Here is a 72,089-nt window from a genome sequence, read left to right as displayed (position 1 = left end):
TTTGCTATTGAAAATATTATCATACTAAGTAAAATCATTATCACTAGATTTATTGTTGAATACTGTTAACCCATTATTAAATTGATGATATTGTAATCAAAATAACCAATTTATTTTAAATTTTAAGTTGTAAGAAATCGTTTTAACTTATTCTAATTGTTATAATTGTAATATTATTAATTTTTCCTACCATGTGATAATTTTTTACATTTTTGTCAAATTAGAACCACTTAAACAGGATGTATATATTAATCGTACATGTCGTGTTTGCTTTAATATAGTTGTACATTTAGAAAGTAATTAGTATGTAAATTAATAATTTGTATCATCAAAATGTAACAACTGCTTGCAAACCTAATAATTAAATTAAATTAAATTTAAAGAAAATAATTTCAGTAAAATTGCACAAACGTCGGATTTTAGTGATTTTATTGGCTAGCACGAGATGAATTATAAACACAAATTAAGCACATGAAAATTGAGGTTTGAACCACAGGGTCATCTCGGCTCTTTAAATTATATAGATAAATTAAATACCAAATAATAATTATTAATAAATAATCTATTATGGTTAGATTTACAGATTGGTATACCTATATAAGGATAACGGTATGTTGCTTTTCGTTTAAGTGCCAAGTATTCTGCTTGAAAGCTGAGCTCAAGTATTTAAACTGTTTAAACCATGCACTTAGTGCTCTAGGCTAGACTTTTAGCTTTTTGAAGCGTTAAGTAAATTTTATTTTTAATCTTCTTCTAAGTTTTTCTTGATCAACTTAAAGGATGTTAAGTTTGCAATGTTTTTAACTGAGGAGCAAATGGGCTACCTGATGTTAAGTGGTCATACATATACATTTGCGTTGTCAGAAATAAATAAACATTATATACAAATCGAGGAATTTATAGAATAAATAATATTAAAATTTTATGTAGTATTGAGAACAGTAGCAAAATCATTACTCGCCCGAGCTTAGTGAACTGTATTAAGATGAATAGAAAGGGGGTTGTTACCTCAAACTTATACACACACTATATATACAATAACTAGAGATTGCTCGCGGCTTCAATTGGGTTTTATGGTTTTTTCCTCAGGTGTTATAAAAAGAAGAGCATGTCCTTACTTGGGGTTCATGCTTGTTTAAATTTGCATCAAACACTGTTGAGTGATTCAGACAGACAGATAGACACAGTTACTTTCGTATTTATAATATATATATATTTATAAAAGCGAAATATCAATAATTGATTAATTTCGAAATCTCAGAAACACGGTGTAGACTACAGTTATGAATAGTTTTTACGAAACTCCACCACTAGGGGGTAAAACGGGGGTTGGATATTTGTATAAATTTCGCGCGGGTAAAGACGCAGGTTTCCCTAGTATTAGTATATATGTTAAAAACTGAGCTGGCTTGGAAGCTACATACATAGATCAATTTTAACCAAAGTCTACGAGACCAAATAGGCCAGGCATGTACCATTTTTTTATAATTGTAATATACTTAATTTTTGTTTATTATCCATCCCGTATTTGCCGGTGAAGGAAAACATCGTAAATAAATCTACATAATTATGCCGGATGATAATTTTGTTAGTCATGTATCTATCCAGCCGCATTGGAGCAGCGTGGTGGAATATTCCAGCGTTCTCTACATAAGGAGAGTAGCTTCAGCTATGAGACCTGTACAGATGTATTTAAAATAAACTAGTGTTCGCCCAGTGGTTGAAATCTGAAAAGAAAAATTACTTAAATTTGAGAGAAGCATTTTTTTCTATTATTTTCAATGTTGTTTATTGATAATTCTAAAGGTCATACAAATAAATAAAACAATTAAAATCACTTAAAGAACGGATCAGACAATGGTACTAAACCATTTCGTCTTAGCCTTATATTATGTAGAATTAATAAATACTTTTCACGTGCTTAACGTACAATCTTTCAAAACTTCATTGTTTAAAGTATTATTGAAACAATTTCCAAAATATGTTTTTTATTTTTATTTTTTTAACTATAAATATCATAAACGAATAAGACTTTAGTCCACATTAGTTAGTATTTTGCCTATATTTGTTTTTTCTTAAATTGTATGAAAATATTGCACAATTATTGGTTTAAAAATATTGACTTGCAGTTTCAGAGACTGTCGCCCTCTCATCCTAGTTTATCCCGGTCCCACTTGGGAGTTGAGATCCGTAAAATCCGTTCTTAATGGATGCTTTTGTAGCGTATCTGAACTTTAAGAAGTATTTTCGTCCCAGAAAAATGATCTATAACTAATATTTCATCTAGTGAATTAACTAGTTTTTTGTGGTATCGTTAGGCGGAAAAGCAAATGAGCCACCTGATGGTAAGTGGCCACCACCGCCCATAGACAATGGCGCTGTAAGAATTATTAACCATTCCTTACATCACCAATGTTATCGTGGTTTATGTTATTCCTGTTTTATTCAAAAACTATGTAATAAATGGTGGTTTTTTTAACGGCATCAATGTATAAGGGCGGTACCACTGACCATCAGGTGGTTCATTGGTCCGTCTGCTTACCTATTTCATAAAAAAAAGATGTTTATTTCTATAAAATTTATAATTCTATAAATTTTTATAGTATCAATTAAATACTTCAATTGTTTTTCTATAAATAGCATACCGGTTAAAAAACTTATCTATATCTAGATTAAGAAGAAAGATAGAATACGATATATGCTACCGCGAACTTTTTTTAGAACCTTTCATGATGAACAATTTGGCTATAAGTACATTAATTTGGTGCAACTGTAACGATTTCTTTTAATATCGATTGTAAACTATATTGATCCAGTAAGACAAACCAATACTAAAAAATGTATAGAGAAATATTCAAAAAACTCTTCTCAATAATCACGCCAATAAAGTTTCGTATTCACCGACTCATTTTATTGCTATAAAATGTTGAGCCAAAAATTACATCTCTTCTGATCGTAATATGTTTCAGGAACGTGCGTTCCACTGACCCTGTTGTAACATTGAGTTATAGGAAAATTGAGGCCAATACGATGCAAGCATCGGTTCCAGCTACATTTAATTTAAGTATTATTAAATCTTGGATAGAAAGACCATATTTGAATGGGGGTTTTTGTTTAGGTAGTCAGATTGCTAAATATTTGATATTGGTAAGTGGTCACAAATGCCAAGATACATTGGCACTGAAAGAAATATTAAGCATCCCTTTCATCGCCAATACGGCACCAACCTTGGAAATAACATGTTATGTCCCTTTAGTTCCTTTGGCTCAGTCAACCTTTATACCGCAACTACTATACTAAGAATGGGTAGAATATGTCGGTGTGATGAATTGGCGGTAGCTACTCAGGTGGCCTTGTATAAAGCCTAACCACCGTATGGCTATAATGACCAAAAAGTGTCTCCAATCACCAATGAATGAGTTTGAATACAAGACTTAAGTGAATTGTGATCATTACTAAATATTCTTAACCTTTAATTGGTTTAGTTGCTAATTATAAGTTTACCCTTTTCAATCCCAGTTTTACCAATTAAAAATTGAAAGGGTTTTTATTCAGAGGGTTTCAAGACGAATATTTGGTTAGTTTTTCTGAATTTCTTGCTCGATAACATAAACTATTTGCGGAAAGAAGGATTCCGTTCAACTAACCTAACACCTAAAAGCTCATGCAACCAAATATATTGAATATTATTTGTCGATGGCGGAGACATCGACCGTCGTTGCTAGCGGTGTCCAACGGACGAACAAGTTGCCCAAGGAGGCGCCACTGACGCGCACGTTACGTACACTCATAGTCATAGCTGACAAAACAAATCCACCCTGATTAGTTTTGTTGCAAACTGAGTGAACTCAAAACTATAGCCACTTGGACTATGTCATATATGACGTACATAATTATTTTAAATATTGTTAATAAACGTGCTGTAATATCGAATTAGGACAAACATGTCCTGTAATGATATGTATACAGTTTTGTATTATATATAAATAAATATTTAAAAATAATAATTCATCTACAAAGCATTAATTAAATATAACGATATATTTTATAACTAACGGCTAACAGAAGCAAATATATTTTTCAGTCAGATATTTTTAATTTTGTAGCATTAGCAGCCTGTAAATTTCCCACTGCTGGGCTAAAGGCCTCCTCTCCCTTTGAGGAGAAGGTTTGGAGCATATTCCACCACGCTGCTCCAATGCGGGTTGGCGGAATACACATGTGGCTGAATTTCGTTGAAATTAGACACATGCAGGTTTCCTCACGATGTTTTCCTTCACCGCCGAGCACGAGATGAATTATAAACACAAATTAAGCACATGAAAATTCAGTAATGCCTGCCTGGGTTTGAACCCGAAATCATCGGTTAAGATGCACGCGTTCTAACCACTGGGCCATCTCGGCTGAATTTAATTTTGTAGTTAAACAAAAAAAATTGTTATTCTAATTTAAATCAGTAGTCAACGTCATATTATTTGTCGAAAATTATTCGTAAGACATATCAGACGCAACATAATAAATTTACAACCCTAATAGAAAAGGTTTTAATTAAGTTTCGTACAGTATTAACAGTCCAATTAACCTCCTCGGTGCAATGGAAAAAGGCTGTCTTAGTTGCCTTGAATTAGCAATATAAATTCCTATATCCCGTTAAGCCTCGCCTAAGGCATATTATTTTAAGGTCAGGAGACAATACGACGCCATAATATCCTTGAAAGTTGCCCTTGGTGGCCTATGTAACGATTTCCTTATCGTGACAGAGAAAACTGTTTACATGAAATATTCTTTGACGGTCATTTGTAGGGGCGTGTTGTTGGTTGGTCTTATATTTTTAATATGGATCCTGTAATTGTGTTGGTCACAAAGGTTGGTATTCGGAAATCCATTTGAAGGTCGATATATGGCATTGAGCTATAATAAACGAGTATATAGTTAGTATACACCAGCTTAAACCACAGGCTTGGCTCGCATTTGGAGGGGATAGATAGTAAAACATAGGTTTTAGGTATAAAAACAGCAATGTCCTTCCTTCAGGTATCGGTTTCGATACGAAAAAAAAAGCGGGGTACCGCAATTCGGGGGATGTCTTGACGATAATGGTTCAGTCTCAGAGCAACGTTGAGGTGCCCGAGGATTTCTTAAAAATCTTTTGGAGGTATCACCAGAACACTGCATGCAACCGCGCGCTTATTCTGTTTAAGACGGGGCTGTCTTCCAAATTGAAGAGTTAGCATCAAGTAAACAAATGCCTGATATATTATTCAGATAAGGCTCAAATATAATATGTACAAGGAATAAGCAAGAAATATTTATCAACAAAAGTATTTTTAAATATTGAAGTTATACTTCTCATGGTGCTTTATTAAAAAATGATGATCGTGAACTCTAAACCGGTGTCAGGTCGCTCGAAATAGACACACATTATTTTATAATGTTTATATTGCTACAAATTTAAATAGTAAATTTTTAAATTTGTTTATGGTGACAAAAAAAAATTAGACTTTTCCTAACAATGAATACTATTTTATTATGAATAAGTAGATCTATTATAATTTTATTGTAGGTGTAATAATTTACATGCAATTAAAAACTTTTTTAATTACGCCGAAGAATTAGAACTTCTCACGCGCGTAAGAACACGCACCTTTTTTTCAAAATATATATTTAAAATATGCCTTGCTACACCAGATTAAATCTATAGATTTGTAAGTCAGAGTATCCTTGAAATAAGGACACCATGTACGGCCTTGGTAAGTGCCGAGCGCAGGCCGAGCGCGGTCATTCACCCCCTATTGATTTTATAGGCCCAAGTCATAGATTATGAAACAAAACAGTCTTTAAACCTATAATTTTATTTTAATCGTTCGATTTACAAACATTTATATTCGAGTACCAGTTGAACACATCGTTCTGTATTCGATTTTCAAACTTTTTTTTAAATGTTTTTCAATATTCGGATAATTTTTGGTTGAAGGAAAAATTTTGTAATTTAGTTTCATACTTAGTGGTAATATGATCTACTAATAATATATATCAGTACAAATTATTTAATTAAAAAAATTCATGTTCCTTGCATAGCCAATATATTGAGAAAGGTCAGACAGTCTATACCGTAATCCAATCTAAGAAGGAGCAAAGATAAATAAATCCTAGATTTACATATGTATTCCATGCATTTTGCTAATAGCAACATTATAAATATTCTGAATGAATATATCTTTATACATAATACAACAATATTAATTCCACTTCAATACTTATTTCCAGTTTAATTTCACAAAGTATCGATAACAACATGGCCGCTAATCAAAACGTCCTTTTCACTCAAATCCAACAAGAATATCATAGATATTTTTTTATTCTAGACCTCGAGTAATATCGCGTCAATTAAATGTCAAAGTTTTTTATTTTGCTCTACCTCTCTTGTGTTTGATAGATAGAAATATAAATGATGCTTATGTCTAATCTTATTGGAGACCAGCCAATACAGGGCACAAGTACATACTTGTACTGGTACACTCACTATTCAGTCACTCTTGTAATCCGATAAAATGGCAAGTCCAACGCGTGTTTTCCGAGGGAGTGTACACACTTCCAACTTTCAGACTGTCGGGCTGTTACGGAGAATTTATCGACAGAAAAACCCGATAACTTTTATCGGCCCGACATGAAGTTTTAACCCAGAACCTAGGAATCTGGTGGCCTTATATCAATCCAGTAAACCAACGATTACTATAATATATTGCCCATTTTTAGTCGGAGTTCAAATGAATGAGGTTTCGATAAGTTCGATTGTAATATATTTATAGAATCAATAATAATGGTTGTTCATTTCGATGCGATGGTAGTTTTACATTCAATTTTAACCTGAAATATCACTTTAAATAATTACTAAGAACACAAATATAAAAACCTTTAGTTTTATGTTTAGATGAACGAACAAATGAATTCCGATATTTGGTGCAAGAGTCGATAAATTAAAGAGCATAGGGTCTCCGTTTATTTATACTAATGAGGAAACTATTTTTGTAATGCCTATCTAAAAAACTACTAAATCAATATGACATAAACCCGAAGATGCCGCGCGTTTTGATAAAGCTTTAGTATATGACTAGCTGTGCCCGCGACTTCGTGCGCGTTTGAATTTAATAAAAAAGCTTGACTTTATTATTATTTTACATATAATTCTAAAATAAAAGTAGCCTAAGTTACTCCTTATTACATCAGCTATATGCCACTGAAAGTTAACAGAGATTAGCCGGAACAAACAGACAGACACACAAAAATTGTTATTTAGGTATATGTACCGTGTATACATATGCATTTAATAATTGCGGTTAGTAATTGCGGTTATTTTAATATTACAAGCAGACACTCCAATTTTATTATATGTATAGATAATGTTACAAATTTGGCTTAGCGCCACCCCTTTTAAATTTAGACAATTAATAGCGATAACCAATCAGTAACCAATTCCGTGCAACCAAAATTCATAGGAAACCATAATTAAAAACGAATATTATTATTTGTGAATATAGTTTACATAACAGCAATATAATGACAACTTCAAATAAGATTTAGAATTTTTAAACGTAATTTCGTTAGGGTACTCTTTGTGCGATGACCCAGTTAAAGCCTGCCAGGCACAGATAACAGGTATTACCTGTCCTATATCAATGCTTTTAGTTTATACGTCGCTTTGTGGACTTCATTAATCTCAATACACAATGAGAAAGCAGCTGGAATTAGCTGGAGTATTTGTTTGTGAATTACTGTTATGTGCGTCGCTTTAAGATATTATTTAAACATTGTGTCAATTCGTGTAAGATGTTCGACGTATTGGCATTATGTTTATATGTCAGAAATATTGTATCTTTTCTTTAGTTATTGTTTTACGTAAATCGACTTTGGACACAATGAGAGTAAAATTTAAGAATCGAATTGAAGTGTAATTTTTAAATTTTATTCATTTCTTTTTCATTAATAAAAATATTTTTTGACGCGAAAATTGCCTGATTTCGAAAATCAGTTTTTTAAAGCGTGACCTTCTTTCGGAAAGCTTATCTTGGGAAATGATAACGACTAGTATAAGACAAGAAATAAAATGAAAAGGAAGCCAAGAGCAATGTAACCCGTACAATTTATGTATGCTATACAAACTAGCACGAACTAGTGACTCTCTTGTTAGCACTGACAAATACAACTCTAATTAACTACTCGTATGATGGAATTTCGCTGAGAAAAGGTTCGAAGTTTAAGCTGCGAAAAATTTGACCCAACATTTTATTTTTTATTTAAAAAATGTTGCGTTTGCTGTCCGTAGTCTCCGCTCTAGGTCTCATCTATTTCAACGGCCAGCCATCCATTAGTATACGTGACCAGCGCACTGTCACCTAAGTCTGCTTATCTCCAGATCTTATCCGGATTACCTCATCTCTGATTTTCTGAGCATAGCTTGCTCCAAAGCATGCTGAGCGACCTCGAGTTTATAGATTAGCCACGCAGTTAGTGCCCGTATTTTGGAACCGTATGTCATGGCAGATAAGTCTCCTTGATTGAAAAAAATCGTTTTAAAACATGGCGGTATAAGCAACGTATAGATTTAGAGTAAGCTAAATGCTGTCTAATCCAAACGAATTCTTCCTATATCCTTCCTTCCGGCTTCTCACTCAAATTGTTCTTTACAGAGCTATAGAACCAGTTAAATATATTCACCACTTTGAGAGGTTTCCCTTCGACAAATAATGGTCCCATAACATGGTTGAACATAACCACTGTAATGTGTTGACCAAGTTCATACCGAGATCAACATGCCGGGAAGACTCGCGTAGGCTACGTAGCATATCGATAAGTTGTTCCAGTGACTCTGCAATGTTGACGATGTCGTCGGAAAATCGGAGGAGGCCATTTACGTTGACATATCCATTCCAATCCAGCCTCTTGAAGATGAATTCTAATGTATTTATGTATAATATTAATCAGCTTAATTCATTCAAGTATGAAGAAATCATTTATTATTTAAAACGTTTACATCATGGACGTTTAAAAACGTTTTTTTACACTTTGAGCCGAAATGACTCACCAACAAATCCGTGGATCATGGTGAAAGATTAATTGGAATCGGAGGGAGCACCGTTGAATTATTCAGAGAGAATTCGAATATGCAACCAACGTGTATCGGAGAAAGGCGTTTGAGTGAGTTTTCTATAATCTACCCAAAATATTATCATAGAATTGTTAACATTTAGTGAAACTTTTGTTCATTAGTTTACCGTTAGGGGTAATTTCTTAACTTGATACTTTTAAATACCTAAACTGAGATGATCCAATAGAAACCTATGAAATTAAAGGCTGAAAGTGATATTGAAGATGGTATTAATTTATGCCAATCATTGCTTACGATAGGTATTCCGTTGGAAGACAAATTGAGACACATTTTTGTGAGCAAAACGCGTAGTTCGTATTGATTTTCATGCTATTTATTTATGTCCTATAAAAATGTTAAAAAATGGGGCTGCATCATTAGTTTGCATACGCCTTGGTTTAGGTCATGGGGGCTAATATCAGGGCCAACTGTGTAAGGCATATTATAGTGCAGAAGTGTGTGCGCAAAAACAGAATCCCTCTAAACCCTCACGGATATAATCCGATAGGATGGAAAGTGTTGAGGCACACATCCGGAATGAGTTGAGGCGCACGACAAACGGCTTTACGTGCTGTTTGAAGCATGGAAATATACATCCTCCCAACTACCAGCCTGCGTGCTATTACTGAGAATGTTTCAATAGAAAAACCCAATGACTTTTTATGATCTGAGGTAAAAACCCATGACCTTGAGATCTGCGGCCCTATACATAGCTTATATATAGCTATACCAAGCTATACGAGGCAGTTAAAAATGAAATACATTGCACCGTTGCAGATAATTTTACGAAAGTAAAACCAAAAAACTCTTTATTGACTATTGTATTTATACTGCCAAATATTTCTAATAATTAAAATTCAAAGGTTTTAACCTAAATTCCAAATATCCGAATATGATTAAGATCTACATTTTAGTTGGGACCAGTTGAAATGAACGTAAGCTTATATTTCGGGTTGGAAGCCGACCGACTTTCTGTATTAAATTATATTAGTGTGAGAAATATTCGGACGCTTATCTCGTTGAAATGTTAAATTTATATTTTAATTTAAATCCCATGTCAAATATATATTGATAAATAAGCACTATTTTCAATATAATCCATATAAAATAGTGCTTGATTAGTATTATGTCTTACAGCATTTTGCTTTGAGGTAGCGCTACAGATCTTGAAACTGTTTTCGTACTACAAAAAAGAGCTGTCCAGTCTATGTATAATCTTGGAGCTCGAGACTATCGTCGGAATGTTTTTAATAATGTCGGTATACTTACAGTTGCTTCACAATATGTTTACAACCATATTATGTATGTATATTCACAATAATATACTATATGTTTTTGAAAGAAACGATGACAATCATTTTAATATACAATACATCCTTCCTGGTATACGGTGCTCGTTTCTATAATAAGATACAATAGTTATTTTAAACTTGACCTATTAAAAAATTTAAAACTCATGTCAAAAAACCGTTGATAAATATAGACATATTACTCAATACAAGATTATATTAAAGATAAAAAAGCTCGGACTAAGTATTTGTTGATTAGGCAGGATATCACATACATGTATAATTTGAAACTGATATTAACTGACATACTCTGGAATTAAAATGGTGATAAAGAGTAATTACTGAGTATCTTGGCGGTTCTTCTCGGTGGAATACTTTTCGAATCGATGGTAGCTTAACATTTCAACAATGTAACATGACGATTCATTCAACTTTTTTGAACATTTTTGAATATTTTTTAATATCACGGACGATTCCGCGAACTCAAATCGCACCCTAGTACATGCTTGTGTGTAATTTTAAGGCATGTTTGTCCATGGACTGAACGATTGATGTGGTAAAATAACTCATTCGAATACAAAGTAATAAAACAAAATTTTACAGTCGAACATGACGATTCAAAAGTACTTTTATGGATTTGTATGATGGATGGTATTTGACTAAAGATTATTTTGATTTTGATTTTCGATTTTCAGAGCTGTATATGTAGCTTCAGTGACGACGAACGGTACGACGCTGTCGTATTACGCCTCTTCGCCGCGATGTGTGCTTGGCATGTATACAATATGCTTCGGTACTGTATATATATATATATATTTATTTCAAAAGAATTATTAACATTAAGTCCATAAATATATACAAATATGCATTAAAAATAGTTACTGTATAAATCTTGAAATATTATAAACATACAAATCTTTACTGTAAAAATTATCCCAAGACGGATACAGCTTATAAATTCGTACTACTAATCGAATACCTTTGACAAAGAATAGCTTAACTTATTTATACAAACCACGGCATTTATTGATACATATATAAACAAAATAAATGTTTAAAAAATATACAAACAAATATATTTATTTTTATTACATTTATAATTAACGATTTCCTTTGAATATAAAGTTAGACGCTTCACATAAAACTATTGTTCTAAATATTACTGTTTGTCATGTTGGTAATGCTTAATATATAAACATATATTATATATATCCACAAGTACTAGATTAGTTCTATCATCTTGTTTTGAGCAGTACGCTATTTTTATTAATGTTTTACAACAAACTATTTAAATTCGTAAATCGGAATCAAAAATATACGAAGTTTATTATAGAAACAAATACCTTGCCCCAGGAAAGTTGAATTTGCGGAACCGGAAACTCGGCGTCAGAACTTATGTCCGGATATACAGTTACGATGTAACAAAATTCCGATTGGGTATCCATGCATCTGTTATACTCTTGGTAGCTTCACGTTTGGAGCACCAAAACTCTTTTGTTTTGATGACCTTGAAATTTCTAACAACAACACAATACTCGTGTGAAACCCTAAAAACTCTTTACATAGTCGTGTATTATGATTAATTTTATTGTCAAATATCAAGTTAACTATTATTTAAATAGATTTAATGTAAACATTAACATCAAATTCATTTAATTAAAATTACATAACATTTAAAATTTTACTTAATTTCGTAGCGTGGCGACATGCAACGCCTAGATATCACTGCGCTAAAATATCAAAGGATTTTATGCTTACAAGATTAGATTAATACACTATTTTTTTTTAAAAGTAATTTATGAATGTTTTTTGACCTTGAGATCAGCAGCCTCAAAAACTAGCCACTGTACCAACGATGAAATAAGACAAAAGCAATTCAGGCCAATCCAAGGTCTTCAATTCCAAGCATAGCTTTGAATATATAAGCTAATAATTCTAGTCTAGAAATAATTACTAAAATATGTTTCACGTGTTTCATCTAAATTTACTGTATAAATGCTTAAAGCGCTGTTAAATTATTCGGTTTATTTGCAAAGCACTTGTACCGAGCAATATCTCAGTGACTTGTGAAATATGAACCGTTGTAAATGCTTTTATTACTAGCGACATAGTCAAACGAGTTATAATATTACAGAACACATATTTCAAAATAATATTGTACAAGGATATGAAATTCACGCTTGACGTGCCAGTAGTCTAAATTTAAAGCGGATGAAAATGCAAAGTTCAGCGTCTTACACAATAATATTATATACTAAAACTTTTTGGACTTTAAATTTAATAATTTTATTGGCCGTAGGAAGCCCTACCTAAGTCGTATTACAAAATCTAAAAAAATAAACATTTAAAATCATAATTCCAGTACTTACGTAATCTATAAACAGGCAAATATACCTTTATAAGAATATAGAGCCGAGATAGCCCAGTGGTTAGAACGCGTGCATCTTAAGCGATGATTGCGGGTTCAAACCCAGGCAAGCACCACTGAATTTTCATGTGCTTAATTTGTGTTTATAATTCATCTGGTGCTCGGCGGTGAAGGAAAAAATAGTGAGGAAACCTGCATGTGTCTAATTTCAACAAAATTTCTGCCATTTGTGTATCCATCTACCCGCATTGGAGCAGCGTGGTGGAATATGCTCCAAACCTTGAGGAGGAGGCCTTAGCCCAGCAGTGGGAAATTTACAGGCTGTTAATGAATGATAATGAAGAAAAATCGGACATCTTAGAGTTATAGGAGTCGTCGTATTATTTTTATAAACAGATACATTAAAAAAAGAAAATTTATTTTTTGCCTGTTATTTAGATATAAATAATTAGTTATATTAACTGGTTTTTGAGTAGAGACCGCGTGTTGGCAAATGTTATGTAGGCCGTGCAGCTAAATGATATAAAGCACCGGACTGGGTTAAAGTGGGTTAAAAATCGAGCATGGAACTAAAAGAGTGATGAGTATGAGCGTAGAGGGATGTAGGGGATGAGGACGGGATGAATGTGAACGATCAGAGGACAAACAATATAGGAAAATGGAAGGAGACATGAACAGACATGCTACGCCGACCTCAAATATTTTTGGGTTAAGTACCTACATAGCTGATGATGAGAAATTTATTGCTTTAGGAAATATAATAAATAAAAAGAACACTGATTCAAATACGAACAAGAATGATTAAGTTGCCTTGCGATTCATTCGTTTTTATTAAGTCCGACAATAAGCATTTGTGCATCGTAGTGAACAAGACCAATTTCTCTCCTTGAGAATACTGCAGGTAATTGCCGACCAGTTACACATATTGGTCCGTTACTCGTACTTGATTTGATGTTATAATTGAGAAAGTCAAAGTCAAAGTCAAAGTCAAAAATCTTTATTCAATATAGAAGTGTTTACACTTGCTTATTGATTGTCAAAAATCTACCACCGGTTCGGAATTTAGCACCTCGGACCTGAGAAGAACCGGCGAAAGAAACTCAGCGGGATATATATATATATATTTTTTTTTTTAAAGTTTTTTAAAGTTGTTTTTTAAAGTGAAAGTTTGTTTTGACTTCATTCACGGATAAACAGCAACGCAACGCCATGAGTTTACATGGTAGGCTTTGATACATTAAAAAACTTAATATTGGAACGACTTGTAATATTGATAACTCATTTATACCTTTCAATTTGAGCATACAACGACCTATTTTTGTAAATGGAAAACTTAATGCTAAGTGGTGAACATAGCCATAGACATTGGCGCTGTGGCTGTGGCTGTGGCTGTGGTGACCACTTATCATCAGGTGGCCCATTTGCTCGTCCGCCTACCGATAACAATAAAAAAAATAAAAATAAAAACAAATACATAAATCCATAACTATATATTTAAACGTGTATAGGTAAATATACATACATACTTGTATTACAACAAACCAGATGACTTTATTAGTCTAGTTGGATATAACGTTGATCTTTTTTATTTTTTCAGGCAGCATTTCTAGTTTTTACTTGTGATGTATGTTGTAATAAATAATATGTTATGGCTAAAGCAGGTAATTCTAGTTTTACGGTTCGTGTTTTGAGCCAAAGTGACCCAGTGATTAAAACGTACGAATCTGATTCAAATTTTAGAGAGGTTTTTTCGTAGTCTCTCAACCAAGCACTGGTGCACCACATACTAATACTCGCCTGTCAGTGACAAAATAATGTAACGTAATACTTAAAATCGCCTCTAAGATTGTTTAATACGCTGTTCCAATATGGATCGATGGCTAGACATGTGACTCAAACAGCTTTCCTCGCGATTTTAATATAACACATGAAAAGGGGCTTGCAGGTGCGTTGCCGGCCCTTAAGGAAGGAGTACACTCTTTTCTTGAAGGTTCCCAAGTGCTATCGGTTCGGAAAAACTGCCGGTGAAAGCTGGGTCCACAGAGTGGGTGTGCGATGCAGAAAATGTCTTAAAAATCGCGCTGTTATGGATTTTGTTTGGAAAACAAACTGTATGTCATGTTTAAGATACTTTAAGATAAGTTTAAAATGACTGTCATTAAAATAACGAAACGCCTTTAATGATTCGCTATTTGATGAAATCCTATTCACCCTGAGTAAGTGTAGGATTTCAGTTTTAAATCTATTGAGCACAATTTATTAAAAAAATAAATTCTATTGTCACACAATAATGATTAAATTCGTGTTGAGATTTATGAAAATAAATATTTCCATTGGGATTTAAATACAGCCATTTACACTGATATCAATATTATTATAACTTGAATACTAAGCTTCATATTGTTTGGTCATTTGGGTGGAATTTAGTGTATAAATTGGAGTCAACCAGTCGCATATAGGGCTTATAGGGCACGTATCCGAGTCGGCAGTCAAGGCGACTTACATTAATCGTTGCCCATTTTTTTGACAGTTGATTTTAGGTTTCTAAACTCATAGAACCTATTTTATCAATATCACACAAGTACTATAATACTGATTAATAATAATAATTAACTGCTTATTTTTTTCATATATATATTGACTTGGTGGTAGGACTTTGTGCAAGCCCGTCTGGGTAGGTATCACCCACTCTTCAGATATTCTACCGCCAAATAACAGTACTCTGTATTGTTGTGTTCCGGTTAGAAGGGTGAGTGAGCCAGAGTAATCACAGGCACAAAGGACATAACATCTTAGTTCCCAAGGTTGGTGGCGCAAAGGTGATGTAAGCCAATGCCATAAAAAAAAATATTACAAGTTGTCGCCTACGGAGTCAGGTGTTTGGCATAAAAAAGCCATAGCCTATGTACTTCCTTGGAGTTCAAGCTCACTTCAAACCAAATCTCATCGAATTCGTTGCAATTGTTTGTCCGTGAAAGAGCAACAGACAGACAAACTGAGTTAATTCTGCATTTATAATATTAGTATAGATTAAATGTTCTGATTATTTATTTTGTTTCTAAAATTTCATGGTTGAATTGTTTTTTTAAGATGATAATTTTATCCCGGAAACGTCTCGGGAATCTTTCGTCCTATCCAACATTTAGTATTCTAATTTATTAGTAAACCGAACGCTTGGTTCGCGTAAAGTATAATTTATTTATTATCGAGGACGTTTAACAGAAACTATCTCATAAATCTCAAGGATTAAATATCTCTTCTTTAATCATAATGTCTGCGCCCTTAAAATTGAAAGGTTAAAGCTCTCGCGCTTTCATAGTGGATGCTAATGCTGGGTATATTATTTTGTTAAAAAATTCTTACGCTTTCGAATAACAATTTAACTTATAAAAAATTCTATACTAAGTAAATAAATATTGGACAACATCACATACATTACTCTGATCCCAATGTAAGTAGCTAAAGCACTTGTGTTATCGAAAATAAGAAGTAACGACGGTACCACAAACACCCAGACCCGAGACAACATAGAAAACTAATGAACTTTTTCTACATCGACTCGGCCGGGAATCGAACCCGGGACCTCGGAGTGGCGTACCCATGAAAACCTGTGTACACACTACTCGACCACAGAGATCGTAAAAGGAAGTTCTTTTTTGTTTGCAGAGTTTAAAAATTTACCTACATTATTCATGAGTGCTATAAAATATATTGATATCACATGATTTTATTGATTAATTAACTAAACGGCGAAACCGGGGCGAGTGGCTATTTATATATAAATACTACCTGTAGAACACTAACCAACACCCTTGGACGGGTGAATTAAAATAAGATTGTCCCGTAGGTCCCGTAATTGTAAGCAATCTCCATACCATATTTCATCTAAATCGGTACAGCGGTTTAAGAGAGAAGAGAAGAAATAGATAATCACAATCACAATCACAATACTTGGTGATAAGGCTTTGTGCAAGCCCGTCTGGGTAGGTAACTCCCACTCATCAGATATTCTACCGCCAAACAGCAGTACTCAGTATTGTTGTGTTCCGGATTGAGCGAGCCAGTGTAATTACAGGCACAAGGGACGTAACATCTTGGTTCCCAAGGTAGGTGGCGCATTGATGATGTAAGGAATGGTTAATATTTCATCACTTAATATCAGGTGGCCCATTGCACGTCCACCTACCGATAACATAAAAAAACCACTTTTGTAATATAGCTCGATTTTGAAAATATCATCTGAACTTTTGTTTACAAATACATACTTACAAAATAACAATAATATTTATCAAAATAATTGAATATCACTTATGTATTTAAAAACATACGATCACTCAAATGTATCGAAATATTATCATTTCTTACAATTCAGTAATGAATATTTTATTTGAAAAGTTTGTAAGATCGTAAAGCTGGTAAGGCTTACGACTTCATTAAAGTTAAGGACTTACTTCTTTTTAGGTTTAAAAGTAAAAGTATATTATGATTTATGAGATATCTTATCTAACTGTTTAAAAACTTTTCTCGGCAATTTGTCTTGGAGTTTTATATATAACAATTAAATTATTTGAAACTTATGTTTAACATACATTTTCAGTGGCAATTAAAATCTGTACTAACATTATTATGAGGTAAAATTTGTATGTTTGTATGTTGAGTAATGTCCGCAACTAATAATCAAAATAAGGCTACATTCTTCTTGAGTACTGCGTACAAATAATATTATAATGTCCTTTATAAATAAACTGAACCCTGCAAAACCGGGGCGTGTCGCTGGTAATTTATAAAAAAAAACAGCTTAAAATTTAACAAATAATAATTTTCTTTTGTTTTGTTTTTCATTTGTGAAATCGATGTATTAAAAAACTATTAAGTACGCGTGGTTGGTGAAATTATATTATTCTCTATGATTTAATTACTAAAAGAGATTAAATTAATTATCTGTTCTTTTAAGTAGCAGATCTAATCAGGATGGTAGCTCTATTTTAAATATAGTACAAAATATTTGTCAATACAATTCGTTATCGATTGGGACATTTCAAATCGACTTTAATCTTGGATTGTTGGTATAATATTAATTTCAGCCGTAGCTATTCTTGTTTAGAAATAAAGATTATTATCAGATATAATATCAAACCGGACAGTTTACTTATTGTATTGTCAGAAACACAATAGAGATATGATCTAGTGTAATGACATGATCGAATTATATCCGAATGGGAGCCGACGCTAGCAACAAAGAAAATTGGTCCTATGCGAGCCGGACTCGCGTAGGGTTCCGTGCTATGTATCTTGGCATTATTGTACTAAAAATGTTTATTTTATTTAAAAAATATGGCGTTAATGTCTATGGACAGTGGCGCTTCTTATCATCAGGTGGCCCATTTAGTCGCCAGCTTACCTTTACCATTAAAAAGACAGACTGGCCATTGAGGTATCTAATGCTAAGTGATCTGTCAAAACGAAACACAATATTGAGTATTGATATTGAGAATTGTAGATAAGATTCGCCATTATCCTAGTTTAGAATCGATTTATTTGTTTAAGTTAAATTAAATATGACTAAACACATTATGTAATATATTCATAAAGAATATAAGATTTATCCATGAAGAAAACCATAGCAGAGTTTAGCCGTTATTTCTTATATTGTTTTGTCAATTTCGTGACAGCTTGCTCGCTTATATTGAAAGAAATTCTGAACTATTTCGAAACGTAATTATCACTCCCAATGGACAAAAGATTATTTGCGAATCAGTTACAAATAAAAGTGGCTACAAGAATATGTATATCAAGTTCTTTTACGTCTATTTCAACTAATAATAGATCATTTTCAATTTGTTTTTATAAAAAATTATATGTTATCTATACGATCCCACAAGGTATCCCAATATTAATTATCTGCGGATCAGAGTATGGATATTCTATCTGGCATTCATTACGGACTGATAGACAACCATATAATAAGCGTTTTGTTAATATCATTGTGGGTAAAATTTATAGGTATAATAAACCCGAGATGACGCAGGATTTCCTTCATCGTTAAGCCTGACAACAGATGGGTTAAGCTTTTTGAATATATGAAATTATTCTTTTGTCTATATTTAGTAATAATTATTATTTACATAACCATTAATTACATTGGGGATTTGAGCGTATACAACGCTAGCAGCATTTTCCTGTTGAATCGCAATTTTTCTCCTTTCGTTTTGTCTTAAATTTATTGTTGTATATGGACCAATATTTAAGTTAATTTTACGATAAGGTATCAGGTCAGATATATAATTTAAGGGAATGAACTATCAATTAATTGAACGTAAGTGTAGCAGATACTTTTGAAAATGTTTTGTCTGAAAACCAAATCGGTAGTAGGGCTTTGTGCAAGCCCGTCTGAGTAGGTACCACACACTCATCACAAGGCTGTTTAGTGTAATAGTTGGCGGGGTTACGCTCATTTAAAAAGTAAACAATGATCCTACACCTGATCTTTCTGAATGATGGAGAGGGAGTTCCCACTTTCATAATCCATCATGGATTATGAAAGTGGGAACGTCTAAACTAAAATAAGTTTATAGTATATTTCTTTCACAAAATACATCAATATCTCGAATTTTCTTTTGTTGTTTTTGTGAAAACTATGTAATGTCATTATGTCTTATTAATATTATAAATAGGCAGATTTTTTCTGCAATTTTTTCTTCAATTTTAAGTCTAAACTTAAAGATTATTCAAAAAGTTTCACATTATAATAATAGAGGAAACTTTGCTTGCGGCTTTTGAAAAACAATATCTTAATATTCAGCTCGTAGCTTAGCTATTGAATACGATTTTTAAATAAAGGAAAAGGAAATACTAAGGAAAATAATAATTACTCGAATTTATGGGCTGTGACATCGAGTGAGGCTTAGCCATAAAATTACCATAGAGGAAGGAAATTAATGTCATTTCACATTTGAATGGGGGCTATTAAATTTTTCTGGTGAGAACGCTTTGTGGAATAGGAAAAGATTAATTATACGCATAAAACCGCCAAGCTTTTTTTAACTAGTATTTTCTTAAACGCAGTTAGAACGCGTGAATCATAACCGAAGATTTTGGTTCAAAAGCAAGCAAAGCCTCTGAGTTATCATGTGCTTAATTTGTGTTTATAATTCTTCTCGTGGTGGTCGTGATGAAAAAGGAAGCCTACATCTAGCCTGTCGAATAAAAATATTTTTCAACTAACTTCCAGGGTTTTCGAAGAACGGACCCATTAACTCGCAATGGAGCAGCGTGATCGAATAAAGTCTAAGCCCTCCTCAAAAGTTGAGGAGGTCTTAGTCCAGAAGTGGGTCATTAACAGGCTGTTTAATTTCTCATAATCTAACCGCACAGAGGAATACAAATTTAACTAGCGAAGTGAGCTGTATAAAGTTATAATGAACTACTTCAAAGAAGCACAATAAATTGTCCCATCCACGGAGCGAGTTAAACAAAGGAAAATTCTAATAATGGTTTTTAAATTTTTATTAAATTTTAATTCTAATAGTGGCGTTTTAGTGTCTAAATTTTGATGGATCGGATGAGACTTTTACAGGCGAATTCGGTATGGATAGTAAATTAATTCTAGGTCCTATTTCATGCTCTACTTTTACACCAAATATTCGTTCAATCATGGTATATCAATATATCTAAACATATTAATCTCCGCATCATAATATTAGTAAGAAGAAGAAGAAGGTCCATTAGCACTGAAATAAAATTACAAAAGAAAACGATTTTTTAAATATTTCGCACATAAGGTTTTGATCTATACTAATATTATAAATTAGTACTACTATATACTAGTAAAAACTTTATTTTTCTGTCTGTTACGATTTCATGGTTAGACGTGAAGGTGAAGTCTGATAATTATATTGTTGTTCTACCCATAGATTTACAAACATGTTCAGGAATGCAAAACTGCAAAACAAGTATGGGATAGTTTACAAAGAGCTTTTGATGACAATGGTTTAATTAGAAGAGTAGGTCTACTCGAAGCCCTGATAAACACTACACCGGAGTCCACCAATAGTGTCCACTATGTAAGTAAGATACTTTGATGTTGGCTGGTCTACCGGATGAATATCTATGATCATAGGACTAAAGAGTTCTGGGATTCAAATCAGTGCCGATTCAGTTAAGTCTAAGTTCAGACAAGAGGTAAACACATCAAAGTCCACACAGCTTTCCACACAGATACTAAGAAAACTAGTTAAAATCATTTAACAGATTTTGATGAAATTTGATATAGACCTAGCTTGAACCCCAATGAAGAAAATAGCCAACTTTTTGAGACAATTTTAAAGAGGGCAAAGTTGGATGCCAGTTCTTAAGGAGGATTTTTGTCACAATTTGAATGAATACGTCGAAAGACAGGTTTAGCTAGTTACCTTAAAAGAATACCTAAGTGTTTGAAGCTCTCATTCTGAACAAAGACGGCGTATTCTAGCAAAATAATAAGAAAAAAATGGTGACGATTGTGGCTAAAACTTTGAATATAAAATTTTCTACCATAAAAACTTTTGAGGCAGTTCTAACCTGCAATAAAACAATTATGAAGAAAGGTTGCCATTTATTACTTGATAATAAAAAAACGGCACGCACCCGAAATTCACTAACACACAATCACAAGTAGACGCTCCTTCATAATACGCAAACATAAATAATTAATCATTTCATACCTACCGATTTATTATAATTATTAATATATGTCTCGAATAATCTCAAAGATTAAGCTTACTGAGAAGAAAATATAATAGTCTAGAATTGTGTTAAAAATGGAATGGTACACTCTGTTTTATTGGGTCAAAACGTAATCATGAAGTATTAATGGTAATTCTATAGGTGGTTGCGCTATGTGCAATCCCTTCTTGATAAGTACCACCCACTCATCACATAACCAATCGTCAAAAAGTAGCAAGTAATGTTGTGTTTCGTTGTTGGAAGGATGAGCCAGTGTAACTACATGCACAATAGACATAACATCTTACCTCGATCGGTTGCATCTATAAGCTTCAATTTATGTTTATAATTCTCGTACTCGTCGGTGAAAGAAACATCGTGAGGAAACCTAGCTGTGTAGACACAGGGATGTGTATATCAAGGAAATTCTGCCTCATGAAACCAACCCACGTTGGAACATCGTGATGGTAAAACTTATCCTTAATGGCAGAAGAGGTCTTAAGCCAACAATGAGACATTTATAGGCTTGTTAATTCATTTTACAATATCTATGGGCTATAAAGAAAACTTATCTTCAGATGGTTCATTTGCCAGTCGCCCTTTTTCACCTTATATTAAATAATACATTTTATTTGTTACAAGCCGTGTAATATATTACGTACAACGTTAAGTGTTTGTAGAATGAATATTTACTTTTTCTGAGAAAGGGTGGAATTTGTACACAATGCCTTATTTATTCATATTCCTGTAATATTTCAGCGATGTTTTGGGAAACAACGCAATTGTATCAGGTAAACTCGCGATAAAGGTATGAGATAAAATAGAAAAGGAATTCTATTGAAAATTATATTAAAGTACGTTTATTTCGTATATAAATATATATTTGTTAATTGAACACGTAATTTTTTAAGATCTTAAACTTCATTGCGTAAAAATGATTCTGAAAAAATGTGGAGATTTTCTAAGGTTCATCCAATTACGTTTATTCAAGCAAAGCAGCGAGTAAGGGCTAGTGATATATATATATACTATATTAGCTGATACTCATTCGCTTCGTTGGGCAATAAATAAAAAAGCGTAATGACCGTTAAATTAAAGGCTCAATATTTTTTTTTGTTTGTGACTTATTTTTGCCGAGAGGGCACAGTTTATTTCACCAATGTCACGTGCTAATACTCGATATTAAGCGCTTTCATTTGACACGGCACATTTCAAAAATAGTTGTTTTCATATATAGGACCTTATGTCAATTCAGAGTTTGAACCCGCAGTTAAGATTCACGTGTTCTAACCCTGTACCATCTCGGTTCTCACCACGTTGATCAATAAGGGCAAGTTAAATAAACTGCGAAATTAAAAATCTTTGGATCCTACAAAAAGGATCCACAATTAGCTAGCCAGCTATGTACGAGTAGTGTATTACAAAATAGTTGTTAAGCAAAGTATTGAGTGCAATTTCTATGTATGAGAGCAGATGTGTCCACCACCTACCATCCTTACATATTCATATCAAATTATTTTCGTATTATATCCTTTGAAATTATATTTTCCTTTAAAACGCTTATACAGCTCACACTGAATTGGTATCACAATGATATCACAAAAATATACCAACAATTATTTCACAAATAGTCTCAAAAAATAAAAATAAGTTTTGTTATTTTACTTAAAATATATTAAAATAGGTGGATGGGCAAATCGGTCACCTGATGGTAAGACGTCACCATCGCATATAGACATAAGCGCTGTTAGAAACAAACTATTATAAAACAATGCGCCACCAACCTTGGGAACTAAGATGTGACGTCCTTTGTGCCTGTAGTTACACTGGCTCACTCACCCTTCAAACCGAAACACAAAAATACTAAGGATTACTGCTTGGCAGTTGAATATTTGATGAGTGGGTGGTACCAACTCAAACGGCGGCTTGCAAGAAACTCTCCCACCAAATAAAATTACAAATTCATTTTAAATAACCGCAACAAAGATAAACATCACCTCCTTAATGTTTTTTTTTATTGACCTTCTAGCTTGTGGTAAAAACGGCTTCAAAATTTACTGTAATTATTACAGCATTCGTAAAGACGGTAAGTGATTGAAATGATCAAACCGACTTTATCTATCTCCGCTACCAAAACATACATAAACTTATATTTTATACATTTATAATGTATAAAGCTTAATAGTATTAATTATATATAATTAAAGTACATTTTTACACTATATGTTTTTAATTAGTAATACGTGAATTTATTCAATGCGATCTTATTGGATCACACTATGTTTACTTTTTAATTGAGTAGATATCCAATTCTGACATTTAATAAGAAATAAAGTTGTATATTTTTAATATACTTACTTAATGTACGAATGAATACATTTTACACGAACACAATTTTAATTATTTTATTTAATAGATCGTAACATGTACATACGAAACACGTACTTACGAAATACGGTGTGTATCAACCCGTATTTTAACCTTGAAATATTCTATGATTCAAACATTGTAACTATACCGTAGTGAAGTTCGAGCGAATCTCGCCGCATCGCTTCGCCGTTTTCGTTCATCAATATGGCGGTGAGGGGTATGAGGAAGCGGGAGGACGGGCGTTTAGTATCCACGTGAAAACACGATATGTACGTCGTGACAGTCGCGAATAATTTAAAGTAATATTAACGTTAATTGTTATTTCATCTACATTTTCGTTCGATTATCTATAATTTATCGGTTTATAGTAATGTCGAAACATAATAAAGTTTTACGTCGACAGGCGAGACAAATTATTTATAATGTAGCCAAGTACATGCAAAAAGAAAAAGACGAAGGTGTCATGAACGCTAATCAGGTTCAGGATCGAACTGCTAACGCTACTGGCACGTCGGTCCGCACAGTGCGTAACATTTTAGCCGAATGCAAAAAGTCGCATATATCTGGTTTCCATACCCCAGGAAAGAGAAGGCTTAAATCTAAACCGATTACCGGTATTAATCATTTTGACAAAGGTATCATAAAACGATGCATACACAATTTTCATGTAGCTGAGAAAGAAATGCCTACCTTAAGGAAATTACTAACTAAATTCCGAAGAGACATACATTTTAAAGGTTCATCAGGTAGCTTGAACAAAATAATAAGAGAGTTGGGATTTAAATGGAAAAAAACGGAAAACAAATTAAATATACTTATTGAAAAACATAGTATCCGCCTGAAAAGAATTCAATACCTACGAGACCTAAAAAAATTCAGAGAGGAAGGTAGAGAACTTGTATATGTAGGTCAATTTAATATGCAAGTCAAATATTCTCCACGGCAGTCTGAGGGTTCTGAGAAAGATTTAAAAGCATCAAATTCAAGAGGACAGCCAATTTTCATCGTCAGTTCGGGATCTGAAACTGGGTTTCTGCCTAACGCTTTATTTATGTTTAAACCAGGCTCAAAGGCACATGAGATGAATTTCACAAACTATAAGAAATGGCTAAGCACCAATATCATACCCAATTTAAAACTCAACTCGGTCATCGTGGTAGACGATACAGCATACAACAATAAATTATCAAATCCCGCGCCTACACCGTATTCTAAAATAGTAGAAATGCAATCTTGGTTGAAAAATAAAGGAATACCTTACAAAGACGACATGCTAAAACCACAATTATATAAATTAATATATGAGAATGGGGGTACTAATAAAACTTACATTATTGACGAAATATTTAACAAACATAACCACGTCGTCGTACGTGTACCGCCAGCTCATCCTGATCTGAACCCTATAGACATAGCATTGGATACTGCTAAAGGATATGTAGCGGAGAAAAACATGAATAACAAAACAAGCCACGTAATGGAACTTGTTATAGAGAAACTTGATTTAATAGAGAAAAATGAATGGACGGATTTGTGTAAAAAAGTAGAATATATAGAAAATCAATATAGATCTAGCGATCATGTTATCGATGCCATGACAGAGGAATTAACTATTTATAATGCTAATAGCTCGGAATCGGAAAGCGAGGCGGACGATGTTAGCGACGGCTCGGACTCCGATTTTGAGCCGAACATGAACGAAGAAAATGAATTGTTGGTAGAAAGAATTCCAAAAATCGAATCAACGAGCGACAGTGATGATTAATATTGGTTACATGGTTATGTTAGGTAATGACACGAAATAAATATAAACTATAATTGAATTCAACAATCACATTGTTTTAATTTTCACCCAATACAGTATTTATTTAACATTTAAATAAACTTAATAGCATATTATTACTCATTATTTTTATTTTCAGGTATGGAGGTAGTCACGCAGTCAATGTTTGCTTTGTATATTTTATCGTTCAAATAACGTATTTCCGAACGGCACAGATATATTTTTCGATTTGTATTGTCGCGATTTTTATATATTGTGAAAACCTTTGACGATATCATCCGTATCAATTCAATATTGCTCAAATCACAAATGGATGGAATTTATGTATTATTTAGGAGAACAAATATATCACAGTAAGTTCTCCTTTCCGATAAAAACTACTTACAAACAAGTTCGCCTGTTTTTTTACTACAAAAATGTTTCATTTTTTATAAAAGCTTACAATTTGTCAATTGTTCAAGCGATTATAGGCACAAGCCACAAATACTTTATTTTAAACAATATTACGAGCGAAAATATGTGTACTTACATAACGTTAAACGTACAATTTAATTTTAATGTGATTAAGGATGGTAATCCTTTTCAAATTACAAAAAATAAAGTAATTTACTTTAAGTATTTCATTCATAACATCTTCATACATCTCAGGTATTTTAAGATTGCTACAGATAACAAAACAAAACCATTATGATAAATTTATAAACTTATAGATTTTTTTTTGTATAAGAAAACATTAAGTAAAAAAACACTTAAAATGTTTGATTTTGTTATATACACCATATTGTTATATATACCATTGAATTTACTAATATATATCATCTGTGTCTATCTAAATGTATAAGTTAAAATAAAAATGAATCTAATTCAAATAAATATTTTTAAAAAATTGCCTTATTTGTCATATAGCATAAATGCTACTGTCGGATATTATATGTACTACCGAACATCAATTCTTTGTTTTGTCTTATTCAATAAGGTACATAACATCTTAGTTCCTTTTGTTAGTGACCAAATTTATTATATTAGTATTAATATTTACAGTGCAATGTTTGAATCTACATATTTACTTTAAATGAATAAAGATACACAAATTATAAATAAAACTAATAGGTTTTCATATTATTTATTGATCAACATTATATTAAATACACAACATTATAGAAGCACACTATAGGATGTACTATTGGAGCTATAAAAAAATCTATAAAATATATATTTTTTAATACTAACATCAAAGAATAATTCTATGTTATAATTATAAAAACTTTTTCAAATGGAAACTTCTTTTTATATTATTAGTTAGTTGAAATACATGTTAGGACGATATTTGTTTATAATTTTATAAATATTTTATAACACCTATTTACATAAAAACTTAGCAAAAAATATTGTTAAAGTTTTTAAGTTGGTTACTCCGACTAAGTTATTAACAAAATTTCATTTCGAAAAATGTTTTGTCTATTATTTTCATCAGATATCCTGAACTTCGCAAGGAAAAAAATTATGAAACTTAACTCTTGAACACAACTTTCTACGTTTCTATTACTTCTATCAAATTTTCAACAGTATTATTATTGACAAATACCTTGATGATACAAATATTTTTTATTTATATCTGATATTTGTTATCAGATTAAAGTATATTGTTTTCCATTCCTTAAAAATCATTTAAATAGGGTTCCATAAAATATCACAATGTTAAAAGTTTTATGATATACATTAAATAAGCCCAATGAACTGAGTAGTCATCATTAACTTTTTTTTTTAAGAATTCTAACAATGCCTCTATTTAATTAAGGAATTACTAATATTCCTATTTACCCCATCTTTTAAGTTTATCACTTGTGTTAGGAGTGGAGACGAACTTAGCCCAAGGGCTCAGGATTGATCCTGTGACTCTTTACATTGCTAGACGGCCCATAAAGCATTGCGCTATTGACATTGAATTAATAATGAATTACTTTCTATGTATATATTAATAAAATAAAATGGATATATGATAGAAACACATTTGTAGACTATTAAACATACATTATACTACAAAAGTTAGTCTCGTCAACAAGTAATTCCAAAGTATCCTTGATATTTTCTTCACAGGCAAGATACTCCTTGGATATGTATACTCCCATCTACCTATACAAAATTAGGTGTAAAGATCACTATCTGTCTGGAAGTGGCCTAGACGAAGGCACCATATTTCATTCCCCTACTATGAAATCCTCCATCCCATTTCTAATGTTTTCCCTTCTGAAGTTCCTCATCCTATTAATGTTGAATTTTTGTTGATGTTCATGTTTCGTTTGCTATGTACATTTTAATATAAATATATAAACATAATATTTTCGTGATCAGTTTATATATGTTATGATACTTACAATTTGTACTTATTTAAGTATTTACATTGTTGATTTAGGTTGAGGGTTTACAAATAATCTGCTACTATTATGCTTTCAAAATTCAATTAAGTCGGTAACCTCAAATATATTCTTGTGAGCAATTATTAGTCTTACTTTTTTATTGTTCATTGTATTTTATCTGTTATTTATCTCAAGCAAGTCTAGAGTATTACCCTGTGTATCCAAACCATCACCTGACATACTATGACACCTAAGATATTTTTCTTTAAACAACACTTTATACTTGCATAGGAATGCTTTTGCATGACTTATTTGAAAGGTTCACATCTTTTTTGCCATCATACTACTGTTAAGTAAAGCCTTTTGGATATGCTCTGAGATATGATGTTTAAATTTCTGTAGTTTTAAGTTTACAAACTTTTTGTTAGTGATATTTCATCCTTCACCTGTTGAAATATTTGTTTCTTAGTAGAAACCTGTCGATTTTGATTTGGAGTTTGCTGCTGTGTATCTAATTTACTTTCCATACATACATACAAATTCACAAAATTCTCAAAATCTATTAAGATACAATATGAAACATATGTGAGGTTTTAATAGCTTTTACTCTTTTTACTGATTAAAAACTGTTATTTAAATCGCTTCTTTCACAAATATAATATCTATTTTTAATGTTTCGTAAGTTTGGTTTACTGAATTTATTTTTTAACTATAAAAATTGAAGTTTCTGTTTATGGTACTTACAAATTTTAGATTTTGCCGGTTTTATTTGGCATTTATTGCATAGATAGAATATACACAGTGTACATAGATAATAATAACTTTGGTACTATTACGTCAGGTGACCCTTATATCATATTATATTTAATTCTACGTTTTATTTGATAGAGAAATTGTATTTTATTTTTATAAATAACCCTTTACATTAAATATATTAGCGGTTATGTTTTTTCTTTTAAGTTAAATGTCATTACTATTTCTGTAGAAACACCAATTTATTACATTTTATGCCTGTATCCTTATAATTTATGTCAAAGGTACTTAAAATTATTTAGGGAATTCAGGCAGGATCATGTAAATTCCTTGAAGCAAACTTTTTAGAGTTTTTAGCAAGTTATACGAGCGCAACTGTATAATAAGAGCTCGTATACACGTAACCGTTTTCTTAAGCGTTTTCCTTCGACTTAGTACCGATATACCGATAGTTAATACAAAAGAAAATTGAACAAGATCACATTTTTCCACTTTTTCCATTTTTAGATTTTTCGATTTTCCATTTTTCGAAGTCCGAAACAGAATCGCTTCACTTAATAACTATATTGGTTATTGTTTACTATTGAATTAGCGAAGTATATATTTTAACCGGACCGGTTAATTTCTTGTTTGAACAATAAATATTAATTGAAATATATATCCACTCATAATGATCAGCGTAGGTGATTATTAGCAGTACTCAATATTTTTGTGTGGCACAAGGGATATAACATCTTAGTTTCCAATTTTGGTGGCGCATTGGCAATGTATGAATTGGTTAATATTTCTTACACTGCCATTCTCTTAAGGCGGTGGTGACCACTTACCATCAGGTGGCGCATTTGCTCGGACGCCTACCTATATATATTTTTAAAATACCAATAACCTTTTTGAAATGTATTACCAGGGATAATATAGTCACAAACTTTATTTTAAAACTCAATTTGTGCGTACGTGAAGAAACATAATTATTATAGTACTTTAACCCTCCAAATATAAATTGTATTAAATTATCATTTATCCTACTCTGTCTATTAAGTCAGAGCAGGATAGGTAGAATAAATATCTATAGAAGTATTTGTAAAATGAAGGTCACGGTATCGTCTCGTTATTGGTGCCTGTAGACTGCGGTACGTACGTGCCCAGAGTTTTAATACTTCAAGTTAGGGACTTGTCAACGATGCACGTATCTAAACAATTTCTTGTGATATACGTACCATAAAATTATAATAATAAGATTGAATTATATATTTGTATAAATCAACAGATAATTATGTACTTATTTCGTTTACAAGTACTTGTAATTTAACTAGTAAAGTAACTAAATTGACGCTTGTGATATCAATAGTTAAAATTTTAAGCAGCTGACCTCCAAAACGCCCTACATCTTCTGATAACACATCTGATTTCTGGTGAGAACACGTGTATCTTAACCGAAGTTTGCTGGTTTACACTTAGATGTAATTCAGAGTAGAGTACGTACTGACGCATGTCAGTCAATCCCAGAACTTAATATACATAAGCATGTTAGCTAAAACCGGATAAAATTTTACATTACTACTGGTACTAAAATTTAGTATAATTTGACTTTGTTAGTTCGTCTTTGTAAACAAGGATAACATTTTATGTAAACAAATGATTCTCGGACAAAGCTGAGACGATCGACTAAATAGAAAACCTTGCTAAAATCCAACTTACTGGATCAGCGCGGCGGCTAACCTTCCCCTGAAAAGGAGGCCTTTGTCCTGCAATGGGCAATTTATTAAATGCTCGTATTGTAAAAAAAAAAAATAAGTAAAATTCTCGTAATGTTTTTGTCGATTTCATACGAACGCAAAATACCAAGTAATATGTTGCTATTACTTTGTTTACGACCACCAAAGTTCGAGCAAGCATAAAGATAGCGATATAACAAGATTTTATTATGGAAATTATTTTATATGAGAAAGCTTTACATATTTATATCAGAATATTCTTGAATATATGAAACAGGAGTAATACTAGAACAAAAATGTAACTTACTGTTATGTATAAAGTAAGAAACTGCGAGGGATAAAAAATAGAAAGCGTGATCACTGCCTGACCTTGAACCATTGAAATTGATAGTTATTGAAATAAGTTATAATGCAAAAAAAAAAACAATAAAAAATATATAATACCAATACTAAAAAAGTATAATATACGCATCACACATGCACACATACACACAAGGTAGTACACAGAGGCGTCTAAGAGAGCGTCACGTCACTTGGCCGTTATGTCATACGAATCAGTCCTCCAAGACGCGTCAGTATAAACATCAAAAAGCATATATAATGCTTCTACATTGAAACTTTACCATAATCTTAGAAATTTACTATTCTCGCCTTAAAAATTGAACTATATTAAAAACAATGTTTGCTTAATAATTGTATACGTAAAGTTATTTTCTCTCATGATGTCACCGCCTTAATCACTCAGTTAAACGACTGTTGTATATGTATAATGTTTGTAAATTACGTTGGTCTTGTCGCTAAGTGCAGTAAACTGCACAATTAGATTCCTTTTGTATATTTCGTAATGATTTTTTTGCTGAAATGACTTCTGAAATAGACTTATAAATATTTAAAATGCCGAATAATTATACATTTTGAAAGACACATATTATGTTAAGACTAGATATTTATTTTATCCTCCTCAATTTATTTATTTATCTTGTATGTATGCATATTATTAGCGTAAGCCGATTTTTGTCCCAGTGATTATGGACGAAAGATGCAAAAGATTTTTTATATGTGCCGAAGAGCTCAAGCAGTAGATGTGCAGAACATAAATGAGGATTCTTGATGGGTATTTACTAAATTTTTACGAATTATCAAAGAATTAATTTTAGAGAGCGGAAGTAAGATACTGGCCGGCTAGAGAGCACTACCGCGGCTGTATAAGAAAAAAAAATGAAAAACGTAAACAAAATGAAAGTAAATTGTTTTCGACAAACTCCAATTCGAACGGAACCGATGTATACTATTTGACATAAAAAATTTCATTGAAATAAGGTTTCATAATTTTGGCGCCAAATGTAGATAAGTGACGTGCAGCTTAAAATGAAATGAAACCTAAATAAAACCTGTCATAGGTCGAAATTGCTAAAAATTCCTTTTAAATAAACGCAACGTTTCGCGGGAGACCCACTTATACTTATTTAATTATGTTTCAATTTTTGTTTGTTTTTTGTCTTTCAGCCTTTGACTTATCAAGCTTATGAATAGCGAAATAACGCCAGCGAAACATTAATGCCAGACGGGATATAAAGCTGGCTTGAAATTTAGTACAGATGTACTTTTTAAAAAGTAAACACATTGAATTGTTGTTGAAGAATTTATGCTGCGTTGATCTTAATGAAATGTCGTGGATTAAAATCAAAAGAAGCTCTCTTAACTATTGAACTTTCAACCTAATATTCTGATTAAACGTAGAAGGAAACAAAATACCATGAGGTTTACATAAAACTGTCCAAAGTGTTACTTTTACAAAGAAAGTTTTTTAGCTTACGACACCGCGCTGCTTCAGATTGCGATTTTTTTCAGATTCTTTACAGACATATACACATGCGGCTTATTTACTTTCGACACATGCAGGTATGCCGACGATGCTATCCTTCACCGTCTTTTTTTCATGTTATCAGTAGGCGGATGAGCAAATGGGCCACCTGATAGTAAGTGGTCACCACCGCCCATAGACAATGGCGCTGTAAGAAATATTAACCATTACTTATATCACCAATGTGCCACCAACCTTGGGAACTAAGATGTTCTATCCCTTGGGCTTGTAGTTACACTGGCTCACCCTTCAAACCGGAACACAATAATACTCAGTACCGCTGTTTGGTGGTAGAATATCTGATGAGTGGGTGGTACCTACCCAGACGGGCTTGCACAAAGCCCTGCCAGCAAATAAAGTCTGAGATGAATTATAAAAACAAATCAAAAACATGATAATTAAATGGTACTTGCTTGTCTTCCATCGGCAACACAACACTTATAAATCATTTTTTTACCTATTGAAATCTATTGTAATCCCTAAAACAATTAAAGTTACAGTAAGCTTAAAAACTTATAAGAAACGACTGTAATAATTTAGCAGATACTTATGTAATAAAATACAGAATATATTAATTGTTTACAATTAAACGTAAGAATAATAATGACTGGCAATTCGATGTCGTTTTGAATGCCGAATTTAACTGTAGCCTTTGTTTTGTGAAGCGGCGAGGAGGGCGAAATAGGTTGAGCTTGGGAAAGTCGGGTATAATTGGAATCGTGACTCAATTATTCACCTATTGTTCGAACATTTCACTACGTTAAGTATCTTCAATTTCTGTTGAAAGTTGAATTAGATTTGTAAATTGCTTTCTTATCACCGTGGGGACTTTTTTTTAATTTGAAAATGGAGTTACTTTTGTTTATTAATCAAGCGAAGTGATTAGGTACGATTCATTATAACGCAAGCTCCTACCACACTTGGAAACTTGTAATCAATATATTTTATGTATAATTTTTTTTTTAATGCCTTTATTTGGCTATTTGGGTACCATTGAAGGTCCGCTTATTTTTCTATTATCCTGTACTAATCAGTCTAGTTAGTCAATAATTACGTGTACTATCACTATAATATGGGTGAAAATAATGTCTAATCATTGTCATTATTTCGTATGTCTTTCTATGCATAACAAAACACGCTACCGAGTTCAAAGTACTAACATATTATGAATATATAGGAAATATTAAACATAATATCATCGTTTCGTATTTTCGTTTATTGTTGTCGATTCAGTCATGGGTTTGCGGGATCATTCGTAGGACGTGACTACCAATAAAGTTCTAAGCCGTTATGCGTTTTCCCAGAAGACACACTTAGGACGAAAGGAACGTGATCTTCTTTCGATAAAGTTTTCAAACTCGCCAAGTCTTACGTAAACTAGTAATGTTATATTCTAAGTCTGATTAGTTGTTCGATATAATTCGAAAAGGAATCACGGTAAATAAAATGAGCGAGTAAGTATTTTTTATATTGTTACACACAGCCTGAGTGAATACCAAGTATTTAGTAAATCAAACGGCTTACAAAGAAATATCTTAAACATGAGAACAGAAGACGCTCAGCCGAATTTTTCTTGTATGTCACGATTGATATTTAAAATAAAACAAAATCATTTTATTTAAAACATTACAATCTTAAAGTTATCATCTAAAAATCTTTACTTTTACAATGTCCTCATGCAAACATTATTGATTTTTTAAGTAATTATTTCTCATCGAGTATCAGGATCTTGTTGTAAAAACGTAAATGTTCTCCCTGAATATAATTATAAATCCCGTACGTAACAAGTTAATGCTTGTTCTTAATTATTGGGATGGGAATAAACGTCATAATTTACAAAAAACCCTTTTCCAAAGCAAAGCTTTTGCAAACTTACATCGCATAGTCAAACATAATATATTGAGAAGCTTAATAGTTTTAACAAACTTTAGACAAAATATATATTAACATCGGGTGCATTGAGTTGCCTGCAGCTGATCAAAGTAGAATGACACAGGAAACTATAGGATAACCTTGAACAACCCATTAACAAAACAGACGAACTCTGTCTACTTGGTGGTAGGGTTTAGTTTGCAGAGAGGTACCACTCATCAAATATTCTACCCTCAAAAAGCAATACTTGGTATTGGTGTGTTACGATTTTAAGGGTGAGTGAGCTTAAACTAGAGACACAAGGGATATAACATCTTAGCTCCCAAGGTTGATGGCACATTGGTGTGATTTATAGAATGGTTAGTGGTGACCACTTACTATCAAGTGGTCAATTTGCCGTCCACATTACATTAAAAAAATCTACATCAGTTAACAATCTAAATTTCTGAAGAGCTTAGTCTACCCACCGATCTCTGAATATGATATTAATTATATTTACGACCTGGTAGACTCCACCTGGCACTTTATTAGGCGTCTATAAGGTATAAAACTTTTAATTAAAAAATGAATATTAAAGTACATTGAGGATAATATTTTTAAAAGCCTTGTAATACGTGTTGCTTTATTTGAAAAGAAGAGTGCACAGATTTTTAGAACGAATTTTGAAATTTATTATACAGGACGGAATTAAAACAAAAAGGTTAAAAAGCCGTTTGGCCTACATAATCAGCCTGTAAATTTCCCACTGCTGGGCTAAGGCCTCCTCTCCCGTTGAGGAGAAGGTATGGAGCATATTCCACCACGCTGCTCCAATGCGGGTTGGTGGAATACACATGTGGCAGAATTTCGTTGAAATTAGACACATGCAGGTTTCCTCACGATGTTTTCCTTCACCGCCGAGCACGAGATGAATTATAAACACAAATTAAGCACATGAAAATTCAGTGGTGCCTGCCTGGGTTTGAACCCGAAATCATCGGTTAAGATGCACGCGTTCTAACCACTGGGCCATCTCGGCTCCGTTTGGCCTGAGCGTTGATAAATTAGTTGGTAAAAAAAGTCGCAGCCTGTAAATGTACTACTACTCAGTTAGGTTTTCTCTGTTTTTGAGAAGTTTTGGAGGTTATTGCACAAAGCTGCTCTAATAGTCTTATCACATTGGAAGATTTTCATCAACACCTACAAGTTTCTTCATGTTATTCTTTATCTTCCAGCGCGACATTAAATTAAAAACTTAAAACTCACAATTTTTAGTTAAAGTATTCTACCGTCAGAGACCAATACTAATTGTTGCTGTGTTCCGGTTTAAAAAATTAGTAAGCCAGTGTGTCTAGGCGCAAGGGTCATCTTAATTCCCGAGGCTGGTGGCCCATTGATGACGTAAGAATTAATATTTCCACTAATACCAAGGAATATGGGTAATGATTTCACTTACAATCAGGAGGTCGATTAACCCGTCTGACTTCCTCGATTATATTAAATAAAGATTTGGTCTAACAACGTGGCCATTTGAGATCATCTTAGTTTAGTCTTGTCGTATCATTTTATAAGCTTAGATCGGATGAGATATTATCCTAAATATTTAAACGGCTTCAGTTAAAATTATAAAAAAATAAGCGTAATGATTAAAATCAATTGTCTTCCGAAACTTTCATAAAACAAGGAGTAAAATAAATAAATAGCAACCGTTCGTCCATGTTTCACAAGTGCTTTATTCGTTGGATAAATACATTATTTACACGCTACCATTAATAAAATTTCATCTGACGTACCGACCATGCATATTTTAATTAACAACATAATGTCGGCTCAACTCGTTTTTGAGGGTAGGACAATATTTTAATAAAAGTTACGGCATTTTATATTGCATAAAATGTTAAAGTCATCTATATTTTAATACGCGTATAACGAAGCGTGTCGTACAATTTTGTTAAATATATCATAAAAGGAGAAAAATGAAATTTGCACATGCATATTTGGGTATAATAAATAAATAAAAAAATGCATATGCATTTTTTTGTAAACTAAGTGTATCGGAGCAAGATCCTATCAGTCTAAAATTCGATCGGTGTGTTCTTACCCCATTGCCGATCTTAGCCCAACGCACTGTATTGTTTTTTTTTTGTTTTGAGTCTTGATTACGTGCCTTGAAAAACGCATAAAGCCTAAACTATTTCGTGTCAGATGGCACTCTCCTTAGATTTGTGAGAAAATAGAAATGTGTGTTTGCGTTCAAAAAGTCAAAGTCAAAAATTTTGATTTAATATTATATAAACGTTTTCCTATCATTGCCAAGATAAAAGATATAGCACTGAGAAGAATCGGCGTAACAAACTCACACATATGCCATTCCATTGTGAAAGTTGGTCAGGATCATCATCATCATCCTATGGGTGTCCAGGGAAGAACATACAACTTTTAGCTTTTCATCGTGCCAAACAAATTATTTCGTCAAACTTATTCTGTCAAAATGATTACGTTAGTCTAATATCATAATTTATAAGCAAGATTAAATTAATATCAAGTGACCTAACTATTTATCCTTCTAAATTACTGTTTATCTAACAGTTATTTAGAAGGAAATGAAATAGGAAAACAAATAGGTGGAGTTCAATAATTTTATACGCTTTATAGATCTCGCTATACAGATTTTTATTGTAATAATAAGTTTATAGAGGAAATTTAAAATGTTATATGATGATGAACTTGCAAAAACTCAGATTTACATACTCGGCATAACGTTTTACACACGTGAAATTTGCTGACGCTGTGTCGCGATCTTTGTTTAGAAAGAGGTTACAGGAAGCTTTGCGTTCTAATCAGGAATTATAGAATATAATATTTTATAGACCAATAAATGAAGACGAAATATCAGCTATGATTCGCTGCGACGACGTATGACCTAAGGCGGGTAAGATCAAAATTAAATCTGATCGCTGACCAACTACTCAGCGGTTTTAAAGTACAAGTACTTAGTATGACACACGAGCGACAAAGGTATTCGAGCCTTAAGTACGCGTAGCTTCACGGGCGTCTATCACGCCTTTGATGCTTAATCAATTTTAATTAGAATCGTGGATCTTATCAACATATCATATTGTACTTCTAGTTCTTCTTGTTTCAACATTTCGGTCCCCCGATAACTTCGGGCGTGTACATCTCTTCTTCATAAAACAACAATTGTACGAAGTTTCAGGCTAAGAAAAGAAAGTTCATTCAATTAGTTTGTCTTCGAGCATCGAGGCTAAAAATACATTCCATTCTGCCGACGATAAAAAACGATTGTACGAAGTCGTTACGAGGTTAAAAGAAATTTGCCTTACATTTCTAAACCTCTATAATTTTATTCTTAAACATTATGCTAAATATCTACTTTCCGGAATTAGTTTAAAAACTCCAATTCCAGTTAAAAACTTCGAAGGTAACTTCGGTATAATCTTATTACGATTTTAATTCCGTTGCAAGATATTATATATTTTTTTGGAAAGTACAATAGTGTCGTACCTTAAATAAGGTGATCGACTTTGTAAGTTATTTAATTATATAAAAGATGGGAAATTGTTTGTTTGTTACGATTTCACGTCTTAACTACTCAACTGACCCTCATGACATTTTATACAATGTTAGGACACAGATAATGACGAATGCTACCTAATATTTGCCTTCTCCATCAAATGCTTGTGCAGCCGAAGGTGGAAACTAGTTTTTCTATAAATGGTAACGTTTTTTTTATATCAAACAGTAATATTAATTATTTAATAGATATATTTTGTTCTTGTGTGTTGTGGACAACAATAATTAGTATTGTTTTGTTACAGTAGTTGCCTTGTGCCTGTAGTTACACTGGCTTAAGGAATAACTAATATTCCTATTTACCCCTCCTTTTAAGTTTATCACTTATGTTAGGAGTGGGAACGACAATAGCCCAAGGATCGATCCTGCAAGTTTTTACATCGCTAGGCGGCCCGTAAACCATTGCGCTATTAATGCTTCGTGGCTATAAAATGGTACATTTCCACGTCTGCCTATGTTATAAAAACAAAGAATAGGTAATTTTCTATTGCACTTAGTACACAAAATGTATTTAAATATTCTATAAGCGATAATAAAACGATATACCTAATTATTATATATTTCGAATCTGTGATATTATCAAATTCCGATCTATCATTTTAGCATGTCACCGTGACATTTTGAAACGCTTGTGATGGTCTAACTGATTCATTTTCGTCTTTTAGTCTGGCAACGAATGCTGATCGGCTTTTATTTCTTTTTTAACTGAACGCTTTCTTGTTTATTGTTTTAATTAATTTCGTGATGTTTGATACTCACGATTGTAAGGCGCGTTGGATTTTATTCTTTTTGAATTCCAATTCTAAAGCGATCGATATATTACGATAGTAAAGTGTCACGTTTAATATATAAGAGGAAGATATAATGCAAGGATATTTATTAATTTATATCGTGGAATACAATGTTGAGTCCCTTTGTAATATTATATTCGAGACCAACATTGTCTTACGTATTTTTATGTCCCTGTGACGTAATTTACTAGTATTCCTACTTATGAAAAATAATTTCAAAAATCGAACATACCTCTGATACAATTCACGTCATTTAAAGGTTCTTTCACAAGGAATGTTATTATCGGCTTTGGAAACCCATCGAACTGGGACAAAGGGATTCAACCTGTGATCTTCATTAACGGACAAAAGGCGAAAATTAGTCAGCTCCATTACGTAGTCAAGTCGAAAAGGTCGCAATACCTGAGAATTAAGTACTGTATACACGAAAGATGATAAGGCTATAGTCATCATGCTAAATTTTTTTTCGTGATAGTAGATATGGCGTTATTATTTATTTCAAATTCCAATTCTTATGTAAATTTATAAATAAATTGCTACATTTTATACCATACTAGTGACCCTCGGCTTTGGAATGGTGCAATTTATTACCTAATTAAGATGATTATTTTTTTAAGGTTCGGAATGTTGAATGTCTTGTAGAACCGACAAGAAAATCACGAGTTATTTTACGTCATGCCTAAATAATTTGGATATGTTGATTAAATACAGTACACACCTCTACGAATTATTATCACGTTTATGACGGTGTCTCCGTTCGTGTTTTTATGCAGTATGTGCAACGATCGAGACGTCATCATTCACCTCACCAACGATCTTGACATAAAATGGCATAAAAGAGCTAGCCGAAATTTTATAGTCCGGTCAAATTAGATCGAAAAAGAGGAGTAAAGTTACATAAATTTACAACAAGCTGAAAATGTTTTCACTTGTTTAAAACATAATATTCACAAGTTCCGAATCGTTCCGGTTTCTGGTTTTTTTTTATTTGTGGTCAAAGATCGAAAATTCCGAAAAAAAAAGTAAGTTTTATCGCAAAATTACTTCAGACAAAAATTGAAGCTGACAAAAATTCTCTATAAAAATGTATTTATACTTTTTTTATTTGTTGACGTCACAATATAATTACCTAACAGATGGTATGTACAGAATAAATAAATAGTGAGTTCACATAATGTAAAAAAAAAAAGTTATTTACACGCGTGGTAATTTCTAATTCTTCGGCGTAGTTAAAATTGTTTTAATAATTAAAACTATTTTAACAACAAATAATAATATTCTCTTTATTAATGACACTCGGTCGCAAATTTAAACATTTACAATTGTGTAATAAAATAAACATTGTTAAATAAATAATTAATAATTAACACCTAATTCGCGTCTTAAAGAGCAATTTCTTCGTGCAGTTTTCAGGTCATCAACTGCGCGCGCATCATAAAAAAAAAACAATCATGAGAAGTATAACTTCTATAAATAAATAGTGAATATAAAAATACATTTTTAGCTATAACTATACCTATGTTCTAAAGTAATTTGTTGCTACAAAATACCAAGGCCACTGCTCAAAGCTCGACGTTGAGGATGTGGCTAAAGGACAGTGATCACTTTTAATATAAATTTTCTGCATAGATATGTTCTAGTTTCAAGTGTTAGTGGGTTGGAACGAAGTTCTTATACGCGGCTTTCGTAATACGTAAGGGAAAAGCATTATGCCTGTCTCCTTCTGTTTATTTTTCTCTCTCTTTCTTTTTGTATACTATCTTATAGTCGGTTATATTTCTTACAATGCCGGAATATATAACCGAAGGTGCCTTATTAAGGTGCTCAAATGCCTATAGTATACTTGAATATTGCCAATTCATATCATTTATACTCTCTTGTGCATGTAGTTCGATTGATATTAATATCATCCTTCATTTAATATATAGTTATGAGTTATATTTAAGTGCTTAAATTAGTTAGTAGTTAAAATTTAACATTTATTATGGCACTCGCTTCGCCTAGCTACATTGATGTGTATAAATCTTTAATTCGATTAATGCGTCACAAAAGAAGGCTTAGGTCTTCATTCATTTTGAATAATTATCGCTGGCATGTTAAATTAAATTTGGCGTCATAAATTAATATATAGTATCTTAATACATTTCTTGATAATATTTTAGAGTGAATTTTTTTACGAGTAATCAGTTCTGTAATTGTATTTTTAGCCAAACCAAACAACCCACAAACTTCTTTCGAAATTCAAAAGGTTGAGCATATACATACATAGTTCCTACTGGCATATTACATTCTATTGTTATGAATATATTTTTATGTTATATAGGTAGGCGGATTCAGTTCGAGTTATAAGAGTGTAACTCCAAGAACATGGGACAATCTTAGTTCCCAAGATTTGTAGAGCATTGGTGATATGAGAAATTATTAATATTACTAAAAGTACCGATGTCTCTGGGCAGCGGTAACTACGTACCATAAGGTTTCCCATTTGCCTATCAGCCTACCTATGACATAATAATATAATTTCAAAGCATTTAAAAAATAATAGCATCCTTTTAAATTTGAGACGCTTTTAATCTGTGATATAATATTTTAATAGGGCCTAAGTCGCTATAAATTGGATTGCTTATCTTCGTAATTCTTCGTTTATTTGCTCTTGTTGTCCAAATTTAAATATGTTTAATTTTCGAGTGTACACTATTCTCATCTACCACATGATCACAACAAACGTATATCTGAAATCCAAACACCCAAAACCAAATTGCATTCCGTTAAGTGCATGCTCTTGGACAAAGCAAGTGCAAATTGGATTTCCTTAACACTTGTAAATCTAAATATGTGAACACTTTTATTTGATTGTCAGTGAAGAGTCAGTCATAAACAATATGACCATAGACATTGGCATCGCTATGTATTATTTGGAAAAGTATGGTGTTTTTTTGTTTTGGTTTGACCGATAATTTATGGACGTTTCTAGAAGTTTCTGATATCGTCCTATCCATAGACACAAAAAAATATATATACTCGTGGTTTTTCTGCGTTTTCTAAAGGTATTGAAAATATGAGTTCTAAATGGCCCTTTCATGTTATTTTCTTTGGAACGGTTATGTTTGATATCATTTCATTCTTCGTTTCAACAACGTCTTAAGTCGAAGTACTCACAGGAGACACATTTAGGACGTACGTCTCACTAGGCCCTTGGGCTTATCATTCCATATATTCCTTTCTCAGCTGAGTTTCCTTAAACCCCTAAAGGTATCGCTGGCTGTTAAGACCAACTGCAATACATACATCTAAAAAAGACCAATGGGACATAAAATTTTAGATAAATTTAATAGATCAATGTAATCCTGGAGGGTCCACAGTCCAAATACCGCTATCAAAATTCAACCTCGTATCGACAAATGCCTCGTAAATGTCGTAAAAGCTAAACGAGGGCTAAATTTGTTTATTTATTATCCTGAACTCTGAAGATCCTGCGTCAACAAGTCTGTTTAAGCTTAGCTCATCGTCCTCGTTTATTCGGTCCCTATAATAATTCTTTGAAGTATTTTGTTGTATATATACGAATTCGATAACGGTTTTTTGAAAACGTAATATTTCTGTATTTACTGCGATATGATATCATATCAAAAATAGTATGCTCTCGTCTGACTTTTCTCAAATATTTAGTTTCCGTTTAAAGGAAAAGAGGAACCCTTATAAGATCAGTCCGATGTCAATCTATCTGTTTGTCCAACAAGACTTTTTCCTCGGAACGCGTAAAGATATAAAGTTTACATTAATACGAAATATTGATGTCTACGGTCCCCTGGAGCTGTGAAAATAATCGAACCTCTAAGTTTATGTAATCAAAAAATATGGCTGTTCATGTGATATTTTCCAAACATTCGCAATTCAAATAAAAGCAAATAGGTTATTTCCCGTTGACCAAGAATCAAGAAATTTGGCAAGTAGCAATATTTTGTAGCACAAGTAAAGGAAAGAATCCAGAAACTGGTAAATGTTTCAGCATTGTGGTAGTACGGTGACCTCAGTACGGCTAGCTAACAGTTTTGGCTTTGCACAGATAGAATAAGAGTCTATGTATTGGTCTTATTTTGTAATATAGGTAAATGGACGAAATGGACCTTCTGGTGGTATGTGGTCAATCATATACATTGGCAGTGAGAGAATTGAGGTTAACATTCCCTAGATAGCCAATGCGGCCTTAACCTTGGTAACAAAGATGTTATGAGACACATCCCTTGTGTCTGTAGTTACACTGGCTCTCACCCTTTAAGCCGGAACACAACAATACTAATTGTGTTTAGTAGTCTAGGCGGCGCACGTCAGTAAACTTCTAGTCAATAAGATTTTTAAGATGTCTTCAAAAATCAACGGCATATTTCAGCCAGTTAACATAAAACGTTAACAAAAATACTAATGAATCCCTCTATTCAATAGTTAAATCAGAAACCGTTAAAACTATACGATTTTGGTTATTTATCTGTAGCGACGAGAAAATTAAGAGGGATATGAGGAACGACGAGAATACGAAATGAGTACGAAAGAGGGTGTTTGAAAGTACCTCCGGAAATGCTAATAGAAAAACGACTGTCACGCTGTGTAAATGTGATGTGGACGGATAAATTTTATAATAAACTATCGACCTGCTCCGTCTTCGACCGGGTACAAAGCTGATACTAAATATACTACAATGTTTTTACATACAAAGTTCACAGCTTTTTTGTCATTTGACAATACAAACCGCTACGTACCTGCATTTTAAATCTATAATATCTCCGAGAATATTCATTGAAATTACATGCTGTAAAAAGACATATTGATCTATATTTACTGCACAATGTATTTAAGGTCCTTAATTGGATAAGGATTTATGCTGTATTGCTTGAAATCGCTTATCGTCGAAAATAAGCCATTTACGGTATATTTCTTGTAAAAAGTAAAGGATAAAAGTGGTTATCTGGGATATCCCTAAGAGATACATATATACCATCTTTGACTTTTTTGTATATCTTTTCAAGTTGTACAATATTGTAGTAAATTATTTTGATCTATCTCGTAGGGTTGAGCCAGCATCTCTATTATTTTATGCATGTATTATACATATAAACCTTCCTCTCGAATCGCTCTATCTATAAAAAAACACATCAAAATCCGTTGCGTAGTTTTAAAGATCTAAGCGTTCACGTAGACAGACGGACAGCGGGAAGCGACTTTGTTTTATACTATGTAGTGAAGAAGGGTTTTATGTGTGAGCTCGGATGGTTATATCAAAAAACGATGTATGGAATATATATAATAATACATTTATTTATTGTTATACACAGACGATAAGATTGTGTTTGGGAGACAGGAGCCCAAACTAGGTTGCCCTGTACTAAGAGTCTCCTGGCTCCACCTCTAGTATAGGAACTGTTTATTTATTTAATATTACAGTTAATAGGATATATTATGACGACGACGTGCTGGGAACTGGCTGACAAGGCATATGTATAGATAATACTAAACCAATATGAAGCTTGCGAATATGTGTTTATTTTCGAAGGTTTTATTTTATAATATTTTTATATACGCGCTGGCAGCACGTCGCAGCTTCTCTTGGCTTTAATTTAGATTAGATTACAGGTAAGTTTTATGTTCTTGTATTTTGAGACAATTCAGAAAGTTATTTGAAATAATAGATCATGATTGATAAGCATTGGTAGTGATTTATCGCCTTGGATCTCGAGTGCATTCAAACGCCCTTTAGGGTGTTTCTGAGCTCGTCGCCATCCACGAATTTTCTCTTCTCGTTTTTAATACTCAGAACGTTTGTAACAGGCGTTTAGGTATTAGACATTTTAAAAGGTAACGTTAAAATGATTCAGGATTTAGATTAATTATATTTTCGAATTAAACGACAGTTCAGAAAATTATTAGAATAAATAAATTAAACTGACAAATAAAACGGAGTACAATGAAAAATATTTAAAGCAATTACAAAAACGTGTATGCTGACAAGTGATTTTTTTTGGTATATTTAGACACAAAATGGTCTATTTTGTGGTGCAAAGTGGCTACCATCATCCAAAGGCATTGGTACTGTAATAAACATAAAATATTCTTTACATCGTTAATGCTCCACCAACCTAAGGAACAAAGATTTTATGTCCCTTGTGTTTGTAGTTACATTGGCTCATTCATCCTTCAAACTGAAACATAACAGTACTAAGGATTTAGCGTTAGAATAACAGATGATGGATGAGTTTGCGATCCCATGTAGGTATGGTGGTATGCCACCAATTCCTTATCCACTGAGAATAGGCAACGATTTGTTATACTATATACACGATTTATGTTTATTTTTTATTTTTTTAAGAATAATACTGTCAACCGGCAAGGCCACAAGCTCCTGATTGTAGGCAATAATTTATAGAAAATACTTTTCTTTGTAAAAACTTGTGACTACTCCAACAGCACTCCGCCATTAACTACGTCTGTGGCTAGAATAACAATGAATAAAATATCAAGGCCTTTTGACCAAGCCTTGATAAGAAATGCTTTGTATTTTATGGTGACTTAGAAACCTATCCGCGACCGTATTATTATTATTTGAAAGATTTGAATGTAAGTGGTGGTTGGGAAGTTGATATAAATAAATTAAAGACAGTTGAAGGAAACGACGTATTATTTTAGATAGAAGATAAAATGTATTCGTACAAGAACACATAAAATAAATTCCTGTCCTTTAAGAGATTTTGCGGACAATAATAGTGCCAGCTGAATTATAACCTTTCAACCAGTTTCTATCATTTTAAGACGAAGTTAATTATTTGATTCAAAAAAAAAGTTTATGGGAGAATCTGGAATGACCTGCTTATTTGTCTATTACTTGTATCTCAAATAACAGAAATGCTCATTGAGCAAAAGCTCACAGCGCGTTGCGATTACTGTAAAAAATTCACATCGCGATACTCTTGTCGTGTTTAATTAAAATGCCCAAGATGCGTCGAAGCAAACACAGAAAGAGATCAAAGCGAAATTTGTGTCGTAACTATCTATATATGCCATTCGACTACAGAGCGTTGTTGTAATGAAGAAGAACCATGACCACGTTCATGATCGTACTGACACCGAAATTTTGAGCACCGAAAAATTGAAAATAATTGGTTAAGCTCTGTGTATGTGTGCCGATGAATAAAGTCTTATACACATAAAAAAAATTGATACCATTACGGTGAAAACAAACAGGATATCTCTACTGTAAGTTAATAAAGAGTCGGGTAGCCTGCAGCATCAGTTCAGGAATACATGGCTATTGTTATTTTTATGGCGTAGGTTGGCGGACGGACCAATGAGCCACCGGAGGGCTTACCCCTTAGGGTCACCAATATCCATAGACATTAGCACTGTTAAATTATTAACCGCCAACCTTGGTAACTGACTTGTCATGGTCCTTATACCTGCAGTCACACTAGCTTACTTATACCATTCTACTGGGACAGAGTAATACTTCTTGGCTGTAGCTGTGGCTGGGCTTGGATACAGCTCTACCAACTAGTAAAAGTGTAGTATCATTGATGTCACAAAATATTAATTTTTGAATCGATCACATCAGAAGTTGCTCACACCTCTTCTAGAACTAGAAAACTCGTGCTGATCTTTCACAGACAGCTAAAAACTTTCTTGATCAAGTCACCTTCAAGCTACAATAGACAGAGAATATTTGTATCAGGGGCTAAAAACAACTTCGACCAGCAATATCTTATCAGCGAGTCCTCGACATAATTGACGTTAACACAAAATATTTTAACTTCGCAAAAAAATTAACATCTAAAACAATTTTTATCCCTTCCTCTTATCTCATAGTATTTTTAATTTAAACTTGCGATGAAACGGATAATTAAATTCGCTCATAAATATATTTTTTTCTCAGCGAGAATGCCCGAGGCTCGAAATATATTACGTCCGTGGTAAATGGGAAAAGTTATGAACGAAAGTTAGCAGGATGTTGGTATCGTTCTGACTAATGATAGTAATTGTGTAGAATAATCAGCAGTCGTTGGGAAAAGCGGATTTTCGAAGGATGCTGGTCTAATGGACGGACCTGTGCTTATTGTAATGAAGGCAATTCGTGTACAGGTAGACATTGTACTATATATTTTTTATTTATATATTAAATAATCCATTCGTTCTAACAGACAAATTGTTAATAACTATTTTAAGAGAAATATACACGAAAACTCGTCGGATTAATTAAGGTCAACGATGGCGCATGTTACATTTTTATTGCCTTCATGCAAGGACTTATTGTATCGTATAAAATGAGTTATTACTAAATATACTGAACAAATTGAACCTGTACACTAAATAGCATGATCAAAATATAGTACATTGTTCTTTAAGCATTTCAGAACCTCAATGTGGTTTGAGGACGCTATTAACTGTTATGTGACGTTAATTATTGAAAAGCCTCTTAAAAACTGGGCTACAGTCTTCGTATCAAAGAAATGTTTTGAAAGATGTTTATATTTATGAACATAGAAAGTGTGATCATTAATGACAAAAAAGAAAATTGAATAAAAAAAATTATTTGAAAAACAAATTTTAAGTTTCTTTAGTAAATAAATATTTGTTTTTCTAACCTTAATTATTGACTGACGAAAAGTTTTTAGTAATGTTAGTCTTGATGTAACGGAAAGTTTTCAACGGTAATTCACTAATGAAGTAATAATTATCATATCTCAATTTTTAATGCTATTACTCCTGGTAGCTTAATAAGCCTGCCTCGTTAGTTAATGGCTAGATATATGTCCGCAGATTCCGAGGTCCTGAGTTGAAACCCCAGCCGGATCGTATTAAGTTATTGGGTACGAAGAAAATATTCTCAATAAAAGGCCGCAGAAAGGAAGTTTGAAGTAAGTACACTCTCGTATAGTAAGTAGTTTTACTTACTACAGTTCCGTTTGTAAACGCAGGAACTTTTTTCGGTCGTGTCAGGTTTTCCGTCTCATAAAATTATAAGAGAGGGAATAGAAGGTTGCTTTTATGTTTACGCACACACTTGTGAACTATAATATGTCCTGATTCTTGAAACCTTGCTGGTAGGCCTTTGTGTACGCCCATCTGGGTAGGTACCACCCACTCATCAGATATTCTGCCGCTAAACAACAATAATTGATATTGTTGTGTTCCAGTTTGAAAGATGAGTTAGCCAGTGTGCCTACAGGCACAAGAGACATAACATCTTAGTTCCCAAGGTTGGTGACGCATTGGCAAAGTAAGTGATGATTAATATTTCTAACAGCGCCAGTATCTATGGGCGCTGGTGACCACTTGATATCGGGTGGCCCATTTGTCTGTCCGCCTACGTATTACATAAAAAAAGTCGGTCAAAAAGACCTCATCATGATAATAATTACGCAGTACTCTTATACATCTCTTTCAATTTGTTCCAATGTTCTCTTGAAACTGTTCACGTTCGATAAGTTTTAATAAAAATGTAGGTAGTTTTTCATAAGTTAAAGGTACTTTAATATGAAAAGGAAATCAAACAAAAATATAAATCGACGAATAGCACCGACTACTCCATTCTCAACAGTGTGATTTTATTGATTGCGGGTGTATTGCAGGACGTAAATAAACGCTTCGGAATATACCTAAAATCTGGGTCTTATTGGCCGAGCGTTAAAAATAGCAAGGAAATTAACCCTCGATGGCTGGGTCAGTCCCAATAAAGAACAATTGGTGCGATTGACCTGGAAATCGAACATTTGGGGTCATTCAGAGCTAATTGCCTTTATTGTGGAATGATTTTTTTATGTCTAAAATGTCACACCGTTTTTGCTTTTAAGGTATTTAGAGAACCAGTGAACCAGTCTTTGTATTTATTGTTCGTATTTTTTTTCAGACAGAATGATTAATTATCAAAAATGATTACTAAACATTGAAAATTCTACACGAGTTCTACAGACACAAATCTGTACAATTTTTTTAATCATTTGTTTTATTTTCTTGTTTCGTTTCGTTCCGTTAATTGCGAATACTAATAATAATCTTTATATAGATACAATTCTTCTAAATCTGTAGGTCAGCAAACAAGAAGCTATCAGGATGATTATTTTTGTGTTTGTGTTTTAGTGACATCCTGTATATTTTAGGTTTTCTAAAGTGAATATAATTCTTATTCCACCCCTCGGAACGCACAGCTAGTACATTTGCACCTACACATTGTGTGTATAACGTCTATTGTTATTCTTAGTTATAATTGACGTAATTCGCTTTATTATTGCTTATTCAAATCACGCTTTTGTTAGTTCGTATTCAATACGTTTTGTATCGTTTAAACCATTCCGTTCAAACTTTGTACAGTTTTTGTTAGCACGTGCGCGAAGGCATATTACGTTAGTGCTTAAAATTTTGTAAGTTGAATATTTTAAAGCAATTTTAAGCTGAGTTCGCGTATAATCTAAATTCAGCGAGTTTTAAGGGTGATAAAAAAAATTATGTATCTTATCAGTGTTTTATTTGAGTTTTTATTGCTCTATAAATTGTTAAAGATAAAGATTTGAATTTTCATTTAATGTTAACAGTTTTCATATTTTTTTTCTAGGTAGGTTTAATTTATTGAAGAGTATATTTGAGAAATCTCTTTTTGAGGTCATTATAATTTATTTTCGTGTTTAATAAAATGTCTATGTATGTCTATTTGCCAACATCTTTGTCTTCCTAGTCTTTAAATTTCATCTGACGCATAATGGTAAAATGCTGATTGAATTTAATTATAGAAAATTTGTCTTATACGAGTAAATATTCTACTGTGATAGTGTCGCCACTTACCACATCTACTGTTCTATCCAAGGCTACTGTTTTTAATGTAATAGTTTTGTCGGTGGTCAAACAATGTTAGGGGGCGGCCCCTAACATTGTCTTTGTAAGAAATATTAACCAAACCCTTGCCACCAATGCGCCACCACTCTTTAAGCTAAGATATGATGCCACTTGCGCTGACTGACTCTCCCTTCAAACCGGAACACAAAAATTCCAAGTATTATGGTTTGGCGGTAGAATATCTGATAAAAAGGTATCCAGATGGTCTTTGCGCAAAGTACAACCAAATGAAATATTGCCAACAAAAAATTTGAAAGAAAACCAAATATTCTTATCTTAACTTAAGAGGCTACAGGCCTTTAACGCTTAATATTACTTCAACAACGAGGTACTCAGCAAAACGGCGATAAAGTCACAATTTTTTTCTTATGAATTATTATCATGCTGTTAGATGATCATCAAAAAGGTAGAGTTTAATGATAAAAATATTAAAGATTTTGTGAGAAAATGTGATACTGTTAATATTGGTATTGGTACACAGACTTATTAATCCTGTTACTCAATGGAATAGTCAGGGAATCTAATGAGGAGCAAGAAAGCCTTCAAAATACCAATGTTGCCAAATAAAAAAAAAACATTGAATTGTAAAGCTTGTGTGCAAAATTTTATTATACAATTAGTGAATTCATGGTTGATAGCACGCCTTTGGAATAAAAAATCGCCTCCTGAATATCTCTTTGTGATATTGAATATACATAATATGTCCACAACCACAAATACACAAAAAAGCCGCTGTGTTCCTTTCGCCGGTTCTTCTCAGGGTTTTTTTATGTTATATATGGCAAACGAGCAGGAGGCTCACCTGATGGAAAGTGACTACCACCGCCTATGGACATCTGCAACACCGGGGTGCTTGGAGATGCGTTGCTGGCCTTTAAGGAAAGAGTAAGTTCTTTTCTTGAAGGTTTCCAAGTCGTATCGGTTCGGAAAAACCGCTGGCGAAAGATGGTTCCACAGAGTGGTTGTGCGAGGCAGAAAATGTCTTAAAAATCGCTCTGTTGTGGATTTGCGGACATCTAGGTGTCTTTTTCCGAACATGTGGTGTTTATTTTAACAATCAATCAATAAGTGTAATTTGATTTAAAGAGTATAAACTCTTTAAACTCTTTAAAGAGTATAAACTCTTTAAATAAAATTAAATTACATTACACATACAAGAGTCATTCGTAGTACTAACTTACTAAATGCATAGAACAAGATATAAAGCAATCATATCGTTAATAATTTAACCGACTTCAAAAGAGGAGGTTCCCAATTCCGATGTTTATATTTTTTATGTATATTCGAGCATAACTCGTTCATAAGTAGATTTGCAAAAATCAGTTTTTCCTTCGAAAGAATTTTATTTAGAAATGGTCCCATCTAAAGCTTCGCGAAGAGCGAATGACTTTTGAAGAGACAACGGAACTTTTCAATTAATGCCAGCAAATCGACCGCAATTGTTGCTAATTTATTGTTATATGTTATTGCAGACGTATTTTTTGTTAAAAACGTTTTCTAATGTTTTATTTATTTAATATAATAAAACAAACAGTGGTTGGAGCGCTCGAAACTTTTCAGTAAGGAAACAAAAGCAAATACAAAATCATACGACGCGTTTTGTTATCGTATGTTTCGTCAGCGTTTTGTTTTATATATATTTTTGTTTTATTTTATTGTATTTATATTATTAAATCATGATGAGTATTAATTTACAAACGAAATGACAACGAAAACAAAACAATATTTGAAGCAAAATTTTTCGAATAAATACATCTATTTATAAATTTCAGAATAATTAATTTTATATATAATTTCTCTTCAATCTAAATTTAACCTGTTTGTATCACCTGTCGGATCGACTTTCAAAGTACTCCATCAACCCACATTCATATCGCTAATGCTTCAGAAATAATTAATTATTTACACCCAACAATGGTACCGGTATTGTCAAAGATTAAATTAGCAATGAAACGCCGTATAATAAGTCCTATCCTTTCAATAGTGTCTGCAAAAAGGTTTTTTTTTAATTTGTTTTTATTTTCATTTTAAGAACTGAGTCAATAAGATGACTGTGTAGTTCTCGTAACCTTATTTAATACAAACACTAAAAATTTTTTTCTTTATAGTATCGGTAGGCGGACGAGCAAATGAGCTCACCTGATGGTAAGTGGTCACCACCGCCCATAGATAATGGGCGTTGTAAGAAATATTAACCATTCCTTACATCACCAATGCGCCACCGACCTTGGAAACTAAGATGTTATGTCCCTTGTACCTGTAGTTATACTGGCTCACTCACCCTTCAAACCGGAACACAACAATACTGAGTATTGCTGTTTGGCGGTAGAATATCTGATGAGTGGGTGGTACCTACCCAGACGGGCTTGCACAAAGCCCTACCACCAAGTAAATTAAGTAAAAACTATGACTAAGTTAAAAGTAATTAATTCTACGATTAATATTATTGCGCACCATCTTATAAATCCTTTTTGCTGCTGCGGTTGTCGGATTTGTCAAAATGATGTTTTCGAATCCTAACGTCCTCCGTCCGCACTTCACTTCGGACACACTCCCTTAATATTTGATACGCATCTTCTTAGAAAAAGATAAAACATAGAAGACTTGTGTTTGCTCAAATACTTGTGCATTTTAATATGAGATATAACACGCTCGCCAGTCACTTTTTAGATTGGCTACGTTGGTCTTTATGGTTTAGAAGTAATTGTCATAATAATTATTAATCATCATTTCAGCAGGAAGACGTCCACCGCTGGAAAGGCCTCCCTAAAGGATCTCCACAATGGCCTGTCTTGTGCTACCCGCATCTTCCTTCCCGCGACCCTCACAAGATCGTCAGTCCAGCTTGTTGGGACCTGTTCACGCTGCGTTTTCCAGTTTGTGGTACACGTCGCTCGAGAACTTTTCTGCCCAAACAGCCATATAGTGTCATTTCTCCGAACTATAAGCTAATGAAGTGTTTGAATAATCGAGAAATAAAAATATATATATATTTTGTCTAAATAATATTAGAAAGAACTTGACGGATGTCACATCAATATTCGGATGGTGAAACTACAAACCTCAGTTACTTATATAATAATATTAATGACCTCCTCCAAAATGAACTGCGTCTTCAGGTATAAACTTCATCTATATTGGTTCAGTATTTTTTCAGTTATGCTCTACAAAAATACATTTCGCCATTTATTTGTACAACATTTATCAACGGCAGACACGAAACGTATCTGACAAAGTTACATCGATCGATTTAATCGTTTGTTAAAGATATATAAATGCATAGAAATGGCACAGCAAAACTCGAAATGGCAAACAAGTTTACTCTAAGTCATGTGTTCATTTTTTTTTCCGTTTGTGTTTCGGTTTAATGGTAGTCTGAGTTGGTTATAGGCTTAAGATACATAATTTCTTCGTTTCTAAAGTTGGTGACATATTATGGATGTGAGAAATGCGCGCCAATGTCTATTAGCTGTGGAGTCGACTATCAGGTTGCACATTTTCTAGTCTGCCTACTTATAACAATATATTTTTATATCAAATAGGCCAGATGTGTCAGCGTAGTCACCACTGTCCATTGAGGTTGACAAAACTATAATAATATTTATTTGATGACATTTCTACATATTTTTTTATCTATGGTTCCAACAATGGTGGCGGTTTCGTGTAATTAGTATGAATGGCTTTACGCCTGACCACACTTGAAAATGTTATATTTTACGCAGTATAATAAAACATTAACGTAAATATTAAAAAAAAAACTCGAAAAATAACTAATACCTGAATTATTGTTCTACTGCTTAAATTGAGTGCATATTCTGTAACAGAAGTACCAAACCTTTTGTATGAAAAAAATAATAATTATAAAACACAAAATTGAATAATCAAACATGGCAAACGACGACAAAAAATACAAACTTTTAAAGAAATACTTCAAAGGGAGTTCTACTATATATTAATCTTTTTTCCTCATCATTATGTTCAAAGAAGATTTTATCCAAAATAATATTTTGAAGAATTTGCTAAAAATACAGCAGGTAAATAAAATAAATATTAGATTATTACTTGAAATCGTCTGTAGGGAATCTATCCATTCCTCATGTATTATTATGAAAAAATAATGAAGTGGAACTCTTTTTTTATGTCATAGGTTGGCGGCCGAGCTAATGGGCCACCAAATGGCAAGTGGTCACCATCGCCTATAGACAATGGCGCTGTAAGAAACATTAATCATCCCTAACATCGCCAATGCGCCACCAACTTTGGGAACTAAGATGTTATGTCCCTTGTGCCTGGAGTTACACTGGTTCACTTACCCTTCAAACCGGAACACAACAATACCAAGTATAGCTGCTTGGCGGCAGAATATCTGATGAGCGGGTGGTACCTAATATTTCTTTCAAAAATATCTATATTGATTTAAATATACATGATATTGTTGTATACATACTGTGAAGCTACTGTAAGTATACATATTTAAAAACATCCCGCAGGAAGTCTGGAACTTCAAGATTATAAATAGAATATAATGCGTCGTAAAACTCCGATGTGATGAACTCATAGAGATGTTGATTATCGAGCAGTTTTATTCGATAATATTTTACGAGTTACATATCATTTGATCTTGATATGTTTCCTCATCCCACGCAAAGAAGATTAACTATTAAAAAACAATCAAGCAACGTGGTACCCATTAGAACTGACCTTTTCGAAACGAAAGTTTTCAACATAAATATCTCAAAAAGAACTCTTACTTACCGTAAATTTATTCCAAACGATCTGAACTTTAGAATGTTAAAGACTTTTATGTTGATTTAGAATAACGTCCACCGCAATCCTCGCTATTATAACTAAAAGTGTAATTTATTAGGAATGAAATGGCTTTGATTCTGGATCTGGAGTAATTGGTAAATCTGTTTCGATTAATGAGACCTATGAAACGTATTTTATGGAAAAGGTTAAATGTTGGATAGCAAGTAATGTCTTACAAAAGTTAGCAACTCCATGGGATGACATTTCTTTTTATATAGCACCCGATATTTTTGTTATGAATATGATAATTACCGTTACAAATAAATTATCATGAATTACAATAACTGAGACATTATAAGACTTGAGACTGTAATTATACCGTTACAAATTCGAATTCATAATTGTTTGTGTATAAATATGTTCGATGCAAAGAATAATTTGAGTTTCACTAGAATCTGTTCCATAAAGTAAATATCACAACGCTGGGCAACGCATTTGTCTTCTGTTAAATATAGATTTAGATTTAGAGATGATTTATTTCCCATTAAGAACAAAGTTCACTTACATAGGAAACTTAAACTAGTAACATAATAATAAACATATATATAGTTAATGGTGACCTTATTTATACAAACATTCAAATATAATTATAAAGTTTGACAGTATGTTTTTAATTTAGCCTTAAATTTCAAAAAAGATTTTACGTTAAATATTTCTTTCGGTAGATTATTGTACATTAGCGCTCCCTCAAATTGTATAGTTTTGTTACCATAATGTGTAATTCTAGACTTAGGTATTTGTAATTTATGTATATTTCGTGTATAGTATTTATGTGATTTAGTCTTAAAAGTAGTATAAGATATTCAGCTTCTTTCACCAAGCTGCTTCAACGCGAATTCATATACATACATTTGGCAGAATTTCATCAAACACATGCTATTTCCTTCACGACCTCTTTCTTCACTGAGCACGCAAATAAAAATTCTGTGTTGTGGTGAAGGTACATCCACTTTTTTTAACCTCTGAACCATTTCAGCTGGATTATCCTAGATTCAGTATGACCCATCAATATGCCCGGTTTAATTAAAATTCAGCTGGTATTTTCCGGATGATGCGTACTCAAACAGAAAGGAAATTTATTAAAGGACCGTTTTTAATCGATTTTACGGATATACACTCGAATAGGAACCAGCAGAGTTACTCTGAAATGATTCAGATCGTATCTCACTCGTTAAATGTTAAATTTTAATAAGCTATGCGTTTATACTTTAAATTACAGCCTTGTTGGTTTAGTGGCTGAATATTGTTAGTTCGCAATCTAATGTGGTAACAAAATCCAATAATACTTTAGCGGCCCCAAATATTTTAGGTTTTTCGGCTGCAAATTAGTAGTAATCAGTAGTATGTTTTTAGGTTGGCGGACCGGCAAATGGGCTACCTGATGTTAAGTGGTCACCACCGCCCATAGACATTGGCGCTGTTAGAAATATTAACCATCCCTTATTTCGCCAATGCGCCACCAACTTTGGGAACTAAGATGTTATGTCCCTTGTGCCTGGAGTTACACTGGTTCACTTACCCTTCAAACTGGAACACAACAATACCAAGTATTGCTGCTTGGCGGCAGAATATCATTTTATTTTTTTTTTATATTAGAGGTGGCAAATGAGCAGGAGGCTCACCTGATGGAAAGTGACTACCACCGCCCATGGACATCTGCAACACCGGGGGGCTTGCAGGTGCGTTGCCGGCCTTTCAGGAAAGAGTACGCTCTTTTCTTGAAGGTTCCTAAGTCGTATCGGTTTGGAAAAACCGCCGGCGAAAGCTGGTTCCACAGAGTGGTTGTGCGAGGCAGAAAGTGTCTTAAAAAAATCTGATGAGCGGGTGGTACCTACCCAGACGGGTTTGCACAAAGCCCTACCACGAAGTCTGGAAGTTGGAAGTGTTTTCACTCCCTGACCTAGGAAATAAAATTAGTCCATCATCTGAACTCTTTCCGTCCCTTCGGACAATATTAAGTCCTGCGTATTTGGTTAGTCTCATCATTATCACGCTGTAAATTTTGTAATTATAATGGATAATGTTGTATAGATTATTTTGAAATATCACTCGTGGTCTGCATTGAGTTTTGATATTATACTTAATCCATTGCTTCTCTCTTCAACTGAAACACGCAAAGTTAGGGAAGAAATATTACAACATCACGTATTCATTTTGGCTCTGTAACAAAAGACGTTGGCGTGCTATAAATATTCAAAAATTTAATATTAAAAAACTTTAAGAAACATGGTTCCAACTGTGTTTCTATTAAAAGTTTTTATTACCAAGAGTAGTTTTGTAAGGTGTTAAAGTATACAGCAGAATATTTTTACGAATAAATTTTGATGGTACTTGTAGAAGCTTACTTGAAAATATTACAATATAGAATTATTAATATTTTAACTTAACTGCTAACGCAAGGCAAAATTTAAAATACTTGATCTCGCTTGTGACGTTTTTTTTTTTAATTCATTGTACATACTTTTCAAAGAAACATAACCGATCTCGTTAACAACAACTCTTGCTTGTATAGTTAATATACTAACTAGTATTGAATTAGTTGAAATTTGTAAATAATCATTACGTGAAAAACATCTCAATCCTGCGAAGAACCGCCTGAAAGAAACTCAGCGGTATTTTTTGTTAGAAACGTTTGATTACAAATAAAATATTTCTTTTAAATTGCCTGGATTATTTCATTCTCAAGGCAAATCATTTATAAAGTCGTTAATGCTATAATAACCTTAACAACGACAATACTTAAGCTTGATAAAAACAAGAAAAGGTACTGAATAGCTTCGTCTTACATAATTTATATATTAGATAACATTCTCCATTGAGGCCACCATACATTTAAATTCGGCTATATAAAGAACTAATAAAACTTAATGATACACAAAATGTCGTACCGTTAAATGGCGACTCGTCCGGACAACGTTACGAACTTGAGAAAATATCAATATGAATATAAAAAAGCTGTAATTACAAGCTTGGAGGAGCAAGGAGGTTTTAATATATACAATAATAATTTATTATTCAATGTACAAATACATTTCGAATAGTTAATTTGAGTGAGCAATATGACTAATATTATAAATTCGAATGAATGGATTTGTTACTCAATCACGCCAGAACGTCTGAACGGATCTGAATCAAATTTGACACAAAGATAGATTATAGTCTGGTAGGAATTTTAATTACGAAAAAATTTTAAGGTAAATCCTGTACTATAAACACACAAACCTTCCTTAATACGCGTGTGAAGGCGAAGGCGGAAATTGGTTCTTTCATATTTGAGTGGATCCTTATTTTGGCAGTGGAGAGTCATGACATTTGTGTTCACAATATATGAGACGATTTCACTCCCACGACGCGCTAATACATTTTTCACTTCTAGAATAAAAATGGATTGCGAAGAATTTAAAAAAAAGAGTTCAATTATGAAGTTACGAAAGCATTTTTGATTTAAGAATAGTAGTTAGTTTTATTCTCAGATTCTTAGAACATACTTTACCCTATGGGTAAAATTTACTTCGATAATGCTTATAGCATTATCTTTTAAACTTCGCATCACTGGCTCACAGTGTAACTACAGGCACAAGGGACATAAGATCTTAGTTCCCAAGGTTGGTGGCGCATTGGTGATGTAAGGAATGGTTAATATTTCTTACAACGCCATTGTCTATGGTCGGTGGTAACCACTTACTATCAGGTGGCCTATTTGCTCGTCCGCCTACCGATATCATAAAAAAAAATAGTTAAAATAATATGGCGCCAATGTCTATGTTATAAAAGAAGTGATAGAAGTGAAACTTCTTAAATATATTTAAACTTTTTACGTCATATATTATATGTCCCTTAGGTTTCGAAATTGGACGCGTCGTCATTTGTTTACAACTTGCTGTGTCCGCGACTTCGTGCGCGTTTGAATTTAACAAAAAAGTTATTGTTCAGTTTGCAGATTTTACTGTAACTTATTAATTCTATATTAGGCACGTTTTGTGATATTAAATCGTTGGTAGGATCCGACGTGACGGCGGAGTGGCAAGCGCGAAAGCTGCGCGCGGTACTGCACAGTATTGAGACATTGCTGCGTGACTTTGTTATTATTGTATATATAATTCTAGTCTAAGTTACTCCTTATTACTCGGCTATCTGCCAGTGAGAGTTTCGTCAAAATCGGTCAAGCCGTTCCAGAGATTAGCCGGAACAGACAGAAAGACAGCAAAAAATTGTAAAAATGTTGTATTGGTATATGTACCGTGTATACAGACATATGCATTTAGTATAATGCGGATATTTTAATATTACAAACAGACGATCCAATTTTATTATATGTATACGTATGTATAGATTCTCGTCTATCTATCTAGTATGGAATCACCTAAGAAGTTGCTCTTCGTAAATATTAATATCATCATAATTTTCTAAATTATCATCCATGACTATGGCGTGTATATGTTACTGTGAAAGCTCGAACTAAGGTAAATCTTAAGATTTTCCAGTAAAACCTAAAATTTACCTTAGTTCGAGCTTATACAGTAATATATATAACGCAGAAATATGAACATATTATTGAAGCAACATCACAGCCGTCTTTTATAAATGTTTTTCGAACTGTGAAATTCGCTCAGATCAACAAACTAAATCCCGGTTTTGTCAGATCACTGATCTCGAATGAATTTAGATTAGAATCAAGATTATTGTCAATTAAAACGGGGTTAGTGAATCCTTCAGATAAATAGAAGATTTTTTCTTTCTTTTTGTAATAGATATTTTGATTGAGGAAATGTATCTAGTTATAATTGATAAAATACGTCAATCTTAAACAAAAAAATCGGATTTAAACCGAAGTGAGAAACACTGAATTTTAATGTGTCTAATTTGTGTTTATTATATTTCAGCGTATATTGGAGCAACTGATGAAAATCATACACAAGCTCTCCTACTTTTCAAAGGAAATCCCATTTGTGCGATATTTATAGGATTAGATTTAACTTTTAAATGCTTAAAATAAAATAGTCTTCAACAAAATTTAACGACAATTTTTTTTATTGCTGTACAAATGTGACAATTTTAATTTCCAGCCGGACAGGAATCAGTTCAGTACAGCTGACTCAAAACGCAGCAATGTTCAGCTGGTCCCTTTACCTCTGAAATTTTGCAAAATCAATAAACAATTGGTAATACAAACAATAACAGAAAAAATGTATATTTATATTAAATCAAAAGTAATAATATTAACAAAATTTTATATTAACATTAATAAATATTAAGAAAATATTGTCGTTCACCGTGATAGCTAATTATATAGGTACTAATAGGTACTACCAAATGCTGTTGATCATTCAATATTTAGATATTTATCAAAAAAGAAAGAAAAAGATAATTAAAAAAGAAGAAGGAGCTTCTTAAATATTTCTATTATTTTTTGAGTCTGTTACCACAGAATTCCCTCGTTTATCAACCGATTTGGAAAAATCAAATACGAAAAAAATTCGACTTTCATTAACTTTTGTATGGGCTCGTTTTTTTTTGGAATTTATTTGAAGTCAGTTTATTTTTAATTTTAAAATTGTGTATATTATTTGAAAATGCTTTGAATTTAAGTAAGCAGTCTAAATGCATGTTCCATAGGGAGTTGTCGGACTGAGGTCCACATTTATCGTTTTTATGAGTTCAACGGAATTGTATTTTAAATTAAAAGAATCTCATATTCACGTTAATGGCACTTAAACTTGATGAATGTTTTTTATTACTACTTGGTTTTTGTGGTTTTTAAATATGATGATGCACGCTATTTGCTATCTCTAAATCCTAAGGTCACTTGAATTAATACTTGTAATGCTTTTTCTGCGTCATATATTTTTATACATAGTTTATTTTAACATCGATAAATGAGGCATATTACTCAATACAAAATTACATTAAAGACATTTTGTCTTCAATATAATTTTGTATGTTGGGACTTAGTATTTATTAATTTGTTGGTAGGATATATAAAAATGTAACCGTACATTACTGTAATAAAAATGGTGGAAAAGAGTAACTACCGAGTTTCTTGCCAGTTCTTCTCGTTTCGTGGTAGCTTAACATTTAATGCAACATCTGAGCCTGTATAACTGCAGGCACAAGGGAGATACCATCCTAGTTCCAAAGTTTAATGGCGTATAGGTGATATAAGGAATGGTTAATATTTCTTACAGCGCCATTGTCTATGGGTGCTTGTGATAATTTACTATTAGGTCCTATTGCGCTCTCAATTTGGCATAGTTACTCCTTTCGAAAGGATTTTTGGAAGATTTTTCAGACAGGATAATAGGAGACAGATAAATAAATAAATAAATAAATAAATAAATATATGACAACATCACATACATTACTCTGATCCCAATGTAAGTAGCTAAAGCACTTGTGTTATGGAAATCAGAAGTAACGACGGTACCACAAACACCCAGACCCAAGACAACATAGAAAACTAATGAACTATTTAATGATTTTAATTTAACAATTAATAATACCTGGAGGAGAGATTTACCTACTTTTTTATGTGTGTTTAAGGCTTTGTGAAATGACCTATCATATACTCTACCACAAACCAGTAGTGAGTATTTCTTCAATCCGGTTAAATACAAATGTGACTTGACGTGACTTTCTTGGAATTTGTCGGAGTGATTCGTGACGAGTGATGGAGGTGTATGTGGACACCGGCGAAGCGCGCGCTATTACATTTGACCAATGAGCTTGCGCGGTTCTAGGTTTGGCCGTCAGATGGACAGTACCACTCATTTTCCGAGACCATAAAATTTGCTAATTACCTAGTTGAGTAACGTCATATGCGACTACTGTATGCCTCGCTCGTTTTTGTTTATTTAAATAACATATTTAAAATGTTTTAAAAGTAGGTTATCCATGAACTGAACGCGTCGGCTTAGATAAAGCTCAGAATTAGCATACTTGCGTATTTATTTGCGTGTATTTTAAATCAATCACGAGCATACACACAATTCATGTGACATTTTCGTTCAGCTCCATCAGATCGATTTCACGATTCGTTGAATGATTTCGTTCAAATAAATTTCACGAAAACAAATTTCATATCGGATTTGAATGCATATCGAATGAATTAGGTTAATTAAAATATAGAGTGTATTCATTTCGATTTCAATCACTGCGTCATTTTGACATAAGTGTTAAAGAGTTTTATATTATCCGATACGATGTAATGATAATATAATAATTATTTTGTTTTGTTTTTAGTCCTTAGATTTCTGTATTTTATATTTGTGGTGTACAATAAAGTATATTAACAATTAACTATTGTTAATGTACTAATCCTGTGATCTGAGATGGCTCAGTGATTATAAGGCGTTCGTGTCAAAAAGGTTGTGGGTTCAACCCGAGCAAGTAACGTTGAATTTTGTGTTTTTTATTCACCTCGTGCTAAGAAAACATCGTGAGGAAACCTCCATGTGGCTATTTTGATAAAATTATACCACATCTCAATAATCACCAATGGAGCAACCAAAAGCACCAAAACTTTTTTGGTGGCAAACGAGCAGGTGGCACACAAAGTGACTACCACCGCCATGGACATCTGCAACACCAGATGATGTCTTCTCCTCAAGAGAGGAAGGAGGAAGGAAAAGGAGACTTTAGTCCAGTAGGAGGCCGTTTTTAGGCTGTTAATTACTATGGATATGTCATATGAATTAACCAATAATACAGTAAAAGGAGTATGCAAAAATTGACCTGAAAAAACATATAATAGATTCGGCTTTAACCCAGAGAATCAGTAGACCAATCAGAATAGAACTGTATCCATACTAATATTATAAAGAAGTAATAATTGTTTTCTGTAAAGATCATCTAAATTCAAGATTTACATCAGCTAATGTAAAACTATTGTTTTCATACTGCAATGGTGTGATTTCATAGAAAGTGTTGGAGTTTTTATTTAAATTATATTTCATAAAACATAAAAAAAAAAACTATGATAACGCTATGCCAGTTACAATGAATCTTTACTAATATTATAAATGCAAAAGTAACTCTGTCTGTCTGTATTGCTTTCACGTCTTAACCACTGAACAAAATATGATGAAATTTAGTATAAATCAATCTTGAATCCCAAGGAAGGACATTTGCTATCTTTTAAAATAAAACCCTCAATCCCCATTAATATTCTGTGGGTAAAAACTAGTTTTGGGTAAGCAATTCTACTTACCCAAAACTCTGATTCCCTAACATCCCTTAAATATTAAACTGGTTTGATAACAGTTCCTTTCAGGTGCAAAAAATGTACATTATGTATTTGAAGACGCTAGATGCTATCTTTCATTCAGAATTAAATCTTATGAGTACCAGAAATAGGTTCGTTTTCCTATAAACATGTAACATGTGCTTTGGAAACATTCCGTTATAAATTTAGGCCATAACGCCGAAACGGCAGATGTGACTTCCCCTTTTTGTGTTAAAACGTGATGATAATTTAAATACATATCATAATAGTTATCGGCTTTACCTGGAAATGTTGTTTAGGGGGTAACTAGTTTAATTATCTACTTCGTCGGTCTAGTGGTTTGATATAAGGTCGCAGATCCCGAGTTCCAGGGTTCAAATCCAAGGTCGAACAGATAATGCACTATAATATGTCCAGCGTAGTTGGCTGGTCTCCATTAAGATTGGCCGCCGAGACCGATCAGTTCGACATCAGTTAAACAGTGCTGTCTCCTTCTTTCCCACGGGTACCATCCAGCGACAGCTCACTTAGTGATATTTTTGCAAGCTACCGCAAAACAGCAATACTTTGTATTTTTGTGTTACAAACGGTGTGTGACCCAGTGTGACTACATGAACAACGGACATAACATCTTGATTCCCAAGTGCTTCTGTTTTGTTTGATCGAATATATTTTAAGGGATAGTTATGTTAAGCAGTTTATTTATAAAACTAGCTATGCTAGCGACTTCATGCGAGTTGTTTGAATTTAAGTTATTTGAATATTGTAGCGTGATTATATTGTTATTCTATATATAATTCTAAAATAAAAAGCCTAAGTTACTCCTTATTACATCCGCTATCTGCCAGTAAAAGTCCCGTCGAAATCGGTTCAGCCGTTCCAGAGATAAGCCGGAACAGACAGGCAGACAGACAAAAATTTTAACAAATGTTATTTTGGTATATGTACCGTGTATACATACATATGCATTTAGTAAAAATGGGTTAATTTAATATTACAAACAGACACTCCAATTTTATTATATGTATATAGATAATTTAATTATTTTGAAAAGAGCCTATTTAAATGGTGTACAAAAAAAAAGATAGATTAAGACGAAACTGCTTATAATTACGATGGTATTATGTTTAAATCAATCCAGCAATATTTAACATTGTTGTATTGCTCTAGAATATGGTATCTATCCAAATGGGCTTTCAAAAATCGCACCACTAAGTGATTCACACGGGAATCGATGGCATATTAAAAGCATTAACTAAATTAAAAATTTACGGAGAGATATGTACATGTATTCATATGAAATTTGAATCATTTATTATTCACAAAGCAATGTGTTTAATAGCAGCGCTTTACTTGTGATAGCATATTCATGATTTGTATTCATAACACGATGTATGTATGTTGTATTTAAGACATTTTCTGCCTCGCACAACCACTCTGTGGCTTTCGCCGGCGGTTTTTCGGAACCGATACGACATGGGAACCTTCAAGAAAAGAGCGTACTTATTCATACATATTTATAGTGTTACAGATGTCCATGGGCGGTGGTAATCACTTTCCATCAGGTGAGTCTCCTGCTCGTTTGCCAATGCCAACTAAAACATAAAAAAAAAAGTACACAATTCCCATAAATATGACTAATAACGCAAATAGTAATCAAGTGTGTCCTCTGCTTATCGTTTTTTAATTGCACATAGTAGGAGTTAATAAAGGTAAATATGTACATTGTTTGTTTTGCAGGTCTGTCCATGCGTTGATGTCGTGTTTGTAATATGAATTTGAATATCAACACATCTCGTCATATTTATGAATAAAATTGTGAACGAAACAGAAAAATTGCCTGTAATAATTTGGTTACAGAGTTGAAAGACAGTGTTAATACAGGTATGGTAGGTGACCCCTGAGGAGAGCGTCGAGTCACAAGCGGAGCACAGCAAGAGAAGGGCTGTGGGGGCTTTATATCAGCACGATCCCGCAGCCTCTCGGACCCGTGTGACGATGGCCATCAAAATGGTTTAAGTGCGTAGAAATCCTACATAACCCGGGCTCCTCTCATGAGTTTGGGTACCGTTCTAAAAGTTTCCATAGCGTAAAATAAAAGGTAGAAATCCAAATCTTCTGTAGTTTGAAAATTGCAATTTATATCCAGTGGGATATGATATTCTTAATAACATGTAATCAATATGCAAAATAAAATGTAAGTTTCCATCCCATGGGCTTAACTGAACAATTTTCCAAGTCAAATTATATATGAGATTTTAAATAATGCCATCTACAGGATGCTTCGTGTATTAGTAATGAAACAAATGTAGAGTCTACGTACAACACTAAAGTCTGTCGTAACTTGAGACCGTTTTCCGTTTTTCCCGCAAAAGCAACAAAGTTCGCCTGCATTAACAAAGATGTCGCTCTTCACCAAAAACACTCGTGACTTTTTGTATTTTAATCGTAGGCACAGAATCACGTTCATATCGAATTTATAATTGAATTTAAAATTATCAACGTGGTCTATTTTTTATATTGTCTGTGCCTTTGCCATTTCTATCCGGTTAAAACAAGATGGTTCCATTTTAATGTGCAATAATAATTACATCACTAAGAGTGCAAATTAATGGTTTCTCTCTCGATGCCTTTGCAGATTTAAATTTTGCTTTAAAACTACCGTGTAATAAGAAAAATATCTACCACATAAACGCCCTATTTCGTTCCTGCAGCACTCTTTAAAGCCTGTATTTAAATTAAAATAGATCACATTTATTGGCTATATCATCAGAAATCAAAAAATTACCCGTATATTGGTACCAGGTATGGAAAAACTATTTTCTTCAAATTTTATAAAAACCTTATAAAAAAATGTGTAATAAAATGGTAACACAATATTTTTCATATAAATCTCTTCAAATTGAAATACAATATAGTATTTACACCCAATAATAATATTCCTGGTAAATCTAACAGTCTATTTCGCTTATATATCTGAGACGACATGACATCCAAACGTAATATCATATTTGGTGTTATTTAATAATATGTATTAAATAATAATAATTTAAGCTGGCATAGAGATCGTTGGTTTTATGGTTGGTAGACGGCTATCATTGAAATATATCTAAGATTGGCAATGCCGTTCATGTAAATAAATACTGGTAAGAATTAGAACTGAAGTTCGTTGCAGCGATAAATCCTTATAATGTCACCTAATCAAAGATAACTTATAGATAATAGTTTTCTTGTGACCAAAACGTAGTAAACGGAGGGAATTTCATGGCGCTTACGCTTTTCGATCAAAATACTACTACTACTATAACCTAGTAAATAATATTTGAGGATATCATTAGCTAGGTATTGGCGACCATGGCCCCCCACAAGGTGGTCCGACGACCTGGTGAAGGTCGCGGAAAGCCGCTGTTTGCGGGCTGCACAAGACCGGTTGTTGTGGCGATCTTTGGTGGAGGCCTATGACCAGCAGTTGACGTCTTTCGGCTGGAAGATGAGATGACATGAACTAATTTTGTTTACTTGACTTCCCAATTATTATTTGAGTTCAGGTTCATGTTTTGATGCTGATCTTCCAATTACTAGCGTTTGTTAATTTGTTAATATTTCATACAGTCAATAAAAAAAAACTTGTAAAATAAAACTTAAGAGCAAAAAAGGAATAATTACGACAGATTAATATGCTGTTTAAATTTCTACTACCTATACCTTCCATCCCCGGTTTCGCACGGGTAGAATATAGGGTCTACATGAAACACTTAGTCATAATATACATCTCTATCATCATTTTTTCCGACTTCCTTAATAATCGTCATCATACAATACCTTAATCAATTATACTCTTAAATCTTCCTCTTGAATCAATACATTAATTGGTGAAAATCATATAAAAATATGTTTTGGTTGTTGTTGAATTTATCGAGTATAGACACGATGGACTTTATTTTATAATACGTAGAGATATCATTTTTTTTTTAATGGAGCAGAATTTTCTAATCGGAACGAAGAACAAGATACATAACAAATGTAAATCAAAACATATTTAAAACAATAGATAATTATTACGAGAAAAAGGTTTTAATGCAACATATATAACCCCACTTCACAAAGTATCCATCCTATAAATAGTTACAAAGACATGGAGTTTTGTCGTAGTATATTACCTTAAACTAAAATATTCACGAAATATTCACGAAGCATCATTTAGACCACTACGTTAGTTATTTCATCGATAGTACGAAGCACTAAGCCAGCTCTATCCGGTACATAATTTATCAGGTCATAGAGAACACGTGTGGTGAACACGTTTGACGATCTCATTCTATGTGGGAGTTGCGATAAAGAATGAAAGGGTAAAATGGGATAAGATGCTTAAGTCACATTTCTTTAGACGCATTGAGAGTCAAATTTTATGGTGGAACGAAAATGACGTCAAAAGAAGATTCTACGAAGTTAGTTGTGAAGGAGACCTACATAATTATGTACTTATACGTACTTCTTTTAAGTCTCTTAAAGAGTCTACAAAGACTGATAGCTTATATGGTATATAACTATCATATTCATACTATGAAGAAGTATAATTTTAACGGGCGTATATTAGAAGTTGAAACATTTTTATTTCTTACATAACGGATTTAAATGATAAGTAGGTGGTTACCAGACGGCTTATTAAAACTCTACCACGCTTTTTTTATATAAAAAATATATCACCTTATGAATTTTCATTGCGTCGCAACAATATAGTGTTGTGATAACATAAACTATATTCTGAATCTGACACCTACGAAAGTCTGGGAGATGCAGATATTATACTTCATATTTTCAACAGGTAAGTGGCTGAAACTTAAAATATATGCTCGAAGTTGATCTATCAACACTTCAAATTTGTGACTCTTATCGCTGTTAAAATAGAGCTCATTTTGGAACGAATTTTATCAAACGAAGGCGTATTATGCTAAAATTCTCATAAGCGTACTCCTTCCCAACAGAATTTTAATATGGATAGTTGGCAAGTTTTGTTGCTTTTAATATGGATCATATGAATTTCTAGAAAATTCTTTCATAACGCTGACAAACTTTATTGCATTAGTTCATTTTAACTAGCTCCTTTTTAACTTGAAGAGCTATATTTTGCTATGATTATATGATTTTTAAGCTTTGAAACGTAATAATGAGATACCCAATAAGAAAGTAAAGTCATACATTAAAAAATAATCAGACAATATTAATTATGAAAAGATTATTATGGAATTGATAATTGCAGATTGTATCCTATTCTTTTTTTGAAATTGGGAAAATCATCTAACACTTACAGTCCTATATTCTTACCCACTCAAAACTCCCACTCCTCCAATGACTGTCTTCGACATAGATCAGAGGGACTGCGTAATCACTTTTGTATACTCATCCCACCCTCTCCTGTTGACTGATATTCTGCCACACGTGTATTTAACAAAGCAGCATGGTGGAATATAATAAATATAAATAAATAAATATTGGACAACATCACATACATTACTCTGATCCCAATGTAAGTAGCTAAAGCACTTGTGTTATGGAAAATCAGAAGTAACGACGGTACCACAAACACCCAGACCCAAGACAACGTAGAAAACTAATGAACTTTTTCTACATCGACTCGGCCAGGAATCGAACCCGGGACCTCGGAGTGGCGTACCCATGAAAACCGGTGTACACACTACTCGACCACGGAGGTCATCAAAATAAGCCTCAATGGAATAAGCCTCAAGTTTGTTCCTCAAGAGAATTATAGGCCTTTGTCCAGAAGTAAGGCATTTATAGATTACCTTGCAGTTCAATTAACACGAGCATAGAGAATCAAAAGAATATTTACCCTTTCAGAAAAAAATCAGCCTTAAAAATAATTATCCTCCAAAAGCATAATGCTAACCAAACTTGAACTACACAATATGTCTTTGAACGTCCAATCCAGTAAGCTCTTTATAACAAAAGCAAATATAATATCTTCGATTTTTATTTTCGCAGTAAATATAAATATACTTTTGTATTCAGGATGAAAAGATACTGACACGGTTAGTTAGGTTCAGCAAAAAGGTGAATTGCATTGTTTTCGATGAAATATATGATATATTTCAACCGAAAATTATTACCAAATAGTGTTGACTGGGGCCCTGTTCTGAGTGAATTATTTTTTTGTTTTTCATATACAAACGTTGCCAAGAATTTGTTATGCTTTCGCTTTTATATTTTTTCGTACTAGACTAGATTCGTTAGAACAGACTAGCTTATTGCTCATGATTAATTCTGGGTATTTCTTTCAGTAAAGTAAGTTATACAGGACTAGCTAATGCCAATATATTAGCAGATTGAAGTAGTAATCATGGTCACGGGTCACGTATCCCGAAAGGTTTGTCCTTGAGTACAGACGGGGATCGGCAAACGCAAGGTAGCAAGCACCACAGTTCAGCCAGGTTGATCTAACTGAATGCGGAAGGGGGAGAATCGGGCCTTGACTCTTTATGGAGGATATTGATACAACCTGAATATTTGCTACTTACTATCCTATCTACCAAGGCTTTGTATACACAATGACACCATGAAAGAAACGAAGTCATACCTAATTAAAAAAATATGGAACGTATTAAAAAATATAAATCACTTATATAAAACTACAAATTCCCGATCGGAACTCCTGAATATAAATAAGATAGACCCTTGAATCACTATACTCAGTACATTTTTATTTTAAAATATCGGTGCAGATCTAACCACAAAAATAACCTCAAACTTTCACCCACCTTAACTTACGTCTATATAAAATCAACTAACAAAAATTCATTTCTTCTCTTAAACCTACCTAAAAACAGACTGTGGTCCTGGATTGCATCACGTCTAAAGTACTTAAATGAATTTATCGTGAGCCCACTTACCTAATAGATGTTTAACCGATGGTATATTCCCCACTTCTCTGCGGAAATCCATAGTTTAACGAATTTTTTAATCCGGAGACAGAAACAGTATCAAATTACTGCCCAGTTTCGATATTACCATCACTCTCTAAACTACTTGAAAATATTATAAATTATAGGCTTGTGAAATATTTGGAAGATAAAAAAATTCTTTCTGATGCACAATATGGCTTTAGTAAAGAAAAATCAACACCAGATGCAGTTCATTCCCTCACGGTTTACAAAGTAGATAAACTAGACAATAAAGAAAAATGCCTTACTAAATTAATTGATCTTTCAAAGGCCTTCGATACGATATATGTTAACAAAATGATTGAGAAGTTAGACGGTTATATAATGTATTTTGGCTGTGTTTCCTGATATTTGTTGTTTGCTTACTCGACTGATTCTCGCTTTATTTTGATTGACGATCTACACAATGCGAATTATCTTCATTTTTTGCATCTTAGACTACCAGTTTCGCCTTCGAACCTCATCATCATCAGCCCATATTCGTCCACCGCTGAACATAGGCCTCTCCAAATGCACGCCACTGTGGTCTTTCTTCGACAACTGGGATGTAAGGGAGCGCAAACTATACCTTAGCGCCCTCACAAGCCAACCTCACCTGCCCGTGGTGCATCCTGCCGACCAGCAAACGATGGTCTGGCGATCGACTGATGGCGGTGAACCTCAATGATATACAAATTAAACATAACGAAGACAACGTTCTTTGAGATAGAACGTTAAAATACTTTCGTTGTGAAATCGTTGATTTTATTTATTTGCATATTATTCATTATTATATTATATATAATTATCATATTATTCACTTTAAGTGCTTTATATCTCGAACTGTTATTGTGAAAAAATATACAGCACACATGAAAACTGATACCTCAATAATATGCAAGTTGTTTTTGTATGTACCTATATTCGACATTGTTAAAGCCGGTTCCACATATTTGAAAAAAAAGTGACTAGTCTATGAGTAATATATTTCTGAGTAAAGTTATCTCAATTGTTCCATTAAGTTTTAAATTTCGAATGCAAACCGAATTCTTTTCTCGGTCCATTAAAATTGCTATCGCTTTATATATGTGACTTTATATATTCTTTGTATTATTTATAGAACTTCAACAACGGAAGTTACGTAATACAATTCAAATATTAGAATATATAACAGAAATCTATCTCAAAATTCGGTTCAAGAGAAGGAATTCGAATGTGTCTTATCCAGCTTAATATATCGAAATGGAAATGTCATTTTTACGAGACCAATGCAACGTATGTTCCCGGATTTCGAAATCCTATAAAATTTAAAGCCTCCTTCGATATTTTTTCCAGAAGGTTTTATTACATTGAATAGAATAGAAGACATTCATAAAACCTAACAAAAGTATAATAAATATATTATAATATTACACATTAAATAAAATATACAGTGTGAGTGTGCGTGTGTGTGTATGTGTGTGTACATAATCGATTTTTGGCTTACTTTTTTGGCTAACTTACTTTTAATTTCTGAAACATAAAGAGCAACTTTACGTCTAGAATTACTATATCGTGATCGTATGAAATTTAGTTGAGACCTATCACCGGGTGTATTTAGGTTCAAGCATAGATGAAACTTTGATAATTGTCCACGGTCAGATTTAGACGTATGACGTATTTTCCTTACCGTGTGGGCCGCGGCAACGGCCACGATGTGCACCATGTGTGCGCTATGTTTTAAAGTCCACTAGTGTAACGAAAGATTATCCTTCTCCTATCCCACAAATATCATTACCTATCTCTTGGCTCGTGTTCTTTAAGTGTGTGAAGATCAAGGGGCTTCCAAGAAGAGAAGCGTCCCGAGCAACAACCCTATCTAGTAATGTAAAAACAGTATACTTAGTAGAGGATAATTTTCACCAAAATGTATTCGACATATGCTCTATTACACTAACATTTATTACGAAGAATAATTCTATATATTTCAGTATGAGATGAACTATTCTAGAAATCACCGATTAAGGTTCACATCCACCGAACTATCTCGGTCCAATAACAAATAACGATTTACGTAGCTTAAGGTACAACGTGTAATGTACGCCGACCTTAATTCCATCATTGACAAAATTCTATCTTCGTCGTCTTCAGCGATAACGAGTGCCTTTAATCAGTCTCCCTATTTATCTTTAGCTGGTTTAAAATTCCATCTCATTAGCGAAAACGCTTAATTAGTTAAATATACATACAAAGAAGTTTAGACTTTATTTTTATACAATTAAGGTTGTTTATCGATTGTTGTTGTGTGTTTGTTACATTGTCCTGGGTTGGTTACTTGTTTGCGAACTTTAAGAGGTTTTTCATCTCACAAGATGAAGTATAAAGTAAAGAAAACACTGTCAGGATCCTTTTATTATACATTAAATATATTGTCATAACATAATATGAAACAAAATATAACAATATGCAACATAAAAATGTTACGTTTGTATCAAGCATTTCTTACAAGAATATTTCACTAAAGTAACGTGTATGTAACAAAAAAATTACGCTCATAAATAAATAGCTATTATTTATTTATGAGCGTGTGAGTTATGTCTGATGATATCAATGTGTACATCAATACCATAAGAGGCAGTTAGGTGACGATTCACTAAAGTTTCTGAATTTAAGCATCATTCACACAA

General features: G+C 32.9%; 1 protein-coding gene across 1 annotated transcript; it reads left to right on the top strand.

Annotated features, from left to right (window-relative positions):
* The first annotated feature begins 24,079 nt into the window (after positions 1-24,079).
* LOC113404303 (uncharacterized) lies at positions 24,080-25,640 on the top strand. Its single transcript, XM_064218717.1, has 3 exons — positions 24,080-24,121; positions 24,279-24,398; positions 24,822-25,640. Exons 1-3 carry the CDS (start codon positions 24,080-24,082, stop codon positions 25,638-25,640), a joined length of 981 nt encoding a protein of 326 aa, XP_064074787.1.
* Positions 25,641-72,089: the final 46,449 nt, after the last annotated feature.

Source organism: Vanessa tameamea, chromosome 24 (assembly GCF_037043105.1).
Source record: "Vanessa tameamea isolate UH-Manoa-2023 chromosome 24, ilVanTame1 primary haplotype, whole genome shotgun sequence".
Classification (NCBI taxonomy): Eukaryota; Metazoa; Arthropoda; class Insecta; order Lepidoptera; family Nymphalidae; genus Vanessa; species Vanessa tameamea.
Note: the sequence above shows the minus strand (reverse complement) of the source record. Positions and strands in the feature narration are given on the sequence as shown.

Bases quoted from the DNA above. Each gene is read 5' to 3' on its own strand.
- LOC113404303 (XM_064218717.1), top strand. From the start codon at position 24,080: ATGGCGGTGAGGGGTATGAGGAAGCGGGAGGACGGGCGTTTA. The intron at 24,122-24,278 runs GTATCCACGTGA...TTACGTCGACAG, and splicing joins AGCGGGAGGACGGGCGTTTA to GCGAGACAAATTATTTATAA. The intron at 24,399-24,821 runs GTGCGTAACATT...TCTCCACGGCAG, and splicing joins CTGGCACGTCGGTCCGCACA to TCTGAGGGTTCTGAGAAAGA.